This window comes from Scomber japonicus, chromosome 2, assembly GCF_027409825.1.
Source record: "Scomber japonicus isolate fScoJap1 chromosome 2, fScoJap1.pri, whole genome shotgun sequence".
NCBI lineage: Eukaryota > Metazoa > Chordata > Actinopteri > Scombriformes > Scombridae > Scomber > Scomber japonicus.
In genome coordinates, this window is record NC_070579.1 from 16,966,307 (window position 1) to 17,019,302 (window position 52,996).

At 38.3% G+C, this 52,996-nt stretch overlaps 2 protein-coding genes across 4 annotated transcripts; one reads left to right on the forward strand and one right to left on the reverse strand.

Moving 5' to 3' along the window:
• The first annotated feature begins 257 nt into the window (after window positions 1-257).
• Window positions 258-40,622, forward strand: coro2aa (coronin 2Aa). 3 transcript variants are annotated; one of them, XR_008321945.1, is made up of 13 exons: window positions 258-457; window positions 25,967-26,167; window positions 29,561-29,677; window positions 30,099-30,248; window positions 31,335-31,514; window positions 32,714-32,830; window positions 34,366-34,470; window positions 34,574-34,670; window positions 36,231-36,343; window positions 36,457-36,547; window positions 37,332-37,591; window positions 38,800-40,038; window positions 40,077-40,622. XR_008321945.1 is itself a non-coding variant. In XM_053328749.1 (12 exons), exons 1-12 carry the CDS (start codon window positions 443-445, stop codon window positions 38,935-38,937), a joined length of 1,584 nt encoding a protein of 527 aa, XP_053184724.1. In that variant the 5' UTR covers window positions 258-442; the 3' UTR covers window positions 38,938-40,622. The 3 variants fall into 3 exon arrangements, 2 of the variants coding, with proteins under 2 accessions (XP_053184724.1, XP_053184736.1); XM_053328749.1 differs by having other exon boundaries at window positions 38,800-40,622; XM_053328761.1 differs by lacking the exon at window positions 258-457 and adding an exon at window positions 18,159-18,532 and having other exon boundaries at window positions 38,800-40,622.
• A 4,544-nt stretch (window positions 40,623-45,166) lies between these two features.
• anp32b (acidic (leucine-rich) nuclear phosphoprotein 32 family, member B) lies at window positions 45,167-52,480 on the reverse strand. The gene is made up of 7 exons (XM_053328771.1): window positions 51,866-52,480; window positions 48,934-49,083; window positions 48,716-48,838; window positions 47,920-48,112; window positions 47,642-47,766; window positions 47,477-47,543; window positions 45,167-45,882 (listed from the first exon to the last, which is right to left on the reverse strand). The coding sequence occupies exons 1-7, from the start codon at window positions 51,917-51,919 to the stop codon at window positions 45,800-45,802; spliced, it is 795 nt and encodes a 264-aa protein (XP_053184746.1). The 5' UTR covers window positions 51,920-52,480; the 3' UTR covers window positions 45,167-45,799.
• Between the last annotated feature and the right edge of the window lie 516 nt (window positions 52,481-52,996).

The window sequence follows — 52,996 nt, forward strand, 5'->3', positions numbered from 1 at the left end:
TGAAGGGGCTCTTTAAGTTTGTTTGAAATCAACCTGGCTTGTTTGGGACATGCCTCGCCCCTCCCTCCTCTTCCTCCTCTGTCCTCCCTTCCTCTTCCTCCTCCCTCGTCGCATCCAGTGCTCGCATCTCTCCTCATCCTCCGCCCTCCTCCTCCTCCTCTTCCTCCGGCTCTAGTTTTTTTTTCACGGTGGCAGCGGTGTGTATGTGTGTGTGTGTGTGTGTGTGCACGGTAGGTAGCGATATGCTCTGTCTGTGAGCTTTTCTCTTTCTTTGGATCATGACTTTAAAGTGATCATCATGCAACAACCAGCGCTGTAATAACACGGCCCTTCCACCTCCACCACCACCACCACCTCCTCCTCCTCCACCTCCTCCTCCTGCACTTCACCGACTCCTCTTCAGGGGGAAACTGCCACCACCTGCCGACGCATCTGACGCCATATGACCGTCTCAAAGGTGAGTTCACTTCAGTTTCAGCTATTCATTTACTGTCCTCTTGGTATTTTACTGGCGTGTTTAAAGCGCTAAACGGATTTGAGGTGGTGAATGGTGAGGTTTATTTTAGGCTGGACTCTTGCAGCGTGGCTCCGGGCTGCAGCTCTGCCATGCGGCTCCATACTGCCAGCAGAGACATAACTTCTCAGCTTTCAGGGTGGTGGACTGTGTGGAGGTGTTGCAGTTTTTTAACATTGGGTTTGCAGCAGGGGAGGTCTGTGTTGCAATTTGCATGTTATAAAATATGCATGTTTCTGTTTGTTTTTTGGTTTGAATCCTCCTGCACAGGGCGAGAGGAGAGGGGTTTTTAACATGCAGACAGACTCAGGTTTGTACTGTGTGATGATGATGATGATGAGCTGATACAGAGGTGGACAGCTGTTTACTGAAGCTGACCAACATGTTACCTTGTTGTTGACATGACTTCAAATGAATGTGATGTAGATTTAAAAATGTGTAGTCCTTTGGGGGGGACACATGACATTTCTCCACAACTGATTATGAACAGAGCTGCAGCAGTCTAGTCTATTTATTGATTAGTTGATCAACAGATATTGAACAATTGGAACTTTTTTGATCATTGATGAAAGATTTCAGATATTTGTCAAGCAAGCAAGGGTTAGGGTTAGGGTCAGTAGGTTAGGTAAATGTTATGTGGTATCAGGTTCTCGAGTCAGCTTTTCTTTCTCATATATGACAGTAAATTGAATTTAGCTCAAATAATGAATCGATTAATGGCTTAGTTTCAAACTGTTGAATTAATCGGCAACTATTTTGATATCTGTTTAATCATTTTGAATCAATTTTTAATAAAAGATGTCTGAAGTCTCTGATTCCAGCTTTTCAAATGTGAATATTTTTGTGTTAGTCTTTTATGCAGTAAACTGAATAGTTTTGGCTTGTGGACGCTTGTCTTGGGCTTTTAGGAAACAGTGATTGAGATTTTTCACCATTTCCTGGACCATACAACAAATTGATTAATCGAGAAAATATTCAACTGATTAATTGCAGCCCTGGATCTGATACAGACGTGGAAAAAACGTATCTACTGGAGTTTTACCTCATTGACATAACTTCACATGGATGTTATCAATGTAAAAATATGAAATAAAGTCATTTCTTTTGGAGGACGCCTGACATTTCTCCACAATTGAAAACAAATAGATCTGTAAGAATGAGTGGATAAATTATTTGATTTGACAGAAAAAGAATCAGCAACTGTTCTGATGATCGATTAATCATTTCTGTCATTTTTCAAGAAAAAATACTTAAAGTTCAGGCTGTTAAATGAGAACTTGCTGCTTTTCTTCATTATGTATGACAGTAAATTGAATATATTTAGGGTTTGGACTGTTTATTGCACAAACATGTTGAAGATGTTACTGTGTGACATTTTCTCTATTTTTACATTTATTTCATAGGCTAAAATATTAATCCAGAATTAAAATATTCGTTAGTTGCAGCAACTAAATATAAATCATTTTTAGAGGTCTATCATTCACTGTAAACTGCTAATAATACCCAAAAATTCATATCCAGTCCTGAAATGATGAGTTGATTAACTGATTAGCTGATTGAAAGAAATCAGTACTCTCCAAGAGTACATATTAATTATGTAGGTCATTGATCAAACAAATATGATCCAATTTTGAGTGTTTTCTTTCCTCTTTTATGTTTGTTGTTTGGACAAAACTATCTGAAGCTGTGTCTACAAACTATTCTCATTATGGGTTTGTTTAATCAATGGATTGTTTTAGATGTAAAAATTTAGACAATTTTGAAAAATGCTCATTACAAGGTGATATCTTGAAATCTCTTGTTCTGTCAGACTAACATTACGAAAATCACCAGATTACGTTTATGTAGGAGAAAGGAAATCATAAAATCCTCACATTTGAGAAACTGTAACCAGTAAATGTCTGACACCTCTGCTGATAATGATGACTAAAATGATTAATCGATTATCAGAATAGTTTCAGATTAATTGTCTGTCCTTTTAACAGTTTTTTCTGCTAAATGTTGCTAAATAGGACGCCACACGGGGCTCTATTTCACATTCAATAGACTCAACAATAAAAACAAAGCGCAGAGTAATTGATAATGAAAACAGTCGTTAGTGGCAGCGCCATTCACGTGTCTGTCCCATTAGCAACAGCATCCTCATTCATATCCAGGATATTGTATCCTCTGCCACCTTAAAGTCCACAGACATTGTGAGTTGTAAGTGAAATCTATTATTTTAGCTCTGTGGGTGGCTGTATTCTGTCCAGCCACCGGGGTCAACAGATGGTTTGGATCTATTGTTTTTCCTCACTCTTGTCTGGATGGACGTAAACAAACTCAAGACAAAAGAAAAAGCAGTTTGAGAGCTCTGTTTAATGACCCGAGTCTAATGCTCACCACATGTAGAGCAGTGAAAGAAGTCGACGAGTTTGTGCCAACTGGATCCTCGTGCAGCCGAAGAGAGCGGCATGACACTTCACTTCTGTGTGGATTTTAGTATTGGGCTGGGTTATAATAAAAAGTGATTTCATACTGTGATGATACGTTTAGTTTGGGTTTTAGAAACTGCAAACTGTCTAAAAGAATTTGTATAAATAAACTGTGTTAACAATATGAGTTAGTGAAGGTTTATTTGACGCATTCAACTCAGAGGCTTGATATTTCCTCTAAGTATGGATTGTTCAATTCGTTGTTGATGTTGGATAGCATCCTAAGACAATAAAGATGTACTGTATTGAGCTGAAATGATTAACAGGAAATGGACCCACAGACAGTTTGAGAATCAATCCATCATTATAGACAAAAATGCCCCAAAATTCACTGTTTTGCATGAACTGACATATTGGAACAGTGCAGCAAAAATTTAATGCATTTAACATCAGTTACATGACAATTTTACATGTGATTTATACGTTTTCATACATCAGCAGAAAATATTGTCATTATTAATGTCATATTAATGCCAACCCTAGTTCAGTATGAACTACAGCTGAACCTCCAGCATCCAAAGACACAAAAAGATCATATTCAGGCTTCAGATTTAACATTTTACTCAATGGAAATTATAATAATATGGTCCACTTCTCCCGCCCAAGCTCTTTTTATTAATGTAGACTCTGAGTCAGTTACGACGTTTTAGTTAACTTATCAAACAAACACGTATCGAGGACTGTGTGGTCTGATGCAAATGTCTGTGCAGTGTAAATGTAAATGTGTGTTTGAGGCTAACCTGCTGTGTGTGTTGTAACGTTAGCATGTTAGCTAACCAGCTTCACATTCATAAACCTGTGTAGTTTTTCAGGCTGTATCAGACAGAAGAGCCCTTTAAAAATGACTAATTGTTACGCCATCTAGCAGCCATGTTAATTATGACCCAGGAAGTGACACAGTTCAGATGACGTCAGTATAAGGTGACTTGGTATGATGATTTAGCTGTCTTTGGAGGAGGTGGGTGAGGTGAATGGCTAGATAGTGTTACTGTGATACTGTTTGCTTCCTGTTTCCAACTGCAATTCAGCACATTTAACAAAACAGTAACATTGTACTGTTTCCATGACGTTGATGGTTACTTCATTTTAAGGAATGACGTTTTAAGTGGTCATTTCAACTCAAACCACGATCTTTCTCTTACTCTAACAGAGTTTATTTTGTGTCTAACCCAACCAGACCTTAACCACAGCGTTGTCACATCATAAAACATCATTTTTAAAAAATGTATAATATTTAACTTTTCCTGTCTAAAAATAACTAGAACAATGTTATATATTTTGTTAGGTTGTGTACGTAGGCTACATTAACTCAAATACTTCCCATAATTTTAATTGAGGTGGCAGTCTATTTCATCTGGTCACCCGTCATGCGTCATAACCTCTTGCCATATGCATATGGTTGTCACGAGAAGTTGTCATAAAGTGACTTTTTTTTATCCAGTTGTAAGCCACATTTTTATGATACACTTTTTAGATCTTGGTATTTTTTAACTACATCTTTTAACCCGAAGAAGGATTTTAGTTATGTGATGTCTGGATCTTCAGTTATTGGAGAAACAAGCTGATGAAACGTTAGCAGCAGCTCTGCTCTGACGTCCTGTGTCTGTTAAACAGCGTCATAGAAACACAGACTTTAAACATGAAACTGCTTTATTCAGTGTTTATACTGGTTTTAATCACCAAGTCCAACTTTGATTTGGAGTGGAGGAGACCTCTGTTGATAATTCAGCAACAACCTCCAAAATGATGAACAGAAGGGGTTTTTACCAGGAGAAGATGACTGCAGTGACGGAAACAACAGCCCCTATGATCTCACACAAACCCTGTCTTTTGTTTTTTCTTTGAATGCCAGAAAATTACATATTGTGCATTTAACAGACGGTGTTGGAACGTGGCATATTACAATCCTGTGTGTCATTCTGGAGAGTGTTAGTACAGCTACTAGATAGCATAAATGTTACTATGTCATTTTTTGCCAGCTGAATTTTAGCCCAATACTATCATTGTAATTATGAGGATGTATTGGACAGTAACGTGTTGAGTTTAAGGACAAATGTGACAGTATGAGCCATGACTACTGGAGTTGTGTGGACTGTAAAGGTGTGACGACAGCTCCAGATCAGTCTGAGTAGGTCAACCTAAACGCGTGCCAGAATAAGCATTAGACTAATGACATCTTCACTGCGGGAAACAGAAAACCCCCCATCCAAAAATAAACTTCACCCCTTGTAGATGGCGTTGAACTGCACTGAGGAAAGAGGAAAAAAAGAAACACTCCCTGACAATCCCAGACATTTTTTAATGAGGAGTTTCTGGTGTGTGAACTCTGTTATTTAATTCTACTCTGTCTGTAGTGAAGTCTGCTGTAGACTTTCATGTTTGCCCATAAAACTCTCACCTGTATCTGTGGCATGTTATCACAGAGACTGTTAACGTATACCTGAGATTCTTCCACTTTGAGTCGTGCAGTTATCTGTGTTGAGTTCAGTTCATCTGAATCTCAGAAGAAGAGGCTCTATTGGTTTTTTTTTCCTGTGAAAAGACAGATTCTTCCTTGTCTTGTTTATCTTGTGCTGTATCACGTCCTTGCTTTCGCCAAAACCGTAACTAGAGCTGAATACAGGTTTCTGGGCTGGTGCACAAGCTCGCTGCAGGTTACAGGTATCAAAGTCCTACTTGCTGTAATAACTGCTGTGAATTGAAGGTGTACTTTTGAGGAAACATGCCCCTGAAGCTATGCCATAAAGTGATTGCTAAGTAACGAGACAAACAGAGTTGGTTACCTCAGAAGCTTGATATTTACTCTCAGGATTGGACTGTGTTATTCATTGTTGAAACTGGATGAATCATATGATGACAAATATGAATGCCACTGGAGCTGAAATGATCATCTGGATATGAACCTGCAGAAAGTTTGAGAATTATCATTTTAGGCAAAAACGCCCCAAAATTGACTGTTTCCAGCATGTAAAATGTGAATATGGACCCCCTCGAAAACAAGATGATGCATCTCAAGGGGTTTATCCAAATAAAATTAATTTCAATAAAAAATATATGCTTTTGCAGTCCTCAATGATCATAAACTGAATATATTTTACTGAAGCAGTTAATCAGCCAAGTAGTTAATTAACAGGAAGTTACCATCCACACCAGTATCGGCCAATTAGTTGCTTAGAAACGCCAAACATTCACTGCTTCATGTATTGTCTTTTATGATTAATCTGTCAATGATTTTCTCAATCATTTTATCTAACATAGTGCAATAAAAATAGTGCAATACTCATTACGATTACTCAGAGCCAGACACATTTTAAAGGTTTTTTTATTCATTTAAGAGTCCAAATCTCAAAGATATTTATGTAATAGAAGACTAGTATGAATTAAAATGTTTGCAGTTGAAAAGTTGGAATCTAAGTATTTTTGGCATTTCTGCTTAAAAAGCGTTTCCATTCATTTCATGCTGATCAACTAATCAGTAAATCAAGTTGTTTTAGATCAAGCTTCTGAAATGTGAGGATGTTTTGCCTTGTTTTATTGTAAGTTGAAGTGTGTGTGTGTGAGAGTTTGCCTCTTGAAAGTGAAATGTCCTCAGCAGCTTTTGGTCTACAGAATTTGTCGGGTTTGTGGCGTTTTGATGGACCATTAGGTGTTATTCCACACCGAAGTGACAAAACCCATTAAAGCGAAGTATGTCATTATGTAACCAGGTTAGACTGTTGAGGTGTGTGTGTGTGTGTGTGTGTGTGTGTGTGTGTGTGTGTGTGTGTGTGTGTGTGTGTGTGTGTTTGTTCATGTTGGATTATATCATGGTCTATACAACAAGTTCGAAATGGCCCAAAGCTGAATGACATCATCCTGCGTGTCCTCTGGTGCTTCACTATCATACCAGACATTGTGCCTCCTGGTGCTGCTGAGGAACCTGAAGTTGCCACTAAATAATGCCTCATGCATGACTTTACCTCCAGAACAAAGCCCCCAGGGGCATTAAGTCTCTGGCTCCACCACCACCCCCCTGTGGTTCACTCCTCACTAAACCTAATGAAGGCCTGCATCTCTGCCCAGCAGGACTGAGGTGATCTCACAATGTTTGTGCCCTGTTGCATCTAAACCCACTATTCTCTGTCAAAGAACCTGCTGATACAGACCAAATCTCTCTCTGACTCTCTTTTTCTATTCTCAAAGAGGTTGAATAATGTGTTTTTTACATTTCAGATTTCATGATTTTGTCTTCATCCTGCAAAATCCAAAATGCTCTTATGTAACCAGAGAGTCGTCACGTGACCTCAGAGCCTCTTACATTGTCACACACAGACCGCCTAAAGACCACCAGCTTCCCCTAACAAACCAGCTCCTGCTGCTTCTTGTCACTGCAGGGCAGACTCATTTACACAGCAGAGAATAATGACTTTTTGAAGAGGCCTGTTTGTATTTGCAGTGTGTGTCTCTTTTCTTGACTGCTACATCACTGTCACTCAGATCATTCGTGACAGGTTGTCCTGCACGTTTCTGACATGACAGCTGTCACGACTGTTTGCGGATTATTTGGTGCTTCTCCCACGTGGGGCCACAGGGAAGGGATTATTTTAAAAAAACAGAGAGAGAGTTGGTGGATTTGTGCAATGTCGAGTGCTCATGTACAAGTTTTCAGGCTGCAGGGAGGTCACACCATGAATGCCACAGGACTGTTAGGACATTGTGTGACCCACACTGCAGTAAACTCAGTAAGAGTAAATGGTAGAGTTTAATTATTCATTATGCTCCTAAAAATCATAACAGATGTAATCTCAAGGCTACTGACTACAAAAATTGACCTACAAACTGACCTAAAATTGTATAACAAAGGCCTGGTACCTTGTAAAGACTATAACCAGTATTTGTATGTTTATATGGTAGTTGCGGTTAGGTAGTTAAACATACTGTCTACGTTGATGCTGTGTTGCTGAAATTACCAAATTTGGCCACATTGTTCATGTAAGTACGTCGTGTAGCAACTTCAAAAATGTCGACTAACGTTTAAACAGCCTTGCTGAAATGACCAGAGTTTTGAGATCATTAAATTATGTTCAGTGTCTACTAATTAAACATTTCACTTACATTAAAGAGATGGACAAAATGGTCTGGTAATTTAGTTCAAAGGGTTTTAGTCTTCAGTAGAAAGAGTAGCAAATGTTAGTGTGTGATAAATTTGGAAGCTGCAAAAGAATAATATTAAAATATAAATGAATAAAATGAAAAAATATAAAATGTACACAGAGATAATACTGTTTTTAAATAGTTTTCAAATGGTTTTTAGAAGAGATTTAAGTCTTGATAGATTTAGCAGACCTACTTTTAATAATACTAATGGAACATATAAGTGGGTGTCATCAGCATAACAATGGTAATGTACATTATGCTTATTAATTACCTGGGCAGCATTTAAATAGAGACCAGTAACGGCACCAAGACTTACCCTTAAGGAATGCCATGAGTGACCTGTGAAACAACAAAAGGGACTTTCCAATAATACTAGAAAAGGTCCTACTGGACCAGCATAAAACTTTAAGAGCAGACCCTTTTAGACCAACTCATGTTTCAAGACCCTGTAGATGGATAGAGTGGTCTACTGTATCAAAGGCCACACTCAGGTCTCGAAGGACCAGAATGAAGCTTTCACCTTTATCTACTGCAAAAAGTAAGTCATTTGTCATCTTAATTAAGGTCTTCTCAGTACTGTAAAGCTCTTAAACCAGATTGATTGCTTTTGAAAATGCTGGTAACATTCATATAAACAATCAGTTGACAGGCAATCATTTTTTCCAACACTTTCGATAAAAAAGATATTTTAGAAATAGCTTTTGCTTATTGCTGAGGGTGAACGGGTCAAGAAGAGGTTTCATTAACACTGGTTGCACAATTGCATGTTTATACAAAGAAGGAAAAATATCAGTAGCCAAGGAGCAATTAATAATTGATAAAATGCTTGGACTGACAGTGGGAAATATGACTTTTAAAAGTTTATAGTGAATATTATCAAGCTGATTAGAGGTGTTTTGAGAGCAGGGGCAGATAGGACACACATCTGAAATGAACTTTTGCTTCATATAAGAGCTTGAGGTTAAGATATTGGAAAAAACATCACACAGTTTACTTGCAGAATTGGCATTAAGAACACATGACAAGAAAGTAGCACAAGGCTTAACAGTGGGAGGAGATAAATGGACATTAAAAACAAAGACTTTATGATCTGCGATTTAAAATTCAGCATGGTCAACTTTTATAGAGAGCAAACCACTGTTGAGGACCAGATCTAAAGTATGGCCTTCAGAATGTGTGGAATCTTTTTTTAATAATTTGGTTTAAATTAAAATAGGAGCCAAGAAATCACAGCAAAGAAGGTAAGTAGGTAGTAGCAATGCCGCCAACCCAAACCATATGCTGTGGGGGATAGAAATGGGTAAAGTTAATAGGGTTAGCCTCAGTTAAGGGTACAGCATCATTACAGAAATTATTTATTTATCAAAGCTAGATAAAGGATGTGAATGTATCTGCACAAAGCAGCAACTACCATGTTTGAAGTGCAATGTCACCAACAGCCGCTAGATGCTGGCTTCAATAGATTTCCACTTATAAAACTAATATCTCTCTACAAATACTCAGTCATTATGGTGTCAGTCACTAAATTTTGGCCCTATAATAAGATTGCTCCATTAACAAGGTTGGTTGAGGTTGAGGTCCATTGAGGTAGATGCATTAAAATGAGGCAATCTCATAAACTGTCTAACTATAACAATTATACAATATCAATTATATTGTTTTATAGTTAAGAAGTTACAGCCTCCACTGATCTCCCCACCCCCCATCACTTTCTCAGGAGTTCAAATGTGCAGGCTTGTACTTGAAGCTTAAAAACATAAGTGCATGGAGCGTAAATGCATCAATATATTTTTCAATGGAAGGTAAAACTATCCAGTGTTTCATGAGAAATAGATAAATATAAAAGCACATTTTATGCAGCAGACTTAATGAACTTTCAACCGTACCTTTCGACTCCTTTTGGGGAGGTGTCAATTGTCAGGGTGAGAGTCAGTGTCTAAGAGGTTTTATCTTAGGAACAAATTTTCACCCTCCTGCTGAAGTGTATCAGTGGATAGGATGTTATTTATTAAACCTGTTCAGACAGCGTGCTCCCATTGTTTCTGAAGTCTGAGGGTCTTAATCGTGAGGCAGATGGGTCAGCAGAGTCTGATTCATTATTCATGAAGAGAAGTAGATGGCCGTATGTGTGTGTGTGTGTGTGTGTTCACCATATTGATTCTCGAGGCCTAAAGTAGCCCTAATGGTTGTACCTCATGAAAAATGCTGTCAGAGCAAATGTAAGCTTGCTGCCTGACAAGACAAGTGGCAAATGTTTACATTGTTTATTAGACTCATTCTACCCCGTTACAGATTTAATTGCATTAAAACTTTTATTTTCATAGTCATTTCAATAATAGATGTGGAATTGTAGAGAAGTGAGAAAGGCAAAACTCAATAGACATGAAAAGTGATTGTGATTTTGGAGGCCCATGTCCTTTCAATTAAAGCCACACTTTAATTGTGGCTTTTGAGTTCTCTGTAGCCAATGTTTATCGACTGGTACTAGAGCAGAAATGTGTCCTGCATGTTGCACAAGCCTATTTAACCTACATAGGTTAATTTCTTTTGGTGGCCTTTAAAGTAAATGTCTCACTCCAAAAGTGTGAGAGATGGCAACCTTGCATTAGAATGTTAGCATTGCCATTGAGAGCATCTTAGTATGCTGACGTTACCATTCAGCTCAAAGCCTTACTGAGCCTAATGCTGCAATCCATTGTCCACAATTCACAAGTCGGAAGTTGATAGTGGCAAGTCAATATTCAAATTGAATGCATCCTTTTGCATCTGCTCGGGACAACATGGTCGCCCTCAGCAATCCGATGTTTGGAGGGAGCCTTGCAGAGATGCTAGCATGGCTGTACTGTTATTATATGGGTTGAATAACAATCAGCTTTAAGTGCAAATAGTAATTTTGAGGCACATTTTCTATGACTTGAGGAGATTTGCTCTGTATGAGTTGTCAGACAACCACTGGGGCATTAGGTCGTCAGTGAGCTGCACATTCTGTGTGTCGAGTATCACAACACGCTAATGCATTAAGCTAATGTGGGTGATCTGATTAGCAGCCGTCTCTCTCGGCCTGATAGCAGGGTGTGCACTGCAGCAGTGCGACGTCTGTGTATTGTTTGTAGAGAGCGGCTGAGCCTATATAAAGACAAGCTAATCCCCTTGAGTCACAGAAAGTGAAACTCACCTTGACTACTGTTACTATGGTTCGGAAGGATGGGTGACCTTCAGTTGGTGAGGCTCACTGACACTGTATTCATTTAAGAGATAAGGATCCCTGTGACTTGTTTGGTCTGAGGGCCATGCTCATTGCTTTTGATAAATAATTGATCAACTATCAGCCATTTTGTCATTTAATATTTATCAACAAATAGTAGATTCTGCATGAAAATGCATCTTTTTACCATTCCTCAGGCTGCGCTGCTTGAACTAATTTTAGAACATCAAACCTCATTTTGTGTTCTTGCATGCTTGCCCCCCTCCTCCCTCTGCTTTCTTCTCTTTGATGCTGAATATTTTTAACTGTGTCAGAAGCTTTTGCTGCAAATGCCACTGGCTGTCTGCAAAGAAGCTTCACTTTGTCATAATTAATACTAGATAAACCCTCTTAAGGTAATGACCCGAGGCACACTCTTGTCTCTATGTCATAGGATCCATAATTGTCCTATAATTTTTTAGACAGATCTTCATACATTTCAGTCATGGGCAATATGTCAGCTGCTTCCTCTCTATTTTTTGTCACCAACTCTTTATTTATTTATTTTTGATGTGGGGGATGGGTGCTGTCATAGATGCATATAATTATATGGTTAATAACAGATTAAAAACTAAGGCGACATGCTAACAAAGATTATATATGCTTGCCCGTTGATGTTTTGTCTTACTGCTTTGTTATAAAAGAGTTTCAGTTAATGTATATTGACTTTAAATATCCTTGAGTCTGTCTTCAGCCAAACTATATTCTCTGTATTTGTTGAACTGTATGCTGTACTCTCTAATGTAAGATGCGAATGTTTGTATGTTTGGCTAACTTTATAACAGTTACTGTACTGTTATAGCGACCGACTTAGTTGCATTTTCAAAATTTCAACTGGTGAAGATGCTTTTAGCGTTAGCCTTGTCTGATCACCTGACATCATGTCCGGTATCAGTCAAAATGTTGGACATTTGTCTATCCCCTGAATAAGAAAGTGTATTCAAACTTTGGACTGATACTGTACATAATTCAAAAGTGCATATTTAAAACCCTTTTCAAGGTTCATGTTTCAAAACATGTCATGTGCGTTTTTAACCAACTCATGGAGCTGACATAAATTAACAAGCTAGCTACAGACAATGAAATCTGTTTGGTTTTTATTTCAGCTGCCAAACTGTGTGGTCGCTGAAATAGCTCCTCCCACTTGGCATCATAGAATGGAACTCTTGACAAGGCATAGCAACAGTAACTAAGGTGGGCATTGTAGAATGGAACTCTTGACAGGGCATAGCAACAGTAACTAAGGTGAGCATCGTAGAATGGAACTTTTGACAGGGCATGGCAAAGGTAACTAAGTTAGCGGTCAGTTAATATCAAATTACACAGTCCTTTTCTGGACACTTTCTAAGACAGTCTTGCTTCCGTTCTGTGACGTAATCATTATATGTTGTGTATTTGACAACGTCCAGAATGTCTCGAAGCTGGACCCTTTTACTGTAAGTCAATAAAGGAGTTGATTTGGTTTCCATCTTATCAAACTCAGGCGATGTTTGTTGTTTTACTCTTGCCAGACGTTTCTGTGTATGTGTGCGTGTGTGTGGAGGATTACATTCTTTATGTGTATAGTCATCAAAGGTGTACTTGTGAAAACTAATAACCGTAAATGATTAAATTTATTGTAGATTTTAACGTGATTCGTGATCTCTCAGGAAAGTAAAATATATTTTTGATGTGAACTGATGTGGATCCAGGGATTATTGGCTGTACAATCCACTATTCGCTGCCAACATTGATGTAAGCAGGTAAGCAGGGCTGTGATATCATGAATGGGAATAGTTTCAAACAGCTGTGTTAATGCAGATATTTTTGTGAATCAGACATTAAACAATGGGGTGCACTGCACAGGCATGCTAATATCTGACACACGCTAACTGGAGGTGAGATCATCCTCACACAATGTACTTCTGTCAACGATGTGATGAAATGTGCCATCTTATTTGAAACCACAAGTGTGTTCAAGTGTCTTCCTGTCTGTCGGTTTATTGCCATCCTCATTCTATCTTTGATCTACTTGAATAGATCACAACTAAAACATTTCTTTCTAAGTACCTCTGGATTGACTGACTGCAATTTACTGACATTTGAAGATGCTTGATGGAAAATAACTAAATACATGCACTTGTGTGTGTTTCTCAAGTTCAGGTTAGCGCAAGCAAAGATGTAACCCATTGACTGTGACAGTGTACTTAGTCACACCTTTACCTGTTGAGACTCATGACTAGATTCTCATGCTGATCATTTCATTGTTGTTACAGCTGTGTAGTCATAGTGTGAGATAGAGGTGGGTGATAAGGATATATTATGGTGTATGTCCAAAAGGTTCTTCAAATCCAACATTTGGACTACCATATCTAAATAATCATTTAAGTATCAAAATGGTAATGGATCAAGCTTAACATGAACTATATCTTTCAGGTATATTTTTACATTAGCTTTTACTGTGAAAATAAAACCCTAATCTGTCAAACTTTGCTAACAGTCCATTAGCTGTGTGACTTTATGTCCATGCTGTGATGTCTTTTAGAGCACACAAACACTATAAACACACCTGTCACCTGCTCAGTATGGTGCCAGAAGCCAGAACCCCCATTGCTACACTTTATTTGTATGTGGGTTGGTGCTCCTGTCAGTGGATGCGTGTTTTACAAAATCTGCACGTATTAATAATGAATATATCATATTTACTCATATTAGCCATATTTTATTATGCTATTTTGGAATGTGTCCATCTACAAGATAACGAAATTGTGTGTTTACTCGTATAACTTTCACAGATTTTGAGATGTTTTCACTAATTGCTGCTTCACATTTTTGAGGTCAACAAATCCATGTGGATATCCTTGCAGAATCAGTAGCTTGCCTGTGACTTTGAGCAGGTGTGGCTCCTCATTTGCACAGAAAATCAACAAAACCAGAGCATTAAAACATGCAAATTCCTGACAAAAGCTTGACTCTGCTTATCTCATGTAAGTGCTGCTCGGGACAGGATTTTTTCCCCATATTAGCTGTTGCCCTAACCAGTCTAATTTATTTGCTCTTGGGAGGACTCGTGTAAATGAATCTGTCTTTAATGGACGTTTCTGTGTACACTGGACTTCAATAGTTCCAGATGACTTATTCAATTATTGACTGCACCTGTTTGGTGAAGTGTATGCTTGAATAGGACTGCCCTATTTGTTCAGTTGGTAGCACTTGACCATTTAAAGCCTATAGTGAAAACACTCAGCTCAAGTATAAAAAAAGCCAAAAACTTACTACAGGCACCAAACTGTAACACAGGATGGCGTTAGGAACTCAAACCAGGTGTTTTACAGTCAAAACACCGTCAGGCAGTTAATCAGAGATGACAAAGTGAGGAAGGGAAGGTCACTGTGCCTCTGTAGTGTCAAAGGCTCTGGCCTTTTTTCTCACAGCAGCTAGCTATTAGTCTGCGACTGTGTGATTAGAGAGCAATCCTCTGGTTTGAGCTCTTTGGAAAGAGAGACAAGCTTTTAGGACTCATGCCCTGTCTTTATTGATAATTAGCTGCAAGTCAAACACACACTCAAAAACACAAAAAAGGTTTAATCAAGAGCCAGGAACCGAATTAAAGGAAGTGCAGTGTTTAACAGGTGGAGTCTTGGCTGCTAACAAGTGTCATAAATCCAAGCCGTCTGTCTGCTCTGATAAGCAGAGTAGATACATGGAGTTGTCTGTTTGGATAATATCGTTAATGCAATGATAAACACTTCTGACACAACTACTACTAAATACTGGCTCATACATTATATTAATCATCTGTGTGTGTTTGGTCAGATAACCTCAAATTTCTAAGCATTTCCCTGGAATGTTAGCATCTGTTCCGATCAAATCAGTTAGTTTCAGTAGAGGTAGAATAGTTAATGTCATTATGTGTCGATGTTAGGTGTGTATTGAATTTTCTCACAGGAGATTGTTTGTATTGAACTCCTGGCTTTGATGAACCAGCTTGTCACTTCTTTACCAATTCATGTGTACTGTTCCTTATCTCAGAGACAGCATTTGACCGTTGGACTTTGTTGTGTATTTGGGGGTGATGTATTTCTGGCCGGCTTTATCAATAGTGTGTGTGTGTGTGTGGGGGTGCGTGGGTGGGTGTGTTCATCTGTGTGTGTCTCCCATACTCTCTAATGAGTACATTTGCTCAAGCACCAAATACAACTCCACTTTTCCCATTTTATGCTACTATATACTTATGTATGTTATACTTGTGCTATTTTATATTCTGCTACATTACAAATAGGGATATTGAACTTTTTTCTGCACTAGAGTACATTTATCCAACACGTATTGTTACTAGTCACTTTGCAGATTTAGATTTGATCAAGAAAACATTTGATCATCTCAAGACAGAGTACCAACAGTGTGTAAAGTAATTAAAAGCTCTACTTCAACCAGCTACAACATTAAGCTGCTGCTGAAACATGAATGCATCAGTAGTAATAATCCAATAATGTATACAACACTCTATAAGAGGCCATTCTCCATAACAATAATGATTTCTGCTTATATTTCTATACTTGAAGACCGAGAATACACATTTTTATAACGAACCTCAAATCAAACTAACACATACTGCAATGATATAGCTGATGTGAGTCTTCAGCTCCACTTAATTTAAAACTTCTTTGCTTTTTAGGTCTCAAATATTCAATCTCAAGTAGTAATACTCATAATATTCAATTAAGTTTTAAGGTTTTAGCTTTAAGTAAAACTGGAAGTAAGGACTTTTTATTTCTAATGCAGTGTTTTTACATTGTGGTATTGCTGCCTTTTTAAGTAGATACATTATACGAGCACTTTTCTCCTTTACAAACTGATGTGCAGGCATGCATGTTTGTGCAATAGTAGCGATTGATCAGCCTCTCTGCTCAATCCCAGTTTGACCGTGTGAAGGCCAGCTGTGAGTGGCCAGTGTGTTTTTTCCACCCCTGACTCACCGTCCTCATATCGACCTGTCAGCCCAGCCTCTCCTAGCCTCTGGTGCTAATGTGCCATTACGTAATGTTTCACTTTGACTTGGAGAGATTGAAACCACTGTCCAGCTGAAAGTATGTGAATGGGTTTTCTGCAACGCCAGTCTATCAGTGTTTGTGTGCAAGTTGTACTTTGTTTGCTTTTACTTGAAGGTTTCTAATTTGAGGATTTCACAGACTACAAATGATGACATTAAAAGACCAGTGTGCAGGATTTAGTGGCATAGCAGTGAGGTTGCAGATTGCAACTAAGTGAATATACCTCACTACCCCCCTCCCCTTTCAAGCATGCAGGCCACAAAACTTGTGAAAAATGCTGTAGGCCCTGTCTAGAGTCAGTGTTTGGTTTGTCCTTTCTGGGCTACTGTAGAAATGTGGCAGTGTAACATAGTGAATGTTATATTCCATTTCTGCTGGTTGATCCCTGTAAATCTTACACACAGGTCCTTAGTTTGGTGTTTGTGTAGTGGAGAACATCAGGCTGAATTATGGATGAAATAATGGAATAAGTCAAAAAGATCCTTTCCAGACATGTTGTAAGATATAAAAAAAATCAATTGCTTGGAATAGTATGTGTTTAGTATGTGCTGAAGTGGTGAATCTGTGAATATGCAAATACAGTTAATTTCTTCAAAAGATTTTTCCTCCCTCACTGTAAGTAGTAGTTCACATCACACTTACGTAAGTTGCATACTGGACCAAACTAGTTGTGATGTCACAAATTCTGTTCATAGGCCCGCCCCTTTAACTTCAAATTTAAGTTGAGCATAGAGAGACTTTCCTCTTTCAATAGAAAACAGCCTTTTAGTGTCAAACTCTGCATAAACATCCAAGTGAAGAACACAAACATATTTTTGAGTGGAGGGGACTTAAAATCAGCAAATAGTCAGGAACAGAAAGATGCCTTTTCAGTTCCTAAAGTGTGCGTCATCTTTAGTCATTTTCAAATCTACATTAAAATCTGTTGTGTCTTTATAGTATTTCTGAGTCATTTTTGCCTTTTAGAGAGGGTACAGTATAGAGATGACAAGAAATGAGAGGTGAAAGAAATGTGGATGTCATGCAAACTACAACATTGGATGCTGTGATTATGTGGTAAGCATCATCAAACCACTTGGTCGCCTGCTTTCCTTCACTTTTATTATTTTTTCAAATCTTTTTTTCTCCAACTTGTTACTGCTCTGTACTGAGACTATTTGTGATTTTATTTCCATGATTTCTATTTTTCTTTCCTCTGTTATGTTTTATACATTGCTCTGATGCATTTCTTCACCCAACAGAATGCCCTCTATTTTCTATCAAAGATGCCATCTAAATAAACTTTCCTCACCTTGAAAATCCTCACTGCTGTACACTCACAAAAGAGCAGCTTTCTAGGAAGAAGCATTTATAGCTAAAAAGAAGCGTAATGGCTGTTTATTAGCTATGTGCCTGTAGTAGCAAGGCTCATCTGACAAGTAGGCAATTTCTTATTGAGCAACAACATTGAAGTATAATTTTTCCCCTCTTACTGTCTTTTTCATATCATAGATCGAGTTAGAAATCCTGATTGAGTAAACACTGTGGAGGAGTGACGAGAGGGAGCGGCACTTAGAGAAAGAGAGGGAGTGTGATTACCTGCCGCTCTCTCTCTCCCTCTCTCCCTCTCTCTCTCTCTCTCTCTCTCTCTCTCTCTCTCTCTCTCTCTCTCTCTCTCTCTCTCTCTCTCTCTCTCTCTCCTTGTAGTCACCTCCCCTCTCAGGGAGTGTACACACTCCTGCGCTCTCCCCCTGCTTGTTCACACACGCACTCGCCTTCATGCTGCACACACACCCACCGTCTCCTCTGAGTGACTGACTGTCTGTGTGGATTGTGCACATCAAAGAAAGAAGAGGAGCTTGGTTAGGTCTCTGCTTGGATAGGACTGTAAGATTTTGGACTGGCTATCTGCTTGTGTGTGCGTGCTTGTGTGTGTGTGTGTGTTGTGTATTGGCATGCATGTTTCTGTGTGTGTGCCAAGAAGCAGTGTTGCTCCATGTGCTTGAGATAAAACAAGACAAGTGACCTTTTTTTTTTTTTGTGGTGGGGATTTTTGCGTGTTTGGCCTGCCATTCACACACAGAGACGTAACTTTTTCTCACTCAAGGACCCACCGCTGATTGTTAAGTCCAGTGACGTCTCACTCGTCAGGGTGAGTGCTGCTCAACTCCCAGTTTACCTCTCGTACCCTCTTGCTCAACTGCACACTCTGTTTCTTTCTCTTCCGTGTTGTCTCTCTGTCTGTGTCTTGATTTCTTTCATGTGCTGTTGTCTCTGATCTGTTTCTGCAGTTTGACATTCTGTTATTGATCTTTTCGTCTTTAGCTCTGGTGACCCTTGCTCACCTGTGTGTGTGTGTGTGTGTGTGTGTGTGTATGTGTGTGTATGTATGTGTGTGTGTGTGTGTGGGGGGGGGGGGGGGGGGGCTCCTTTTTCTGTTGGAGATTCATGTGTGCATGAGGCAGGCTTGAACAAGATGAAACAGAAATGTATCTTCAAACCAGCTTATTGCCTGAATCTGTGCATGTTTGGAAAAGTCTCTTATAAAAAGCGATCCATTGCACAGCACAAGATTTATGTGACTGCTGACTTCACTTGCACTCATTTTGATCACTGTCTTTTGCCCAAACTTGGACAAGAAGCTACTCATTCCCTGCCATAAGCGTGGAAGTATTTTCTATTTTTTTCGCTGACTACAAAAAAATGTCAATGTGAAACCAAAGCTGTTCCACACCAGTGGAAATGACATCATCCACCATCCCAAGAAAGTCATCTCTACCCACAGATGGTTATTTATGGTGGCGTCCACCCTTCAAAACACTACCATCCACTGAAACACGTGCCTTGTGGTTTGAATTGAAGTCTGAGGTCTTTTCATTGCGCTCAGTATCCTCTTTCTCATGTCAAGGTTTATGAACCTAAAGCATGAGCATGCAGTGCTATTTTGTCCTAACTGTGAAAGTGTAGGATTGGGCTGAGTATCAAACATCAGTACTTTTTTGAGTCCTGACCGAAATGTGTGTGACTAAAAAGTAAAAAAAAAAAGTAAATATAGTATCTAACAGCGTAAAGTATCTAGTCAAATCAGGCATCAGATGTGCTAGATGATTCTCAGGTTTATTGATATATTCTTTGATCAGATATTTATTGATCTAAATCAGGGTCAGATATAGTTTCTCACTCTTAAGATATGAGTAAAAAGTAACCCTAAGGACATTTTTGTCATTTTGGTATCACTGTTTAAGTTTTTGTAACCCAGTTCCAGTGTAAGCCTGTGTGTGTGTGTTTGTAGCTTTGTTGTGTGCCAGTTAATTGTAATGCTCTCTGTGTGTAAGTGCATCTATTATATCATATTGTCTTGCATATTCCATGCAGCATGGATGTTCGTCAGTAGCTAATTGATGCTCCACAGGAACTTTGTATTATCCATAGTGGGAAATCATGGAAAACTTGATGGGTTACCTGCTCACTGAAAAGCTTTAGTAGAGGCTGAGTTTTGTTTTGATTTCTGATTCTGATCTTTACACCTGCATCAATAGATAATTCCAGTTTAACACAATTTGTATCTTGTTTTGGCCATCATTTCTATTGGTGATAATAACAACATGCTTAACTCAAAATGTGGCAGTGTTGCTAAAAATATGTCACTTTGCAAGAAGCACTAACAGTCAGACTGATACAGGTTTTAAACAGTCTCCACACAATCGCCAAATGACGCACTCTGACAGCTGTAAACATCCCTCACAGTTTACAGACTGACTTCCCGTGTCAGTTTTGATCCAACATACTCACCATAGTTGTGTGTGCAGATTACAAAATCTTTTTCACAGTATTGTATATTTTAATGGTTCTAGTCGTCATTTTCTAGTCTTGTTTTGTTCCTTAAAATAAGCTGAGTGTCAACATAAAAAGGTAATGTTAATCCCACAGTAAGGCTTCCATGGAATTAATATTTCCATTCATGAGTTTATTGGTTTCGTTCATATTATCTGCACCCTACCCACCAGACTCCTGTACATGTTAATCATTAATTGACTTTTGTCTGTTCATGGTACCACACAGCTGTAAAACAACTTGTTTAGAATAAAGGACTATTGTCAGCTTATCTAGAGATCTGAAAGTGCAAATTGGATGTCAGTGTTCCTAAAACCTCTTAAAAGCATGAGTTACAGATTTAATACAATGAAGCAATGTATGTGGATGTGTTGGAGTGCAGCTGATACCGTAGTGATGGCACAGTTTGATGAAACAGAAACTAAGATCTGTTTTTATGTTTGCTTTAGTATATGCATGACGGTAGATATCCATTCATGCACACCTTATTGTAGGTGTGTCATCTACATCCTCTTGTCATAGTAGGATACATTTTGAATACAGTACCATTAAAAAGTAACACAGATAAAGCATGCACAAAGCTTAAATCTGCAGGTAAAGAGAGCGGAGCAGACACTGTGGTATCCTGTCTTATCCTTTCATGTTCATTTCACATGTGTGCTGTAAAGCAATGAACCAGCACTTGGATTATCTCTCTTGGTTATCCTATTACAAGACAGAGGTTGTGAGCTGTCATCTGTGTATGATATCAGACAGTCTAAACCAAGGGAAGTCCCACACACGCACGCACACACAATGTAGGTGTGCACACTGTTAATGCACTGCCTCGACATATGTTAACACCTGTACATTCCTTGTCTTGAATTTCACTTTGAATGTTTACAAAACATTACGGCTATCCCATCTACAGATTGAGAAGGTGGGGCTGGTGCATGATGGGTTTTATAGGTAGTTATTTTTTTTTGGATTAGGTTCCTGGTTGTGAGGTCACTGTTGTTAAGACGGGAGTAAGTCCTTGCAGACAATTGGATTGGATTGAGGTATTGATAGTAGATCAGTGGGTGCTTTGGGATTAGCACATTTTGAGCATGAAGTTTCTCCCTGCTCATACCTTCAGGCTCTGTGCTGCTTAAGTAACCGATATCTTGACATCACAAGTAAACTTTGAACTCCACCCCTCCTCCAGCACCGAGCCTTTGCAAGCCAAAGAGAGGAGTGGCTGCTGTTGTACGTGTTTGAGTTATGAGGTGCTTAAAAGACAGCCTGTAGGTGAGGAGTAGGTGAACACGTATACTGTGCACATCCATGCAGAAGCACAAACCCACACGAGAACTCTGGTCGAGCAAACCAGATGTACATATATCTTTTTTTAAAGTTATATCTGTGTTTTCAGTTTAGTTTTATGACTGTTTTTACAGCCCCCTTATTGCGGTTGCCGCTGTGACTCACTGGTTACAGACTAAAATAAATTTCCCTCTGACATAAAGGACTGCATCTCCTTTTTTAATTTGCCAGACGTACTGTAAAGCTGGGTCAAGAAAAATAAAAATCCTTGGGAATAAAACAACTGTCAGTGAACGTGCCTGACTGTCTTTTGATCAGCAAGAAGCCAGAGTATAAATAGCCAGAATAGTGTTTTCGTCATCAGTTCTTCGTGAGAGCATAGACAGGCCGCCCACCATGCAGCCTGCTGTGTACCTGCTGCAACACACAGCTGAGAGGAAGCTGCCACTGGCCTGATTACAACCTGCTTTAGATGTGACAAGATGTCTTAGCTTTCTGTCCTGGAAGCCTCTCTCTCTGCTCTTGTAAGCCTCAGCAATACATGAATGCTGATGATATCAAAACAGACGTACTCCAGTTGGTAATTGCATGTAGCTCACTGAGCATTGCGTGCAGTCCTTACACAGACGATCACGCCTACTGGTTGATGGTCAAATGTAGAAATCTGGAGTAGGTAAAAATCATTTCTCTCTGTGAGTTCAACAGTTAATTCCTCTCATGCCTTTTATGGGTGTCAGCCTGGGGAAGTTACCTTTTTAAATATTGTCTTTTTATTGCTGAGCAGAGCAAATGGTATTTCTTTTACAAGCACAAAAGGGTGATAATGATCAGGAATACATTTTGGGTGGCTCACCGTTGCACCACAGATACGTTATCGGAGAAGTTTTAAAGAATGGGAACAGCTTACACAACAACTTGTTATTTATAATGAGCCACTGTGAAGGAATGCAAGACAGTAGGTTCAAAGTATATATGTGAAGAGGTGTGATGTTTCTGATGGACCTGAAATAATTGACACTTAATTATTGATAATGAATTAATTATTTGAGTATATATTTAAGTAAAAATGGCAAAACTGTGAGGATTTGCTGCCTATCTTTATTGAATGTAATAATAATAATAATAATATACTAAAAATCTGTCCTGTTGGTCAGACAAACAAGATATTTTCGGACTTCAGGTTTTTAGGTTTTCTTTTAGGGCTCAGTGATATCTCATTCTTTCATTTGATTAATTTGATATTTTTTTCTTTTGTACAATGTGTAAAAAGTCTAAAAAAACATTTACAATATGCACTATTACTCCCAATGTGCACCAAAAAGTTATTTTTAGTCAAGAAGTAACATAGATGGTAGCTGGCTGTGATGGCTCTGTCTGACTTCAAGTGGCTAACTGTCTGCTCGTAGTGAATTTAATGTTCACATCTACGAGAAGGACAGACTAAAAGTGACTCTCCACACTGATCTGGGCTCTTGCTTTGTGTTAGTTGACCTGGTGTCATCTCTGGCTATCAGAGTTGAAGTGCTGAGCGATGAGTCGTCCCTACCTGCTGGGCAGCAAGGAGCTGTCTGCAGATATCAGTCTGATGTCTCATAAAAAAACACAAACAACAGTAGATCAATTAGTAAGCTGACTTTTCTGCTCTATCCGTGCTGAACCTGCTTATTAAACGGGTTGTGCTCTACTTAGATGAAGCATCTGGTACTGACAATGAGTTGTGAGGGATAACCTGTATTTTATGTGTAATAATGACAGCCTTGCAGGTGGTGCAGCTCTTTTATTATTCTTTCTCAGCTGTCTTAAAAAATATAATGTTTCAAGCGTATGCATTTTGCAGGTAAACAAAACTCTGTTAAAATTGTGGAGGTCTGTGAAGTTGTGGTGGTCTTTTTGAGAAAATAACCCACATATGATGATTATAGATGGTTAAAATGATGGTTAGTTGCAGGGAAACCTTCAAGGTGCCAAGGTCCTTACTTTCAGCGCATGAGAGAGGAGGGCAAACAACATTTTCATTTTTAATACATTCCTTTTGTCAGTATTTGATTTATTCAGGCAATGCAAGATGTTTCTGTTGATGTAATGTAACAAATGCTGATAAGTTAACAGAGGTGCAGAGGTGTTGCATGGATGTGATTGATGGTGTGTTTGGCGGTCATACACTTAAACACCTGAGTAGGTTAATGAGGCTCCTTGTCAGGTAGGGAGGCATTCCAGCTTGACGGCACCAGGCTCTGTGATGGCTCTGGGGCAGAAGGTGAGAGGTGGGAGAGTAAACCGAGACGTGGAGAGTCACAATCTCCGTTTCTCTGACTTTACCAGACTGCTGAACCTCCTTCCAGTCAGCACTGCTGAAACCACACCTGCATCATGTTATCCAAACGCTATTATTTTTACTGCACTCGCTCGCTATGATGTCACTCTGTTTGCGTTTTGGTTGTGTTTATTTAGCCATCATGTGAAAGGCCAGCAGGCACTCCACATAAATCAGGAAAATTATGTCATTGTTGTTAGGTGACGTGTGATTTCCGGGACAGCAGCATGTTGTGACTGTACCGCCCTTTGTTCATTACTCCTGTAGTTCTCTCTCTGTGTGTAAGTTGATGTTTCATACCATTATTGCGTTAACATCTTGTCCGTCAACCTCCTCCACCCCTAATTCATAAGTAATGACCATGCAGCAGGCAGGCAGAGAGCCAGTGAGAGTAGCAGAGCAGACATTCTGGCTGGCCAGACTCTGTCCCAGTGGACCAGAGCCACTTATCTCTCAGTAATGACATATGCATCGACTAGCTTAAGGAAAATGGCTAAAAAGAGATTCACGATTTAGGAAATATCACAGGTTTTCCCTCCCCCATATTCATCTGCTGCATTATGATTGAGTGAGTTATTTTATTTTGAGAATATCCTTAAAACAACTCAAACAACTCAGATGAATAGGAATATTAAAAAAGAAAAATGAATGTAGAAAACACGGCAAAGTCTAATATAAATATTATGCAATAAGCCAGCTGTTCTTAAATCAAACTCCATTACAGTCATGACCACGAATATTTCATTTACAACATAAAAACAAATGATCTAATATGAAACAAGAATGAACTTTAGCTGGCCTGATCTCATACATCATATTCTTGAAACAGGTTTTTACACAAATCTGTTGTCAGTGATTTGACGCCAATTGGAAGTTTTCCCAACCAAAAAAGTGAATCACTGCTTTTGATTTGTTGTACTTTAGTAGTTTTATAGATGTCTAATTAAATGAAATATTCCTAAACTAGGCATCCAAAAAGACTCAAATGAGTGCTAATTTGTGAATATTTCAGGCAATAATGAATCTAAAGTAAAGAGACATAAAGAAAACGTTGTTATAATGTAACTGGATAATGACAGTGTTGCTAGTGTTGCTACTTAATATATCAGATGCTCACTATATACATGTTGACCTAAAATAATCATTAAGAAATGTCTTTCCTGGAATGTGTGCTCTATTACATCAAACATATCAACACATTGTGCTACGGTTTTGATGTGGGCATAAAACTTTTCATAATAATAATAATAATAATAATAATAATAATAATAATAATAATAATGTTTTTAACAGCATCCGCCCAGATTTCATAAGCTTTATCTTTTAATAGAGTTTTCTCATTCTATATGACACAAGAAGAACAGATTAATCAGCATGAAGTAATAAAAATCTATGAACATGCATTAGTCACTTTATTAATAAATGATTGGAATAAAGGAGGCAAAATACCATAGAAATGTGGATAATATGAGTCTTGTACTATCAGAGAGCTTAACATATTCATGGTCAACATCATGAAAATTTACATTCATTATTGAATGAAATGCTCAATTGATCCCAAGTGAATCCACTAAAGAACACCAGCAACTGAAACAAAACTATTTCAGGCCTCTGCTACTTTTATTTTATTGTATAAAGCTCATTCATAAATGCTTAACCTTTGTTCAGACAATCTTTATGCGTTTATGTTTTATGAATATAGTGACGCTTGCTATTTATAGAACAGCAAAAAAACAACAAGATTATGTAAATACCATAAAAACAAGGGAGGAAGCATTACTTTGATCTGAAAGGAATGTAACTCAAAGCAGGTGCTCTTGCTGTGTGCTCAGTTAAAGCACAAAAGTATATAATGGCTTTTTATCAGTGTCTTGGTTTTAGTAATGTAGCCACTATAAGTTTTTTTTAATTTCTTTACTATAACAAAGTAGTGTGTTCTTTCCTATGAGTAGGTTTCAGTGTTTTTCGTCCCCAGAGTGAATTTTGTTGATGTTTTGATCACATCGACCATCATCTTGAACTCTTTTTTTTGTGGGAATGTAGCAGGAATATTAGCACCTGTTTAAAAAAAAAAAAAAAAAAACCCCAGTCCACAATAACTGTGAGAGATGGATCACTCTCCTTGACTGACCTCCCTCCCTCTCTCCCTCTCAGATGACATGGCGTCCTCAGTACCGCAGCTCCAAGTTCCGACACGTGTTTGGTAAGGCTGCCACCAAGGAGAGCTGCTATGATGGCGTGCCAATCACACGCAGCGTCCAGGACAACAACTTCTGTGCTGTCAACCCACGTTTCCTGGCAGTCATCACCGAGTGTGCCGGGGGAGGGGCCTTCCTGGTGCTGTCTGTCCATCATGTGAGTCTCTGCACGTCATGGCAGCACTTTACAGACATTACATATATATCATTTGTTTAATGTGGCACATCATTTCGCTCAAAATGCAGATAACAGATCCAGACTGTAATGGGAGGCCGTTTATCTTGCTATAAGAGGGGGGAAATGGGAGAGAAGTAATCCAGATGTCTGAAGGACACTTTTTAGCGATGTTGTGCTCATTAATAGCTGTTTGTCCAGTTGGAAAACATCTGAGTAAGTCAGAGTTTTATAGGCAGGATTAAAAATAGGCTGGAGCCAAAGAAGTTAGTTATGTTATTTATTGTGTCGTAAGTGTCTGGCCCACATGGACACCAAGGTGCAGCGGTGAAACGTGTCAGACAAGAACTTAATATCTTATGTATAATATTACTTTTGCTCAAACTATAGAAATAATATCTTCTACAATAAATGCTCCCGTACAAAGACACAAATCAGGTTTTTATTTATAATCATTCAACCAAAAGTACTCATTAGAAATTAAGGACATTTTATTGTAGCCCTTAAATCATCATATTAAGAGTTATATCCATGAGAAATAGCAACAAAATGGTAACCAGTGTGTTTAGGTCATTGTCAACTTTGCAGTAATAACAAACTGATAAATCAGCATCTTCTAGGAGCTAAGAAGAACCTTGGATTGCATATTCCGTATTTATTATAAGTTAGCCTGAAGTACAATGATCCAGTACTGGTGATGTAACCCTATGAATTGAAGAAAATTTAGTTTAAGTGGCCAAGATGAGGAAAAAAGTCCCCTTAAATACTTCAGTACTTTGAGAAATACACTTAAAGAAATTGGCGAGAGAGTTATATGATTGTGAAAGATAGGTTGAGAAGATCGATAGCCAGATCATGTCTGTAAAATGAATGTGAAGCTACCAGCATCCAGATAGCTTAGCAAAGAGGCTGGAAAGGTGAAACTGCTGACCTCAATGCTGTACAACAGTAAATTACTTTTTTAACTTCATATTTACTTGACAGATATGACAGTGTCAATCTTCTCGTTTAACTCTTTTCGCCTGTTTCATCAATTAAGATTTAATGAAAGAGCCTTAATTATACTCTATAAGTAATTGTTTTTGTCTGTGTTGGACAATAATTGTTTAAACAGAATCTTGTTTGATTTATTTTCTGTGTTGATTCTTCAACATCTACTATGTCTTTCTGTTGCTCCTGCACACCCAGCACACCTGGAAAAGACAGCTCTGCTTTCAGAGTATAAATAGTGCCGCAGCAGTGGAGTCAAAAGAAATCTGTAAATACAAGGACACTCCTGACAGTTCATTCACTAGATATTAAACATTGAATGTGGTCTTTTCTCCCCTTATTATGCTGTGTTATCTCATTCACCAACCTCAGCTTGAATGTGATTAATCAAACCCTCTTGCAGACATTATTTATATATATTTTCATATCCGCTGGTGTTATCAATAACAATAATGATCCCTCAAATAAACTCGGCCAGACCTCTTCACTTGAGAGCTGGTCAAATTTACCCTTCTGCTGTATCTCCAGTGCAGAGCGATTCATTACACTGGACACGTCTCCCTCCTTTCTCCCTCTCTCTGTTTGTCTCCATCTTTTAAAATGTTCTTGGTGAGTTATCACCATCCTCCTGGCATGGCAGGAATTGCATATGAGCTCAGGAATGACATAACTCATCTTTCAACCCCCTTTTCCCCCTGATCCTGTCTCAAAGAGGTGAAACTTCAACACTCCCGCCAACCACAACCACCGCCTTCACATCCCACCTATGTGGGATGTGTGTGTGCACTCACAGACTAGCTATTGTTCTTTGGTGAAAGTAGTTAACTCATAAATATAAGCAGACACGCATTGAAATGATGTGTTCTACTTACATTTGTGTTTGTTATCCTTGCTGGAAGGACAGATAATGGTTGCATCATTCCTTTGCTCCATACATACCTTTCCCGCACAGTAATCTAGCCTGCAGGTGTGTGTGTCATTTAAAGGAAGGATCTGTTCGTACAAACAACATAATTAGCAGTCTAGTTGAGGCATAAAGTCTTTGGTAAGACTTCCTTATAACAGGATCATGGAATACCAGTGCATGTGTCAGTAACAATTTGTGTAATTTCACCTATAGTTTGAGTAGTTTCATGTTAATGTCAGGGAGGGTTTGACTGCTTGCAGGCTTGTCCTAACCTGCACCCATATGACTGGATGTCTTTAAAGCTGCACTAATTCATATTTTTTTATTAATAATGGATGGGTTTACATGAAAGGTGTTGCTTGTGGTGACCAACAGTGTTTAACATCTTTCAGCTCATTGTTTTGGTTTTACAGCCTCAAACTATTTTAGTTGGCTCTCACGGCTCGTATCAGCTTCATTTTTTCCTATTTTTTAAAGCAAAAAAACATCTAATGAACTGATTATAAGCTACCTGCCCAGCACCAAACATACAGACCCGGTTTGAGCATTTAGCCTCAATTTTACCTCTTGAGTTGGTGGAGAGACCAAAAACAGCTAAAAGGAGGGTGAATATTGGATATAAACACCAATGAAATTGATACTAATTCTGCTCTTTGTCTGATTGGATGAGTAAATGGACAACCGTTTGCTAACCTTTTAGCCACAACAGCTTTATATCGTGATAATATGTCACTGTTGTGTTTACAACTCGCTCAGCTACCCCCCCCGAGTGTCCCACACATCAGTTAATGCTGCTTTAAGTTTAAAGACCTCTGGTATTAGTGTCAAACCACAGCCTGCACTCTTGGGACACTCTGCTCTTGTCTGGTCCAAGGCTACAGAGCTCAGAAAAAGACTTTTCGTACTAGCAGCTCCGTCCACTTGGATTGAACTACAAAAGAGCTGTGTAATTACAGATATTGTTTTAATTCTTTGAGATCCTCCTGATCCTGGTTCAATAAAATGAAAAAATAGACTTAAAAATGCCAATGAATTAAATATCATAAGAAATGACAGTCTTGTAGTCGATTGGAACAGCCTCTCCTCAAAAATTCTGAAACAAATGAGTAAGGCAAGCAGCCAAATTCAATAAAAAGAAATGACCAATAACTAGAATGAAATACGTTATAACTGAGAATAAAGACTGAACAAAAACCAGGATCTCACTCCTTAACCCTAATATGTATGTACACTTTATAATGATAGTGCCTGTTAATATTATGTACATTAGTAGTAGTAAAAGATATATGGTAGACTGTGTCTGCATTCTTTAAAATAGAATGATTACAATTCAATTTTATGAGACCATAAATACTGTGACAAGTAAATCCGTGACAAGTATAAGCCGATCTACAGGGTCTGAAAAGTATAAGAGAACAGCAGACAGTACTGGAAAGATTAACTTAATGAATGTACATACACTTTTTTTTGTCTATCAGACAGGAAAAGTGGACCCTCACCAGCCTCGAGTATCGGGCCACAGAGGCAACGTGTTAGACATCAAATGGAATCCGTTCAACGACTACTGCATCGCCTCCTGCTCCGAGGACACCACGGTCTGTACACACACATGTACACACACGCACATGCTAAGTACATTTTCAAAATGACTCACTGACGCGTTATCATTTTCCCTGGAACATGAACATGTAGGAGCAAGGAGATCATTTTATTGCCTTACAGTTTAACCTTCAAGAAGAGCTCGAAGTCATTCCTCACATTCCTCAGCTCTGACCTGGCACAGTGACTCAGAATAAATCCCTGAAGACAGAAAGAGAAAGGAAGAGCCAAGACTACTTCTATAAAGTGTGTCTTGGGGCGCTATCATTTGTTTTCTATATTCAGTCAACTGTGCATCCTCTATATTGGGTTTTTTTTTTCATCGCTTCAGGTGTGAATCTCAGAGATGATCCTTTTCTGGGGTCGTGTGTGTGTGTGTGTGTGTTAATTTGTGTGTGTCTGTGTGTGTATATGCAGGTCAAAGTGTGGGATATCCCTCCTCATGGCGTGCTGAAGAACCTCACAGTACCCTGGAAGGATCTTCAGGGTCACAGCCGCAGAGTGGGCCTCGTTGAGTGGCACCCGACTGCTAATAACATCCTCTTCAGTACCGCCTATGACTATAAGGTGACACAACTGTGCACACTAAACAAAAAACTACAACAAGAAAAAAAGACTGTTAGAGATAACAATAAATGAACTCTGTACATTACTGTGACATATATTCTAGGCAATAATATATAACTATGTAGTTAAACAGGTCACAGCTGATAATATCAGCCAAGTTCTTGTTAAGAAATCACAGTTCATAGTTACACTTCAACCAACTGATTGTTACTGCACTGGCCTGTCAAGAATCTGTGCCGGGGTATTGTACTCATTACCGTCACTTCACATAGTTTGTCAGCAACAAGAAGTCCAACCTGTAGGTCTCAGCTTGTAGAGGAGAGGTCTTAATGTCCAACTGAAATCACATTTAATTACCTCTCTTTGCAATCAAAATGTAAAAGAAAAAAAAGTATTGTTCATAGTTGTATATTATTAGAATGAAGAAAAAGCAGATACTGTCAGACTCAGTGTGACCGTCTGCTCTGCCTTTGATCGAACATCACGTTATTTCTTTATTCAAGATTTGAGTTGCTGTTGCAAAATAAGGACTCCAGCTTTGTAAGCGGATGATGCAACAGTATTTAATCAAAACAATGTCAAACTAGAGGGCGCAATCATAATATAAATCACATAAATAACATTTTTTATTCCACAGATTATTTTCTCAAAGAACACAGGACAAGTGACTTACAGAGCAGATATTTAATATTGCTCCTTTTATGCTTGTGTACGCACATATACCTGCCTTTGTGAAGAACTTGGGTGCAAAATCTGTTTGCTTTTTAAAGTGCTATATAAATAAAATAAACTTGAAACTTGAAACTTAGATAGATATGCTGTAGTAGACGAAAAAAAGGCAATTTAATTCTTCATTAATTACATTTTTTATATAGTAATTAAACTTAAACATTTATAAGTTGTTACAAATTGCATTAGTTTCACACCAATAATTTAATCCAGCCTAAAGCACTGTTGTTCTCATCTTAAATAAAGTCTTAAAAAACGTGACTTGAGTCTGATTGAGTTCTTCCCTGACCGCATTTTGGTAGCTAAATTTCAGTGTCTGCCCCTTCACCCCCCCCCCCCCCCCTCTTCCTTCTCCAGGTGATGATCTGGAACCTGGACTGTCCCGAGCAGGTGATAAAGAACCCCGTGCGGACCATCAGCCACCACACAGATGTGGTCCTCTCCATGTCTTTCAGTACGGACGGCAGCCTCCTGGCCACCACCTGCAAGGACAGGAGGGTCAGACTCATGGAGTCACACTCAGGAAACCTGCTGCGGGTAAAGCTTAGTCTGTGTGTGTGTGTGTGTGTGTGTGTGTGTGTGTGTGTGTGTGTGTGTTGTCTGTATGTTAATTATTCTGTGGTTTAATATGAGCATCACAATGTTTTTTTTTATTGGGAAGGGCAATTACTACAGTGTGTGTACTGAGTATGTAATGTAATGTACCACATGCCACTGCAAAGAAGAGGTGCGTTAGAGTTATTATGTTTAGTGTTTATTTTAAAGAATGGGAATTTATCACTGTTTATTTTAGATATTTAAAAAATACCATTTGTACACATTGGTGGAGTTTTTTTTATTTTTTTCAGAGACTACTATATGTTGCATAATAAACAATATACAGTTGCTGATTATGCTTATTGTTACTGCATCTCTCTTTTAAATAGCGTTAAATGATGTGCAACATTTATTTTCTGTTGCTTTTTCAATTTGATTTGAAACAAAAAATTTGAAATTAAAATTAAGATTATTCAGTCATATCATACACTGTAGCTGTGTAAACTTTACGCTCCAGTTATCTGTTGTTCATTTTTATTCTCTATTTTATTTACTGTTTTAAAATCCTATTTTTATGTCTTATAATATTGCTGTGTTTCTTTCATGTGTTTGCATTTTTGGCACTGTACAAATAAACTAGCCTTGCCTTATTAGAAAAACAAGATGCCTTTGTTATAAAATAACTAATTTGATTAAAAACTGTCCTTTTGCACTTTTGAGCACATGGGGACCTGGTTTTGGTAATTTTACTATCTGCTTGCTTTTCATCGAAAAATCTGAAAAACCTTAAAAGCCTGAGCCCTAGTTGTAGTGTATCATAGTGAACAGCCAACATTGCATGAGTAGGAGCTCATTGCTCCTTTTCTCCCCAGCCCAGACGCTCAGGCACTCATCCAGCACCACACAGCCAAAACTGACACCTCTGGCCTGGCCTGGCCCACAGCATAGCTGCTCAGACCTCTGGGTCACCAGCCAGAGACTTTAAGACTTTACATCAGTCCGTTCTCACTTCCCTCGCCTGCCAAACACACTCATATATAAAGAACATAACATCACAGTGCTGTAGTGTTGATAATGGTGTGGAAGCTGCTGTCAGCAAATGATCATTTATATTACTTAAAAAGGGAAGACTTATACTATATATGACATATAACATTCTTGATGTGTACTTTAACGTATGTTGTGTTGCTTGTTTGCAGGAAGCCAACTCCAAGACGCACAAAGCCAGTAAGGTGCTGATCCTGGGTAACATGAAGATGCTCCTCACGTCAGGCACTTCACGCTGGAATGATCGACAGATAGCTCTGTGGGATCAGGTGAGAAACAGCAGCAGAACATCTGACAGTGGAACTTAAACTCATGGTCCATTAGGTAACTTTCAACTGCATTTCACGGCCTTTATCTGTTAACAAAGCTAGTTTAGATGTCATCAGGTGACAGAAGTGAGGAACAGTCATGAGATAACATATAAGATCATTTGTTATCATGTGACCGAAGAAACCTGAGCCAGGTTCTTTCATTGAAGATCCTGACATGCAGTCTGCTAACATTGATCTCATCAATACTTGGCAGTCAATGCAGACTATAGTTACATGTATCTCTCACTCAACTTTCCTTTAATGCATATTTCTTTGCAAAATGCGGTCAAAGTGATATCTCACAAGACATTTTGTATCTTCTTGTAGTGGCTTTAAAATCTTAACTTGACAACTGGGAACTGGAAGTGTTTGATAAGCAGGTGAAAGCATCGACTGACATGAGATCGTTAGATTCGGGATAGTGAAAAAGAGACAGACAGAATGATGGAAAAAGTCATGACAGACACTTCTGTCCAATTTCCTATTCTGACCTGATTCTGCTCCCCGTTGCTCAGGGAGTGCTGTAAGTGCCCTGATGTTAAAAGTCGAGTCTCCTTCACTCTGAATTCAGGAACAACCAGTACTCCCTGTGCTCAGGGCTGTAAGGTTAGACTGATGAATTTGTCAGGTAGCAGTGAGACATGATTTGTGACCCCTATTTTTGTTAAGTTCAGTGATATATGAAGTCCAAAAATAATAAGGCCTAAAAATAAGCACTTTCCCAATAATTTAGGATTAATAATAATACAAATGAAGTCATGGGTAGCGTATTACATCACCACCAGAGAGGTCACAACTCAAGGTGGCCTTATTTCCTGTCCCACGTGATTAAATCCCCTGAGCATCACAGAACCGTGACAAAAAATCTAAATGAAAATCGGATAAATATGAACAGAAAAAAAATTTAGATAGAAGTTTGATACAAAGCAGTGAAGGAAATATTTAGACAGGCAGAAATATGCGATTAAATGTACAATAACTCATCAGTTTATCTAATTCGCTCTTCCCCGGCCAAAATACTGCAGAACACCTCCCAGCCTCTCACAATTTGAAGCTGCACACGTGTCACACACTACTCTGCCATCTAGTGGACAAAATGATAGTGGACAAGTAAAAGCCCTCAGATGAACATCAGAAACATTTACTGAGCGTAAACTACAGCCAAACTACAAGCTAAAGAGCCAAAGTTCTTATGTCATCTCGCAGGACTCTAATCAAACCTTTTAGTTCATAATTGCGTCAGTGTCACTGGCTGACTGGTGTGTTTTGATGTGTGAGAGTGTGAGAGTGTATCGTGGGTGTGGGATTATGGCTGAGGCACGGATTAGGGATTGAGCGCTCAGTGTTTTTTAATTCAGTGGAGAGAGTGCTTCTTACGTAGCAGTGGATTTAAATGATTGCGTGGCTTGATATCAGGGGATGCTTTACATGTCACTTGTGCTTGAGTGTTGCTTTTAATTCTCAATTGTTTGTTTTACTGTTTGTGTTTGTAGGATGATCTGTCTGTGCCTTTGTTAGAAGATAACCTGGACGGTTCGTCAGGGGTCATCTTTCCTTTCTACGACCCCGACACACACATGCTTTACCTTGCTGGGAAGGTGGGTCTTCCAAAAGCAACCCCCTGAAAGTTTCCTAATTATATGTCAACATTCATACACAATATACAGTACATGTTTCAAAGACTCCTCTTATCTCCCTCAGGGTGACGGGAATATCAGGTACTACGAGATCAGCTCAGAAAAACCATATATCCACTTTTTAACAGAGTACCGCTCACACCTACCTCAGAAAGGGATGGGTAAGAAACACACGCACACACACACACACACACACACACACACACACACACACACACACACACACACACACACAAACACAAACAATCCGTGCAATATCTGTGTCTATTATCTGGTAGATTATCATTCTTATACCACCAATTTGCTCAAAATGTATATTAGTACATATAAGATTACTATTTTTTAACTACTATTGTGTTAATTGCTTGTGTACTTACTTATTATTTAATGTTCTTTACGCTTTTTTTATTGATGCTCTTGCTATTTTTGCTATCCACTTGATGCTATAACACTATTAATTCCCCATTGTAAGACTAATAAAGGATTATCTTATCTTATCTTACATACACGCAATGTTAAAGACTCAAACTCAGCTGCCTTTACACTCAGCTACTATATGCTTTTAAAAAAAACAACAAACTCCAACATGGTGGACACTTCATTTCAACTATTTCCTTGATTGAATGTTTACAATATGTGTCTGTGAAACTTAAACTCCACCCGTGTCCTGGCTGTGCTGACTCCCTTGCACCTGTAAGCAAAGCTGCTGTGCAAATAAGCCTGCCATATTTGAATAGCCAAACCAAAGTGCAGTCATAGATCATGCAGAGTGACATGCAGATGTTTTAAACTCATGTCTTACTTGCTAGTTGTGGTGAACGAGGACACAAAATAAGAGGCAAGAATATTGTGGGATGGAAGATTTTCAAAAACTTAATGGACACGGTAGCATGATGTAAATCTTTAATGAAATCTCAATACTATGAAAAGTTGTACGTAGTTAGTATTTTAACATATATGTACAAATAGATAAGAATGTTTGGTCATGGTGGTTATTCTCAGTATTATATATGGTATATTTTCAAATATACTAACACATATTGTATTAATATTTGATAAATGATGAATTGCAGTGATGAAAATTAAAAAACTGATAAATCAACAGATTATTTGGGTAGCTGTTTAAGTCTCCCTATTTAGCATTTATAAGCAGTATATAAAGATCTAATGAGTGATTTATAACACAATATAATGACATTATTGGCAGATTTTAAATGTTTATTTATGTATCTATAAAATGTAAGAAAATGGTGAAAAATGTTGATCAGTACTTCCTAAAGCCACAGATGAAACTTTTTTTTGGTCCACAACCCAAATATATATACTTCAGTATATCTACAGTATCTAAGTATTCACATTAAAGAAGCTAGCATCAGATAATATTTGCATTTCTTCTTTAAAATAAAAGACTCACAAATGAATAATTGATTATCAAAGTGTTACCAGTTAATTTTCTGTATATTTGTGCTATGATATTTTCACATTCATACTGTCTGTGTGCAGTTATATGCTCTTGCAAAATTAATAACATTATGAATCTTCTTGTTGAACCATAATGTACATTTAATCTTTATCATTATTGTTGTGTCTTCCTGTGTTCTGAGATGTCTGTGTATGATCTTTATCTGTCAGTCAGTGCACTTCCTGTAGAATAGCTGTTCAGTTGTGCTACAGTACAGTACGTTTCTAGACTTACGATGTTACGGTCTGTCGTCCTGCAGGTGTGATGCCAAAGAGAGGACTAGATGTGAGCTCGTGTGAGGTGTTCAGGTTCTACAAACTGGTGACAATCAAGGGTCTCATTGAGCCTCTGTCCATGATCGTACCCCGCAGGGTAAGACAACACCGACTAGGTGATGTGAAAAAAACAACCACATCAATTTTTATCTAGATAAACTTCATTGACCTCATTTGCTGTGTCTGAATGTGCTGTGTATGTGTTTGCAGTCGGAGTCGTACCAAGAAGACATCTATCCAATGACGGCTGGTAACAAACCTGCTTTGACCTCAGAGGAGTGGCTCAGCGGCATCGACAAAGGTCAGAAGTGACTGTTTATGTGTGTGTATGTATTTGTACGGTTGGGGGGGTTTTCTTACCGTTCAGTGTGAAGTGCTCTGGTAAACTGCTCCAAACTGAATCATACTCAAGATTCAAATCAATTAAAAAAAACACACACAAGCAGGACTGGGTAATGTCTGAAATGAATATTAAAGTTAATAAGTATTTTTGCGGTAACACTGTATATCAATATATGGCAAATATGATGATGGTGATGATGACGTACTGTATGAAAACAGATTTGTTTACACATATAAAACAATTTTGTGCAATATATTAATTGGATTATTGTATTTTGCTTTCCTCTTATCCCCTATTTTAGTTCTATAGTATATAATCTATTAGTAATTCCTCACCAGTGGTAGAAGAAATGCTAAAATCATACCTAATAATAATAAGGTAAAAGTGTCAATACCAAGTCTTGCATTCAAAATCTCTGTGAGTACATACTGTGGCAATATACTGTTGAGTAGTTCATAAAGATGCATCATTTAATTTGTTAATTCAATGTTTTGGAAGTGAAATCTATATCTGAATATGCAAAGTAACTAGTAGGTAAAACTGAGTGTGATGTGTAGTGTAAAGTTCAAGTACTTCAAAATTGTATTTAACTGTTTTCAATGTCCAACATCAAACCAAACTGAGTACAATTCATGTTAGCGTCAGGAACATTCATTTTAGTATTCAGTCCTTCAGTGTGCATGAATAAAACATAGAGACTAAGTAGCTCATCTTTTTCCCGGTCACTCTCGTTATCTTCCAGGTCCAGTGCTGATGTCTCTGAAGCCGGGAAGTCACGTAGCAGAGCCATATTCAGAGCTGACCAAGGGGTCCGGAAACTTGCTGGACAGTCGCAGGTCGCAGAGCAGGCCGGGCATGCTGCAGCTGGCGTACATTCAGGAACAACTGGGGACCAAAGACCGCAAAGAGGGCAACGGTCTTACAGAGGGAGACAAGAGTTGGATGCCTGTTAGCAACGGAGAAGACCTCGCACTTTGCTCTCCTCCTCGGACAGAGAATGAGGTAGAGAGTGGTTTTAGTGTCTCTGTTCGAATTTATATCCTGCTGTTTGTATGAGATTTTTGTTGTCGAAATTTTAACATTCGAAGAGAAAAGTAAAAAAATGTACATGTCAATGCTATTTTTTTGGTTAAACTGATCTTCCTGCCTCTCATAAATCCATTAGAAGAATTAGGAATGTGGCCTACATTTCTGTATTATTGATGCACTAATCCTGAATATTAGATGTAGTTTCAATCATAGAGAACTGAGAGTTAGATTACTCTGTTTTCACATCTCTAATAACAAACCACAAAATGAAAAACAAAGTCAAATAAATACATTGTGTAAAGACCTATAATCTAGTTTGTCTCTGAAACCTTTTCTGCCATAACTTTTATCCAGTGGTGTGTTTTTGTTTGAATAATTACACATTTTCATCCGTAAATAAATATACAATTAATCTAATTACAATACATTAATCCTTAAATCCATTAAAAGGCCAAAACCAACAATGACTAGAATTACAAGAATTTCCTGTGTTGTCAAACTGATAAAACTTCTTCCTTTGTGCCATTGACCTCCATTGTTGTCCATAACATTAAAAACATATCAGCGAGTCACAATATTTCATTAATGTTCCTTCATAACAATGAACAATTGGCACTGTACTTTATTTTAAACCCTACATACACTGTCTGGCTGCCATAAATACCAATTAACACACCAAATGTGTATTAATCCAGAGCTGGAAATAGTCCCCAACAATGCACTATTTCCTCCTGTTTGAGGAACATTTGCTAAAAACTACAAACTACTTTTTTTTTTTTTTTAATGGAAGCATTTATTTATGACCAATTTTAAAGATAAAAGAATAGGTTTTGGAGTGGGAACTCTCAGACAGACACATATTTGATCTTTTCATGGGATTTCTTGGCGATAGCAAAATTATAGAGCACTATCAGCTTCATCGTTGAGTAATGCCAAGAGAACATGGCAATAATTAAATGCGATAAACTAGATGAACGTATCAACATTTTTATCAACTCAGAACTTCTTTCATCTGGATTATGGCTTCTAAACAGTAAGATGATGCTCTTTGAAGATGTTTTTTTAGGAAACCAAACAGAGAAACTGTAGCTTAAAAGTGGTTGAACACATCTCTCACATCTCCTGTGGATATTATTCCCCTGATATATCTCAATATGTTGTGTTTTATGCTTTGTCCGCAGCTGCTTCTGAAGTTCCACAAGCAGCAGGACGAAATCCGACGGCTGAGGGAGCTCCTCAACCAGAGGGACGTGCGCATCACACAGCTGGAGCTAGAGATTAAGAACATCAAAAACATCCAGCCTCAGAGCTCACTTTAAAACTTACCCCCGACCATGGAGTCACCTCCACCTTCTCACGGGACACAAGCATTACTGTACAAAAGTACTAACCACATTTTCATACCATCACTTTCTTCTTATAGTCCTGACTCACCTCTTTTCTTCTTGTGAGCCCCTCATACTCACCGCAGAGGGGTGATTTAAACGAGTATCACCTCGACTTTGTGTTTTCATAATGTCGTCTTGTCGATTCTACACAAGGTGCATATATTCTTTATTCAGGTACATACTCTCAAACACTGATTCGTACCTATGACGTAACATGTTTTAACTCTTTGCACCTGTTGACCTTTTTTTTTTCTCCTGTTTCTTTTGTACGCTTCACAGCTATGCAAGTTTATTGTAATTTTTAGCTTTTTTATGCTCTTTGTAGCTGATAAAAGGATGTTTGTGCCCGTCTTGACTGAATGATGTGGCTGTCTGCTTGGTGTTTTTGAAAGTCGTTGCAGGGTAGTCGCAGACATCCTGTGTGATTGTAAGATAACGCAGAATTTATTTTCTATGCTTGGTGATTGTTTTTCCAATATTTAAACTACTGTAAGAGGAGATGGCTGCGGTGTTTGTAACGATAGATGTTTGTGTGCTTGAATGAGAGTGTGAGCTAAACAAATGACTCATGTCATCCTCTCAGCTGTGTTATGGCTTTCCATTTTTTTTTTTTTTTTTATTATTTTGGAATAACTGGAAAATTGGTGGAAAATCGACCCTTCTCACAGCAGGAACCAATTCTGCACCTGATGCCATGTAGCTGCTTTGATCTTAACTTTTAATTTATTTTAAAAAGCATTCAAAGAAAATATCGGCCATTTAAATCAAAAACTTGAAATTGCAATTTTAGACACAAAATGTTTAAGAAGACTTATTTTCACTAATGTGGAGTCACTGTGAATAAACTTTTTAAAGCCATTGTAGAACCGGAGTACTGCAAGACTTCCGGGTTAGTTTGTGTTTGACTTTTCTTTTGACTTTCAGTGTATTTTCTGGTAAAGGGTTTCTTTTATTGCTCTTTGTAAGAACCTGAAACATGATGCTGGTTTTTTTTCTGCTCATATTTTAAGTTTACAGTGTATCAGTACTACTGTGCTGCACAGAGAAAATTTGAGCCACTCACATTTCAGATGAGGATGTGAGAGCGGAGGAACAGTTGGGTAAGATAATGATAAATTTGTCTACAGCCAGAGATTTTATCATACAATTTATACTGTGGTAACTATCCCTTTTAACATTTCTACAAGTATTACTGTCTATATGTATTGTGGATAGTCTTTCAAATTAATGAGCAGGGCTGCTTTGTTGATAAAGTATTTTAAATAAGATTTTTGCATCATTGTGATGAAATTTATTAAGTTGTCCTAAACAATTTTTTCCCATCTGGTTATTTTATTCTGATACAGTTTCTCAATGTAGATATAAAAGATTTTCAAGTAAGTTGCCAATGACATATATCAATATTACATTCTAACATTTGATAAAATGATAAAGGACTTTATCCATATTGCCCACTCTGATGAAATGAGTGACTTTGAGTGGATCTTTTTTTTAATTGATATCTTAGAAACTACAGCTATCAAGCTCAACTTTTAAGCCAATATGGACAAGAACCTGTAAACATGCTCACAAGTCACAATAGTGGAAAAGTTTCAACATCCACAATTAAATGACAATTAAGAAAACTGTTGCTCAACGTTTACAAGTAGAATATGGACAGAAATTTTCAGCATGATGATTCAGTTTTTTTTTAGAAAGAAAACTATAGGAAACCCTTTGAGAAAATACTTAATCTGAACGAGGCTGGTGAAAAAAACTACCTTTTAAAAAGGCAATGGTCTTTTTCTCTCTTTTTATTATTTTCATGAGATTTGTCCATTTTGAAATGCTCTGCTAAATGATAATCTTTTAAGAAATCACAAAAGGCTTAAAGAACTGTAAAATGTGCATAAATGTATATTGAGCAATCTATCCAAATTGCATAAAAATATGTATTTTCCCTCAGGGAACTTCTGAATGGTGTTCAAAGTTGCTTCCATGTTGCAGTCGGACCAGTTCCTCATCTCTGTTGCTTTCAGGCTTTCAGGCTCCTAGCAGTTTGTTTTTTCTTGCATTTTAAAAAAAACAACCTAACAAGACAAAACATGCTTGTTGAGAGGAACAATACCCTTCATAGCTATGTATATATGCATATATGTCACTGAACTGCTTGCAGATATTAAATAACACAATATATATAGCTGTTAGTTGATCCAAAGATAACCAGTGTGCAAAGTTTGAACAGCCAGGCATGCCTGTATTTATGTAGTGGACAGAGGCACGAGCACCGTAATGATATTCTAGATTTGGCATACGTTTCATGGCCACTTGTCAAAAAGGTATCACATGGAAAATGCCACACCGACCCACAAACGCACACAGACAAACTGGCCTCAATACAATTGTGATCTGTGACCCTGTTGACCTCCAGCAGGACAATTCTAGCAGAGCTCCAACCCTGGTTGACTTTTGTCTAGGAGCAGCAGCACCAGACCAGGATAAACTCTGCTGTTGGTGGACAAGTCTCAACACATTCCCACCAGGCTCTGGTGTTTCTACAGTTGGTCAGTGGACTTGCTCAAGGGCTGATGTGGCTGTTTGTTCACATTTTTAGGTAACAGTTTTTAAACCATTTCAAACTGTTTGATCTGTATCTGTGTTTGTATTTCTCCCTCACCCAAAATAGAGCTGGTTTGCATTTTTATAGTAATTATTTCTGCCTTTAAAAAAAAAAAAAAAGTCACCCAAAATGGTTAATTTGAGAGGAATCATTTGATAATTTGTGAAGATGGTGCTAAATTCTGTCCTCTGCCTGCAAGAAATACTGCATATCACTTGCTTAATAACAATAGCAGCTGCCATTTTGAGCCCATTTCTTCACCACAGTTTTATAGTGACCAGACTGATAACAGCAAATCTCTGTCTTGTCGCTGCTGCCCCAGTAAACTCACGTCTGTGTGCCCACATACTGCTGACATTAGCTGACCCATTCATTATATTACAGGCTGTTTGATTGGTGGAGCTCATGTGGCAATTTCACAGCAAGTCAGAAATATTTTCAACTGATCTGTTGTTGTTGTTCCATCCTCTGATAATATGTCTGTGGTATGTTCCTGTTAAAGATCCTGGGCACACACGCAGGTGTTACCATTTATTTTAATTGATGATGTTGCATTCAGGTCATATGGGATTAATGGCATGGATGGAAAAGATTCTCTTGTTTATGACTTACGAGTGATGATTAAAAATACTGTGCACGAACAACATAAAATATAGCCATTACATTTTGGTTTAATCACCATGAACAGCAGACTTTGGCTGATGTGAAGCGTTCCTACTTGTCACATTTTGAAGTATTTCTGAATCATGAAGTGCCAAATTGGATACATTAGCGCCTTGAGAAGAGGTCAGACTTTCCAGGTCGTACTTAAAGACTTGGAAGTTGGCGTGAATGCAATTACAAGATCGAATCTTGTAATTCTAATAATTCCAATGTGACATGAATGCAACATTAGACTTCTGCTCCAGGCGAAGTTGGGTGGAGCTCTGCATAAATTACATAAAATTAACATGAATCATAGGTGTTAACCTCTTATGAACAGGTACATTAGCATGGTCAGAAAGATGTCAATCAAGCGCAGTCTTTACATGTCAACACGGTCCTGAGAATGAGTCCATTTAGACAAAATAGGTGAACATACCTGTGTGTGTGTGTGTGTGTGTGTGTGTGTGCAGGGCCGTTAGAACACTGGTATAGTTAGTACACACTGTTCATTTATGTTGTGGAATAACACTATTCAGTTTTGTTAAAGGGGTATTGCAACAATTTTACACATGTGACTCAGCCTGTGAAAAACAGTTGTACAATGTTTTCTGTGGCTCTTACGGACCTTTGTCGTGTCTTCAAAAATGACCTCGATGACATCATCAGGATTGTTTTTTTTACAGACTTTGGTCTCAGTGTGGACTTGGACACTACTTTTTTTTTAAATACAAAAATCACATAATAAACTGGCAGTGCAGAGTTTGAAAGACATGGGTATATACATCTCCCATTTTGGAGCAAGACCAATAGCAGGACATCTTGATCTCTGCTGCATTGATCTCTCTCTTCTACTTTAAAGTGCAATATTAGAGCGATTGAAACTGATTCCACTTCTAAAGTGTTTGGTGAAATTACACACTACTGAAGCAGCTGTTTATCATAAGGACAAGAAAAATAATGACATCACTGCCAGCTGGTTTAACAAATGCCCTTTGACCCTTTGTCATTTCCTTTTGACTTTTGTGATTAAAGTATACACACGTCATACATTAGGATGAACTGGCAGTAAGCAGCAGTGGAAAGTATTTCTCCATATATTTGTTTTCATTACAGTGTTGTGGTACAGTGATGATTGTATTACTGTACAGAAAACGGCAACAGCACAACTCTGCAAGTGATCATTATTCTGCTGCTCTGTTATGAATGTGGCCAACACAAAGTCCTCAGAGAAAAATCTCAACCAGCCAAATGGGAAAAACAACACCAATCCATTCCAGAGACCCTGACTGTGTTAAAGCATGCACACTCCGACAGTCTCTTTATGTTATACTGGAGCAATAATGTTGCTGCAGAGTCAACTGTAGCATTCACTGTGGCGATGATGTATGATTTAATAAACCATTTAATTTAAGAGTTAATATGAGCCTCACCGTGCCTGATTTAGATGCTTTTTAAATGCAATTATTGTCTCTAAATGTGTAAATGTATTAAAACTGAAAAAATGATTTTATCCTGTTAGTTTAAAAATATTAATCATATAAAATAGAATTATATTTTTCTGGGAAATCAATTTTTCTGTTTTAGATCTTCTCTGACAGAACAGATGATTATCCTGCCTGAAGAAGTAAAGTGAAGTATAAAATGTTTCACTCAGTACAAAACACATTAATATTTGAACAGAGTCAGCTTGCTATCAACTGTTGACTATTTGGGAGTTTCTGCTCCCTCCTGAGCTGCTCAGGCTGCAACATGTGGACGGCCAGCATCTTTCATCTGTGTACACGATTGCCTGGCTTGTGTTTAGTATTGAAAAACAGGCCCTGAAAGATGCAGAAGCCAGAAACTGTTTTAAAAACAAAATTATTGTTCCTCAAAAAAACAACATAATGCTGTTTGGTTGCCATTTCTGGGCTTAATGATAAAAATAAAGGCGCCACAGACAAGTGCTCTCTATTTTGGAGTTACATTAATGTTTCTGTGGAGTGAAAAATGACTGCTCGGCTACATAATGTATTATTCACTACAGGCTATACAAGCTACTACAGCATTTAACTTCAAAGGGGAAATCTCTCATACAATACTCATATGACCATATGTACATTTTCAGAGTTATGTATCACTGTACTTTGCTTTAACCCAACCTGGGAAAATACAAAAGTCATTTTCTCTTATCTTTTCTTTAGTCTTGTGAAATCCTGGCTAGTTTTAGTCCTTTGGCCCCTTTAAAGTTGTTCAAATGAAACAACCTGGAGAGATTTAGCTGCTCACAACTTGTGTTGTCTGTCCAAGTAAACATTACTTATTTTTAATCGGTGTTATCAAGCCAAAAGGGTTTGAAACCACTGCTTGTAATCATTTTCCCTCTCTACGCCGGCTGTGCAGAGATCTCGCTCCAATGTAAGAGATAGAGGAGCAAATCCACATCCATATGTGCAAAAATGCAGTAAGCAAAATGGATGTGAGACAAACCAAGTGGGAAGTCTTTCTGTAAAAATCTCTTTGAAGGAAGCACAATTTGAAAGAAAAGGGACTGTGACTTTAGAAGATACCCACTTGATTGGACCAACCCAGACTACTAAAGCCTCATACTGGCTTTGGCTTTACATTTTTGTACAACATCAAGGACTTACACTCATAAGGGATCTACTCATGGCCAGTGTGGACAGGAGGAATGATTATATTGACTGATATTCCTTTAAATGTACATATTAGTAAGTGAGTATTATATTAAGATACAGTATCCTTAAAGAGACAAAGCCTTTGCTGTGGACTGTTGTCTACAGTCACCATCAGTACAGAGAACATGTTGAGAGCACAACAGTGGAGGTGGATGAGAAAATGTGGCCACGTGGACACTGTTCCGCTACTTCTTTCTGGGACCCCAGAAAAGCAAGGCAGGAAGAGAAAAAAAGCACAAAATGTTAACATTTTATTTACAAAGTTGTTTTCTTGTCATACAGAAAGTAAAAATGTAGCTACAACCTTGATTTGTGCAACAGGCGGCCACACAAAAAAATCATGGCTCGCTGGTTGCACAGCTGCTATAGCAATAATTTTATTGGGAAAAAAATAAGGAACAGAAAAAAAAAAAAAAGACAAAAAATGAGAAATAATAAACCCAACAACAAAAAATAATTCATTCAACAAAATATTAAAAGCACAGACCCAAAACTAGATACCAGTCCCAAAGTCCTCACACAGGAATACATAAAGAGGGGTCGACAGTGAAATTGTGGAATGCTGAGTGGTGGGCTGCCTGAGAACCTCGGGGGAGCCGTGGGTCGAGTGAGGTGGAGGGTGTTGGGTGGCTCTCAGTTCCATGGGGAGGGAGGAGGAAAAAAAAACAAAAAAACAAAAAAAAAAGAGGGAGGGGGGGGGGGCAGCTCCACTCGGCCCACCCATCCGGTACAGTCTTGCCCCGTTAAAGAGCTCAGAGCTGGGGGGGTAGACGTGGATTACAACGGCGGTGCGAGTTGTAGGAGGGCGGACGTTCGGGTTTGTGGGGGGGAGGAAAGGTAACTCGGTAGGCTCTCGTCTTCAGTTTGGCTCTTAATCGTCATCTTCATCGTCGTCATCGTCGTCTTCATCCTCTGGGTCTCGCTTTCTCTTCTCGCCCTTGCCAGCTTCTGCATCTGGGAGCAAAGACGGGGAGAAAAAAAAAAGAGGGGCGTGTCAAAACCATAAAGCTTTCATTTTCATTTTACAGTTAATTGAAAGGAGAGATTCAATCTTTAAGCTTTGATACAAAAATTCATATTTTCTACATAAAACATGATCCACACATTTTGGTTTTCTTTGTGTTCATCACGTGACTGAAGTGCTGTTGTTTGTGCTAAATATGTTAGAAATAGAAATGCTTCTTGACAAGTATTTAGTGTTTGAGCATCATTTGAGAAATCTGGACAAACTGTCACTATCAGGTTTTGCTGTCATTACGAGTTCTAATGTTATATGATTATGTGTTGAAAATAAACATAGTATCAGATGTGTCTGATACCACTAGGTTTGGCACTTCTCTCTCTCCCTAGACGTTTTACATTACATTAAACGCACACTCACTCACACTCAATAGGAATAAGATCTAAATGTGGGGCCTCAAATTGTCTCAAATAGGGTTTTGATCCATAAAAAGTCAGAAAATAAGTGAAGAATGCCTGTCATAACATCTAATAGCCAATGGTGACGTCTACAAGTGTCTTGTTATGTCTCATCAACAGTGCAAAATTTAACATATTCATATTACTATCATGTATGACACAGAAATGCTTCAAATTCTCCTTTTTGCTGCATTTTTGCTCAAAAAAAGTGACAAAATTGACACTTGGAAGATGGCATCAAAATTTAGAAAAACAGCCCTCTAACATAAACAGCTCCAAGTGTTTTCAGAGAGCTTCACACCTGAAAATTATACTAATTATATTAATGTGTAACAGATTTAGCTTAATGTTTGTTTGTTTTTTGGGTAATATAAATGATGGGTGACATATAATATGCAGCAACTTGATAAAGCCCAACAAACTTTTTTCCCCCTCAGTAACCGCAGCAACCACTCAGAAATAAAAGATTATTAAGCCAGATATTACGTTTTCATTGGTCGTTATTAAGTGAACTGTGGTGCTCATATAGAATGTCCACATTCTACTCTACATAAAATAGAAAAATAAAGCTAGTGTAAAAATAAAATTTCAGAACTAAATAAAAAAAGGACACTCAACTCATCTTCTTATTGATACAAATACAAGTGATGTTTTAAATACATCCTACTGACTTTTGCCAATTCACCTCACGTTAGCAGCACTGTTAAGTCAATATTGAGCTCTTTACACTGTAGAGATGTTTTGCACCTTCAATTTTGATAATTAAGAGTAAACACACACAAGGGAAAGTGTAGAAAAAATAAGGCTGTATTTATACGAAACAGTTAAATCTTAAAAAGGAGTAACAACACTAAATAGGCTTTTTGTAAGTTAGTCTATTAGGTTTTATCACTTTATCAGCTGATTGATTCTTATCCCAGTCTCTAGCGTTTATTGCAACAGCATCTGATGTTGTGTTATCTTCCCATTCCTGAAGCACATGAACCCATCTTGACATTTAAAAAAAAGACAAAAACCCAACTTTTCAGCCACGTTTTGAGATTTTACATTTGAAGTGTGGAAAGAGTAACCGGGTGCAAAGTGGGTTTCATTGTTTTAAAATACATGTCTGAGCTGCTCTGTTACATACCGTCTTCATCTTCATCTTCATCGTCATCTTCTTCATCCACTTCACCATCCTGACCGAAATCTTCCTCCTTGGTGAACAAGAATTATGAAAGTTAGATGAATCAGAAACAGTAGATGCTGACTGATGGCAACAGCAGTTTCTTCTATTTTTTTTTTTTTTTTTTACCTCATCTTCTCCGCTGACCTCCTCGTCATCCTCTTCTCCTTCTACCTCCTCTTCATCTTCCTCCTCTTCGTCTTCCTCATCGAAGTCCTCCTCCTCTCCGTCCTCGTCCTCCTCTTCCTCTCCCTCTGCAAAACAAAAAAAAAGGAATACTTGCTGAAACCGAACTTCCAGATAAACAATTAAACCGTATTACAATTAAATCAAAGCGAGTTTCGTGACATGTTAAACTGTGTCCTCCTGTTATTTAGCAGCATCCTGGTACGAAAGCGACTTCTTACCTTCATCGTCGTCGTCATCTACGCCGTCTCCGTCTGCCTCGCCGTCGGAGTCGGAGGCTTCCCTGTCCTCGAGGTCGTAGCCGTCCAGGTAGGTGAGCTGAGGCAGCAGCTTGAACACGCTCTCTCTGTAGTCGTTCAGGTTTGTCACTTCACAGTTGAACAGGTCCAAACTCTTCAGGTTGTCCAGTTTTTTCTGTTGATGAAATGCAACGAACAACTGATGAGAAACCTGTGGCTGAACTGAACTGCGACACACCTGAGATACGTCGCCTAGGAGATACTGTGCTGTAATATTTAACCAGTGTTTTATTCATTGGATTAGACAAAAACAGACTTCTGCATCTGGTTATTTATCATCCATTTACAGTTTCTCAGTTATAAATTGTAATTGTATCCATTTCTAACCCTTAAACAACAACACTCAACTAGAAAGACACCATGTGCAATTCATTCTAGTGTTTCCTGTACATTACATTTTTGTTCTTGACTTTTAATTAGATATAATAAAGGATCTCTCAGGGACTCCTTCTAGATTTAAATCAAGCATGTGATGAAGTGCAAAAACAGCTTCCTCATTCTTTATGTGCTAAATATACAATAAAGGAAGCTGTGCCAAAATTAAAAATGTATGCTGTGAGTTGAGATGTGATTGTATTGACATTAACACAGCTGTAAGCACCACACTTTGTCTAAATATTCAACATCTTTGGCTTGATTGGTATGAATTTTGTACCAATAATGAAACAAAACACACACACACACACACACACACACACACACACACACACACACGTACCAATGGTTCCAACGTGCTGATGTCTTTCAATTTGTTGCCACTCAGGTTTAGATGTGTGAGGTTGGGTAGTTTCTCTGCTAAAACATCAAGGCCGCCGCTGATTCTGTTGTCGCTCAACTCCAGCTGAAACACAAAAGAGAGAGAGAAAGGTGTGACTCGAAATCAACAGACACACACATTTCAGCTTTTTAATGTAAAAAGGTGAAACAACATGTTACCTTTTTGAGTTTTCCTAGTTTAGGCAGGTTGGAGACTGACATTAAGCCAACATTTATCAAACTGAGGAACTCCAGGTTGACAAACTCAGCTGTTAGGCCTTCGATTTTTCCTTCAACCGATCGACAATTGTCAAGGACAAGTTCTCGTACCTGAAAAACAAGAAAATTATAATGTAAAAATGTACCTTCTATCTGTTGAGAAAGTGCTTTATGTATGTATGTATGTATGTATGTATGTGTGTGTGTGTGTACGGTGTATATATATATATATATACACACACACACATACACATAATGTATCTGTATATATGTACAGTGTACAGAAAAATGTAGCCTTAAACAAACTAAACTCAAAATACTTTATTTCTATTGATCCACTTGCTGCTGCAATATGTAAATGTCCTTTGTGTGGGACTTATAAAAAGGATATTTTAGTTTAGTTTATTATTTTGAACAAAATAAAAAATATATGCAAAGAAATATGACAAAATAGAAATTACAGCATTTTTACATAAACAAAATAATAGCCATTCAATGTTCTAAAAGGTGTAGGATGAAGCAAAGAAATTTCATCTCATCTTAATTTTATTCAGCTGCCTTTTAATGAAATATAAAAAGAAAACAAAGCTTAGCAAAACATAACAAACTGGTTAAAACAGGATGTTATTCTCCACCAAAGTTCCTCTTTCCTGTTGTGTTAAACAATTAAAAAAGACATTTTGCACTTTTTTATGTTATAAGATATTAATATATAAAAAACCCCAAAGACTTGAAGGCGGAGTTAGTTTGAGTCAATTAAAGCTAACACACTGGTTGCGCAATTCACTGAAAACTTCTTATCAAAAACGTGTGAAAAGGTGACAATATCTCAAAGCAAAAACACGCAGAAATGGACCCTCTGCCTTCATCTAAAACGCACTTTTATACATCACACACACCGAGCTTTAATTTCCCCACGGTGCTCCGACTGCTTTAATATATTGACTTCTTTGAAAACGAGGAAGAGCAAAGCAGCAAGCAGCTTCCCCCCATGGCCTTGCTGATGCAGTCACTAATGACAAATGCAATGATTTTAGTGTGCTAGCCCGCTACAGGCTAGCCATTGCCCCCTTTTTACACGCTGCCGTGCAGTAGAGGAGTCTGTCTGCCCGCCATTAGCCAGCAGCGACGGACAGGATGGCGAAAACACCCTTTAAGTAAAGACTCTCTCTCCTTTTTTTCTCTCTCTCTTGCTCGTTAAACCAGCTTTTCATGTGGGGGAAAAAGTGGAGTATTCCTCGTCGTCGAGAGTGAGCGACCGATATTTTGCCAGTTTTGTTACAAAGGGGCAACAACGTCGTTTTCAGGTCGAAGGAAATACATTGAGAGCGGAAATTTTAGTGAGAAAGAAAAAAACAAAAAAAAACAAAGATGGAGACAGTTCCTCTCTCCCAGAGCTTCAAAGACGACAGAGTGACAACATGGCGATCCCTGAGACACAGTATGCAGCTCTCTGAGCATTTCACTAGCCAAGACTGCTGTTAAAGCGCAAGAGTGGTGATCTTTACTTGAGTTACACGCTATTTAAAGTGTTTTTAACAGATATTTTACTATTTATTTCATGCATGAGACGCCACCGGCTCGGGGTGTTTTTGGCTGCCCACGCATGAAGCGCGGTGCACCGGATCCTCTGAAAGGCAGCTCGGTTCATTACAGCCTGCTGTGTTGGGAGGCTAAACAAAGCGATAGGATTACTTACTTATAAAAAAACAACACCCAAGTTTAGTTTAATGATAATAATGTGTGTGTTTTGGGAGGGGGTTAAAGGTGTAAGAACTCGATGCATTTTCGTTGTCTTTTGACCCAGCGTAGCAAAGGAAAGGAGGGTAATATGGCGGGAACAAAAACATAAGTTAGGAGGCTGCTGCTGCGTGTGTTGAATGAATCATCTTATCACCCAAGACTTGATGTTTTTAAAAAGATAAAACAAAAAGAGGTGTGCAATATTTACACGAATGCAAGGATAGGAAAGGGCAATGCAGCGGTTGTGTGCAAGTGTGTGTACGCTGTTTTTAAAGGTATTAACTACTGCACACTCTCCCTCCTCCTCCTTTCCCCTTTTTTAATTTAAACTTTTACGCTTTTAAACAAAACGATTGCAGGAATAAGTTGTGCGGAAATATGAACTATCTAAAAGGTGTTGTAGTAGCAGTGGCTTAAGATATGGATGACTCGTAAACCAAGTATGTTTTTTTGTTGTCGATGCTGGGTCTTGGCCGTGCATGTTGTAACCTTAATGTGGGGGAGATTTTAAAAGACTCGTGATCGACTACAGACCCCGTCCAAACCTTAAAACTACACGTTAATCTCTATGACTTGTGAAGTGCATTTGTAGTAATAATAATAATAACGTGGAATGGGGGGGCACCCTGTTTTTTTTTAGCAGAGTTATGCTAGCAAGCAAACATGGCTTCCCAGGTCTGTATAAAACACACATACACACCGCTCTGTGAATGGCTAAAGGAAGCACATTTTCTCACATATCGGCGTGAAAAGAAGTTTACTAATTGTTCCCCGATGTTGGAGTCGAGCTGGATGGTGTGTGCACCGCTGACCACGGAGGCTGCGAAATGGTTAAAGCACTGCAATAAATGCCAGCAAGCTTGATTTCAAAGTAACGACTGTGAATATAGCTTTTTTCCCCTCTCTCGTCTCGTTTGCAAACCCCCCTATACGCCCAAATCCACAACAGTATCGAGGGATGAAGCGTGTTTTTTCCGCCCCTACTATTATAACCGAGAAACAGCATCTAAAAAAGCCCCATGTGGTCACCATTACGTTAGCCACACAGGTCACTCGCAAAGCAGAAAAAAGTAGCAAGCTAGCTTAGCGAGGCTAGCCAGAAAACTAAGGGTTGGTTTTATAAAAAAAAAAAAAAAAAAGCACGACTCACATCAGACGGTGTCCTGTTTCTTAGCTCCAAGTGGATCCTCTTTTTCATGTCCATCGTGCCCCTATGAAAGTTAAACTTTTCTCTCTTGGGTTTTGGTGGGATCTTCAGTCCAAAGGCAGAGATGCCCTAATGGAGGGAGAATATAGGACTGTATAATGAACTGAGCCAAACGCTAAGTTAGTCGGAGAGAGGAGAAACCATGGAGGGAAACGGGACTGAAACAAAATATATGCTCAACAGCGCCATCTGCGTCCAGAAACGCCCATCGCGTCTAAAAAAAATGGCATTGCAGTCACAAAACATGACGCTGCCTCCACACACAGTGCCATGGTGCAATTTTATTTCTGCAAAGGAAAGTAGTATGTTGTATGTATGAAGACAAAGGCATTTATTTTATTGTATTAAATTTATAAAATGAAGAAATGCAGTATACACGTGTGCACAGTCGACGCATTATAGCATTCAGCCAAATTTAGATGTTAAAAGTAGGTCATGGTGAACTTTGTTTTATCTGCTTAATAAAGTTAAATAGCTTAAAAAACATGTCCGGATTTTATATATATAACGTTGAATTGTTGTTTCACTTTAAATGTGTAAGTAGGGCAAATATGTAACATAAAGATACCTTGTTTTTGAATAGCTAAAACCTGTTGCAAGGGAAAGAAAAATACTCTACACGATGCATTGTTTTAACTCAAGTCCGATCATTACTGTGTATGATTTCCTTGTGACAATTTTGATCAATAAACTGCTTTAATGGATACACTGTTGTCGTCTTCGTCCATGAAACCTCAGATTGTTTTCCCCCTCGTTTGCACACATGGCCAGAGAGGAGGGGTGTTTTTAGGCAGCAGTAAAGAGAGCATTGTATATGCATATGGAGGGAAGGGTATCCCCACCCCCTCTTTTGACTTCCTGAGACAGATCCTTCAAGTAGAAATCCGCAGGGTAGGAGTTGTAGATCTTTACAAAATTAAAAGATGATTCAGAAACGTGTTGAAAATGTATTTATATTTAGGATATTTATAAAATGCTGGATTAATTTATAAAGTTAATCTGTGATCTGTAATAGATTAAAAATAATAATAACAAAAAATTCAAATTATAGGACAGTAAATCTGCTCTTCCAGG

Bases quoted from the DNA above. Each gene is read 5' to 3' on its own strand.
- anp32b (XM_053328771.1), bottom strand. From the start codon at position 51,919: ATGGACATGAAAAAGAGGATCCACTTGGAGCTAAGAAACAGGACACCG. The intron at 48,839-48,933 runs GTAACATGTTGT...TTTGTGTTTCAG, and splicing joins AACTAGGAAAACTCAAAAAG to CTGGAGTTGAGCGACAACAG. The intron at 47,767-47,919 runs GTAAGAAGTCGC...TTTGTTTTGCAG, and splicing joins AGATGACGACGACGATGAAG to AGGGAGAGGAAGAGGAGGAC.
- coro2aa (XM_053328749.1), top strand. The intron at 31,515-32,713 runs GTAAAGCTTAGT...GCTTGTTTGCAG, and splicing joins ACTCAGGAAACCTGCTGCGG to GAAGCCAACTCCAAGACGCA. The intron at 37,592-38,799 runs GTAGAGAGTGGT...CTTTGTCCGCAG, and splicing joins CTCCTCGGACAGAGAATGAG to CTGCTTCTGAAGTTCCACAA.